The 72,089-nt window shown below is 40.6% G+C and overlaps 1 protein-coding gene across 1 annotated transcript; it reads left to right on the top strand.

The window, feature by feature from the left end:
• The first annotated feature begins 26,400 nt into the window (after window positions 1-26,400).
• LOC140916878 (arylacetamide deacetylase-like) lies at window positions 26,401-59,103 on the top strand. The gene is made up of 5 exons (XM_073358768.1): window positions 26,401-26,592; window positions 48,930-49,152; window positions 51,277-51,346; window positions 56,106-56,277; window positions 57,541-59,103. The coding sequence occupies exons 1-5, from the start codon at window positions 26,455-26,457 to the stop codon at window positions 58,147-58,149; spliced, it is 1,212 nt and encodes a 403-aa protein (XP_073214869.1). The 5' UTR covers window positions 26,401-26,454; the 3' UTR covers window positions 58,150-59,103.
• Window positions 59,104-72,089: the final 12,986 nt, after the last annotated feature.

Here is a 72,089-nt window from a genome sequence, read left to right as displayed (position 1 = left end):
GAATGTGAGAATAAATTTGAGATTGAATGGAATGTTATAACTATAACTAACTGCTTACTATGATTCTTTCTGTATTCACAATAAATGTGGTATTTTGCCTTTTTCCCTTTAATAAGATCCTGCTGGTTTTTATTTTATTGGTACAACAGCATTGCACAGCATGCATATCAGCATAGGCTTTAGTCCAGTATCTATTGCACCTATCTTAAATGGACATAATGCTTCAGAATTACTCCATAAATGCACCGGTGTCGTGAACTCTCTGAACTGGCTTCAGTCTGGCTAATTCTTTCTACTTTTAAAGATGTTACAATGGCCACAAGATCTACATTGATTTAAGCAAAATGTATTTCAAGTCTGATTTGGTGATTTTTACCTAGCAGAAATTGATTGGATGTGTTGTAGTCTTTGTGTGTTTTAAAAAAAAAAAAAAAAAAAAAAAGACAGCCACGTAAAACCTGGAGATGGAGAACTTGCAGAATGCCTGGTTTCCAAGGAATTCTTAAGAAGTCAGTGTATGTCTATAACTCCTCTTAATTTGTATTTCTATTTTTATGTTTATATACAATGCCTTTAATCACAAAGGGAGATAAAGAAATCACTTCATCTCTCACTGAAATGCAAACATCTCTGTGGTGAAAACACAACAGCTGTTTAATACTACACAGCAATATTACAGAACGGTATATTATAAATCGGGAAATAAAAAATGATACCCAGACTGAAATTTCAATGAGAATTTTAGCTCTATAGAATGTGATTACCTGAGCTGGAATGCCACAGTAAATGTTCCTATGCTTATATGTGCCCTGGGACCTTCATTGAACACAAGTATGCATCTTTGTTTCATATTTCATTCAAAAAACAGAGCACCTTCCTTCACACACTGACAGACATTCAACATAGATTTACAGGGAACAGCAAATGCTGGAGCACTTAATGTTCTTTAGAGGTATCCCATATTGACTTGGCCCAGCTCCACTTAAATTATGAAATGGAATCACAGCACCCAAACTTCATAGACTCCTTTGCTACTGTGTTTGAGACTCAAAGGGATGTTTGTTTTTAGCCCTTTAGTAAATATTGACAATTACAATTTAAAAAAAATGAATTTAGTCCTCTTGAAAGCTGCCAACTTTGAACACTGAAGTCCTCTATGTGTAGGAAATAATTATAAACATTTCCCTACATTAGCCAGCTAGTGTACCTTAAATCTGAAAGAATGAGAGCATAGTTCATGTTCTTCCTGTTCATTTAGTCATTTGTCTCTCTGCCGAGACTGGGAGGGTGCCAGTTGTGGTGGTGGTTTTTGAGAAGTAGACTTCTGAGTGTCTTCATTTCCCCTATAGCCATCCTTTTGCAGAATAATTTCCCTTTCTATTAGCCAGGAACCAACAACCAAAACTCCTTTTTTTTTCCTTTCCCAAAATCAGAACACGACAAATGACTGTATGTTCTTCTACAACAAAAACTAAACTAAAATCACTCTAAGTTTACCTATCTTAATACATTTAAGAGATGCCTAAACCGCACCCCAGTTCTGAATGCCTTCTGTACATTCTATCCTGGGCCCTTCTCTGATGTAAAAGGAAAAAATAGATATTAACTAATCTTCTGAAAAGGATGCCTCAAGATTGCAACGAGAAAACACAAAAGGTGCAGTTCTAACCGCTTTTACTCATGAAAGCATCACTTACTGTGGGACTGTTTGCCTTGATTCATGAATAAATACTACTCATTGTCAGTAGGGGATGTCAGAACTGGGCCCACCTGCAATGACACTTCCTTGTGGGATGATGCAGTTTACTACTTCCTTGTAGCTGGACAGCTCTACTGACCAGAGCAGTGAGGAGGGATGGAGTTATGGGCCTTCCTCCCTCCTTCCCTAGCTGAGATACATAGATTATATAAAGATAGAAGGGACCACTGCAATCATCTAGTCTGACCTCTTGTATGAGCCGGGGTGCCTGGGGTAGCCCTCACTAGAAATGCCAAGGTCAGGGCAGGCTGCAAACGAGAGAAGATATTCCCAAGACTGGTGTGCAACACTAAAGTTAAACTCCCCAACCAGTCACAAACTGTGCTTATGATACCCACATGGTTATCAAGAAGGGCGCAAAAAAAAAAAAAAGACAAAAAAAAAAAGAAGGAGGAATCACACAGCCCCCTTTATTGCATTCCAGTTCTCTGGCACCAATCAGCACCTAGGTCAATATTAGGTTGGATCTTACCCAAAATACCACACTGCCAGCCAATCCTTTAGTAACTAAAACTAAAGGTTTATTATAAAGAAAAAAGAGAGAACAAGAAGAGAGTTAAATGGTAAAGCAGGAAGGTACATACAAAGGCTTCAAAGTCCATGTATCAGGTTCTTAGCAGGATTGGTGAGTTTGCTGGCTTGACAGTCCCTCCTATACTTCCTCTGTCCCAAATACATGTGTCACAGCACATGGCATGGAAATCCTTAGAGTTCTGTCCATAAGCATACATAGCTTGCTACATAGCTACATAGCTTGGCTACATAGCTTGCTGAGGTGTAGTCCCTGGTCTTTCAGTGGTATTTATTGTACAGCTGATGGGCTAGCAAGCAGGCTAGGCAGTGCTGATGCCAATCTGTCTGGGGGTGTCACCCAAATGTAAAACACAAGTTTGAAATACAGATATACCATACATATCTATTAGTTATGATACAAATATGTAAACATTATTATCATACATGGAAAATTATAACATTTTTGCAGATACTTCCCATAGCATATCTGGTTGGATTCCTTGCAATTTTATAATATTGGCATTAATGATATCATAAAGTATCTCACCTATTCCATCCAGCGTCACATGTTGTATAACACAACCCATAGGACTTCTGTGATTTAATTCCTATGCTTTGCTCCTGATGGAAAAGGATGGAATCTCTTCCTGCCCTCCCAGTATATAGGGACTGAAACTCTGTGTGGGCCTTACACAGGCTATGCGAGTTGGCAAAGGGCTTGTTACATCCTCCCACACCTTCATTCCCACTGCATGCCCACATGAGATCAGGCAGAATCTGAGCATGAGCAGCTGTCACTGGCACAGTCAGAGATGCATGATCTCAGTGTCTTCTAGGATTTAGTCCAGTCTTGATATTTAGGTAGAACTGTTGACATCAGTGGGAGTTCTGTATGTGGGTCAAAGACAGGGCATGTCCTTCCTTGAAACCGCATACCAACTTCTTCAGCTTCTTGTGTGCTCCTTCAGCAGGAATGTATGCCATAAAACTACTGCACAGACCTGGCGCAGGGGCAGTTGGGGGTTTTGCTCCTTTCCCTCCTGCGCGGGGCAGCGGGGAAAGGAGCAGAACGCTGGCAGTGCCTTTGGTGGCTGTACCGCTCCCAGCCCCGCCCCGCACTCCCAGCTCTGTCCTCCAGTGGGGTTGCTGCTGTACAGATGGAGGAGACGCAGCTCCGTGGAAGGGCAGGGGGCAGGGCTGGGAGCGGTAACTTGGCTCCAGAGGAACTCGGCTCCTCCTGTGTCTTTCTGGTACACCGTACTGGCTATAAATATCTTGCTGGTACGGTGTACCAGACCAGTTTGCCCTACTTGCACTGCTGACTAGTGCAACAAACACTTTTCAGAATATTGGTTTCAAAAAATAAAGATAAAATGTCAAATTAAAACTTGTTATTCATCATGTGTCTTTCATCTGCTGTTGAAATTACAATAAAATACTGCTGGTATGATTCTGCACCCTCTCCCCATCCCTTAAATCCCCCTGCAAATCAATTGGAAAAATATACAGACTTTCTTTTTCACTATCATCCTCATCTCATCTTCTAATTCCACTGTCCCAACCAGTTCCTGGTTTCAGTATTCACTACTTTCAAAAAAGGAAATAAACACTTCCTTTGTTAAATTTCTTTAGCATCTGTGTTCTTCTTTCATTTGTCTCCTATCAGCCATTTAGTCCCATCTTCCAGATAAGCACTTTCGTCATGAACAAAGGAAGATAACTAAAGCAATCATGATAAAGTGAAAATAACAAGGAACTGTTCCAGTGACCTCTCTAATTCTCTTTTAGGTCCGCCATTGTTGTAATACGTTTCAGAGTAGCAGCCATGTTAGTCTGTATCCACAAAAAGAAAAGGACTTGTGGCACCTTAGAGACTAACAAATTTATTTGAGCATAAGCTTTCGTAAGCTACAGCTCACTTCCTTGGATGCATTCAGTGTAGCTTACGAAAGCTTATGCTCAAATAAATTTGTTAGTCTCTAAGGTGCCACAAGTACTCCTTTTCATTGTTGTAATGACAGTCTCAAACCTCTAACAACCCATTTCCTGTTCCTGGATTCAGGAATTACTTTTTTTAAAGTTGTAAGTAATTAGAGAGTAAATAAATAAATGAACTGTGTGAATGCTGTAGGGTGGGAGCCCTGAAATAGGTAGGAATGAAGAGGTGTGGGGGAAAGTGAATGTTGATGTTTGTTGGCTTTTAAAATGATTTATTTTCAACTTTGAATGTAACAACCAAGGCTGGGTGGAATTAAGCATGTTAGGGGAGAGAGTAAGACTTGGGAATAAGCCTGAACACAAAAGTGACCCAAAAATGTATGTATCATAGAATCATGTGTATTTACATTGCAAATTAAGGGCCTACAGAACATGTATGGTTAGAAAGTTTGCTCTCTTGACTTGTCTCCAAATCAAAGCAGTGACCATGTCCATTCTGCTTTCACCTAGCTAGATTGTCTCCATGCCAGCATGCTTCCTTTACAGGGAGCACTCTGTGAGTTCAAGGATTTGAACAGGTGTGGAGAAGATGGGCAGTGGCAGATAGCATCAAGTAGAAGTCGGTTAGTAAGGTAATACAGCCCATGGGGCTGTACTATTTTTCATGACTCTACAAACTCCTTGCAGGGGGTTACCTGAGAGAGCTAACAGAGAGCAGGAAAGAGGCAGGGGATACAACTGGCATGGAGGCAGAGATACTGTGTGTGGTCTGCATTTACTGTTTTTAGTGAAGTAGATATTTTATGAAGAGTATATTGTGCTATAATTCCTCCCCTACAGTGTCTTTACTTGAGTAATGACACAGCAAATTCATTCTTTACATTTCATGAGGCAGGCTAGTTTACGGCCACATACACAATCATATTTTTCATACATGAAAACATTCATGGAAAGGCAAGTTGTCATATGAATAGCTCAAAGAATCTTGACTGTAGCATTGGTTACTTGCTTGACTATCCCCATCCAGTCTTCATGGTGACAATGCATTCTTATATAATACATGAGCTCTTCTGGCATGTACTGTACTTAATTACATAACTTGATCCAGTTTATGTTCAGAAATTAACAGTGCTAAATTTCACCTTCTTTTTCACTTTAGTGAATTGCTGCTTGTTCAGATGATCAAGTATGAAAGTATTGTTGAGTAAGACATTTGTAAGACATTTACATAACTTATAATTCACTGATAAACAGATGGAAGAATGAAATCCAGATCTCCTTTGTTATAGACAAAATCTTATGATCTGTCTGTCATAAAAATATGCCAAAAGAAGCAGTAGTAGTCAGAAGTAGTAGCAGCATCCATTCAAAAGTAATGATGATACAGTTATAAGAAAGGCCAATGAAGGAAAAAAGCAAAAACTCTTCAAATAACTGTTATAGTCATTTATATGATTCAGTGAAATAAATACAGTAAAGTTTGTGAAAACACTGACAACTCAAACTGTTCAATTCCAATTGAATCAAACCACACAGAGAACATAGTCAACATTTAGCTGGAATTTTCAAATAGAATTTTTAGGAGGAACTCCACTAGTGAGTGTTTGAACAAAAATGAATATTTTTGCAAGTTGGGTCATTCCATTTCCCCCCAGTACATGCTTCTCTGTCCCGCAGCTATTGATTGTAAACATAGAATAAAAACATGCAAGAGGGCTCAATGCCATCAGTCAAATCTTGAGCTTCGAGCCAAAGGTGCTATATTACTAAAATTGGACACAGGGTTTTTTTGTTTTGTTTTTGTTTTTTTGAACGTGTAGAAAAATGGAAAAGCACATGCTGGCTACCTGCAGAGAGAGTGCCTTGAACGTGAACCCTATCTTTCTGTTTTGTATGGGGTACTTTGTGCTATAGTCATATGCAATCTATCACATGTGCAATATGTATGGATCTCTCTGTTAGTATGTATATGTATAAATAGCATGTGTGATGTGCCAGGGGGAAATCACACAAAGAAATGTAATAGACATTTTCCTGTGCCTTTTCCTGTATTGAATATGTCTCTCTCATTTATTTCACTCTATAAAGTTTAAAAATATAGTGAAAGAGTAAGATACAAGAACCATGCCTTACAGTGAGAAACTTAAAGAGATCCTTCTGTTTAATTTATTTAGAGAATATTCAGAGTTGACTTGGTCAGGGTCCATGGGGCTGTTTAATATATCAGACTGAGGCATAAATGTATCTAATGGCTGGAAGCTGAAGCTAGACAAATTAAAAATCAAGTGCACATTTTTAACAGTGAAGGTAATTAACCATTGGAACCTGTTTAGCAAAGGATGTGTTGAAATCTCCATCACTTGAAGTATTAATGTTAAACCCAATCTGTTGTCTTATTTTGCATTCAAAAGATGCCTCCTTGTCAACTAGTTAGAATAGCTACTGCACACTGTACATATTGTACCAAGAACTAGCTATGAAAGATAGATATTACCTTCTTTCAGGCTCCATAGTGTTCTATTTACACTTGTCCTGTGGCTGATCTATTTGCAGACTTCTTCTTGTCTTTTAAGAGCCTGATGTTGCATGTCTTACTCACGTAATCAGTCTGGCTAAGTCAAACTGTACAAGCTGCGTTAGTCCAGGCATTCCTTTTTCACTTCTGCCTGGCTCTTTAACGATTGAGTTTTAACTATATGTGTGGTCCTTGCTTTTCTTGAAACTTTTGAGACAACTGTATCCCTACAACAAACATTTCTTGGCAGCTTTTGAGAACCCTGAAACATGGATTTCAATGGAGAGGAGTGGTTTGGGCTTTTATGATACTGTACTGCCTCTTGGTGGCTTGTTAAGTTATTTCTTATAATATAATAACTTTAAATATGAATCAAACATGTTACATATCACATACTGATGTGAACATTCAATTCTGATATTTTAATGGTTTGTTGGCTAAATAAATCAGATGATGGGACTATCACACTGGTAGCTAAATATTCAATTTACTGAGATTTGACTCTGGTGATGTCAGGTTTTTTGTCATATCTTACGTAGACATTGTGCCTGTGAATTGCATTGAATCAAACAGTGGTTCCAATCTGGTAAGTGCTGTGTACCTGTAACAACTGTTGTTCCAGTTTCTAGTCTCTAGGAGTTCTGCATTTGGAGGGTCAGGCCAGCATAATTTGGAGGCTTGCTGGTTGGTGGATGGTTTATATTTAATCTAGAATATGACTGAATTCTGGTTTGAATTCACTTATAAAATATATACATGATTCCCTCCATGTTTTATTCTGATTGGTTATGAAGCCTCCTCATATTATTGGACTACAGTATCTTCTATATAAGGTAACATTTGTTTAAGTATTTCCTCCATTTGCCAAGTCTTTCATTAAAACTTTGATTCCAGCTATTAGCTTTAGGTGCATGTCAGTAGTAAAAGAGCTTAGTGCTCTTACCTAAATTGGTAGGATCTCAGATCCTGACTTTATCCCCTATAATTATGAAGGGTGGATGAGTGGGACAGACAACAAATTAAGAACAGCAACATTCTTAAAGCAATGCCATTATTATTATTTTACATTAACTTAATCTGGTGTATTATTTTGTAACATTAATTGAGGTACTAAGATGTTCCATATAAGATTATTATTCCAACATGAAAGCCTAAAAGACAGGCCTATTAAAATGTTTGCCATGAGTAGTTCACACACCCATGTTTTGCCTCTGTTCAATCAGTTATATTTTGCCTATTTCTTTACAGTTCAATTCCCTAGCCAGTCCATGACTCACGGAGAATAAGCACATTTTATTCCTTTATTCTCACCATACATTGGAATCCTGTTCCTTCCACCCAATCAACGTCCTCTCTGCTGCTTTCAGTTTATCCAGGACTGATGGAAACAATGTGCCCAATTCTGCTTCCACTGAAGGTAATGGTACTTTTGTTATTCGTGTGATTGGGAGTAAGATCAGGCCCAATGTTAGGAAACCAATCTCACACCCCAGAAATACTGCCAGGTCTTAACAGACGGGGACCTGGACACAGTCAAATCAGTTCCCTCTGAAATATAGGAATATAACAATAGCCATAGTGGATCAGACTAGTGGCCTGTCTTGGACAGTTGCCAATGCCAGATGCTTCAGAGTCGGGCAAGAGGCAGCTCTGGAACAATCCGCCCGGAAGGAAGATTTTCTTACTCCATTAGTTATTGGTGGGTTCATCTCTCTCTCTCTCTCTCTCTCTCACACACACACACACACAGAGAGAAAGAGTTTAGGAATGCTTTTTGCAGCCACTAGACTGCCAGGTACCTTTGCAGTTCTAAGCATGTTAATTACTAGCTTATTCCCTTTCTGTTCCTTGAATACTAATGAACATGTTGCTTTTACACTAGCTATGACACACTATGTTATCCTTTTGCTGTTTCACAACCTACGTCAAATGTGTTGGTTGCCAGTGCTGCTATCACAGAAAATCACCTTTTATACCTGATACTCTTCGGCTTGCCCCTGGTTTCACAGAAGTCAGTGGAAAAAAATCCTACTGAATTCAATGGGAGCAGAATCTGTCCTGGGGTCAGAGAGATTAATGGTCGAATCAGCATGGAGACTGAAATGCCTGTTGTATCTAAAGTTAGTCCACCCAAAACAGCACAAGTACATTGGCAGGGAAATGTGGAGAAGCTCACATGGTGACTACCTTGGCCCGTTCTGTAGACAGAGGATCTTGCTCTCCACAGCTGTCAATCTGGCACATCTTACAAGGACAATGATAAATTCACTTAATATAAGAAGACCGTAAAGAAATTGGCTCATACCAAAATCAAGTGTCCTTTTTAGTGCAAATTTAATTTTCTTTACAGCAGAGACGTTGCTACAAACCAGAACTTATTCACATTATGCACCACTCTAATGCCTCAAAATAGAGTAGTCAGTGGAGGGACCATGCTGCTCTCCTTCATGCAACCACTGGTCATTTGAGTTGATGGGACAAAGAGGGCCCAGGTATACTTCAAGAGGAATCATTGTACCTTTTTAAGGGACAAGACTTCCTGGAATTCCACAAAGATGGTGGTGGTGTAACAATTGAGCCTACAAATTTACCCTAATTATGAGTGCAAATGTAAAAAGTGACAGCTTAGGTCACAATTTATAAGAATACATCTTGATGGGAAAAGGTATGATCAACAAACTGAATTAGTCCACACAAAAAAAAAGGCCTATTGATATAACTCACACTGTGTGAAGATCATGCCTGGTAAGACAAGTGTGGGATCAGAAATCAATGAACCAAAATTAGTGGACAAAATAATGATGGAGTGGGCTATTCCACCCATTACTCCATTTTGGGGTCCTTTAAGACTTTAGGGAGAATAATTGACTACTGAAGTGAGCTTCACCACCACAGCTTCCACCCCCACCATCTCCTGGGCCTTTGTCATCCTATTCCTGAGAGATCCTCATCTTATTATGTTCTGGGGTCTCTCCATATGGTTTTCCTTTGACTTTTTTTCTGCTGAGTGAAAGGTCCCAGTAGGACAGTCTCAGATAAGAAGTTAGTGCAGGAGGCTGATGGCAACAATGTCATTTGAACTTTTAACATCTAATTCATACATTTCTTTGTCTTTCTGTCTCTTCTATAACAATTATCTGTCACTGAAATTAATGTTTTTCTCTTTCAACATGACTCCAAGGAACTGGGATATTATGACACTCAGGACCAGGAGAAATCCTATCATATTGGAAGCTTTTAAAAAACAGATTTTAGCTCTAAATCCTTCCTTTTGGGAACCCAAATTCTGCTTAGGGCACAAGAGAAGATGAGCTGGGTAGTTTTATTCTCGTCCATCTTTGCTAAAGCAATATCAGTTTGGTATATTTCAGCACAATTGACAATTTCTGATCAGGAGAGACTCTGAAATTAAATAGCAAGAATAGTTTTAAATTGGAATTGAGGTGCATTGGCAAAGCTGTGTGGGAAACAGAATACCTGATGATACCAGGAGGGCACAATATAAAGTTGGGGGTGGGGGATGTGTCCCATGTGTCGCCTCTGGGAGGAAGCTTCCAGCCCCATCTCCCTGGGCCAGGGCAGCCAATCCTGCTAGTTCCTGGGGGCAGGAGCAGCAGAAGCACCCTTTCTGGCTCACTGGGCTCCCTTCCCTGGCAGCTGGGCCTAGGCAGGGGTGGAGGGGTGGGCTGCCTCCACCTCCCCAGCCAGGCTTTCCCAGGCAGCCGCCTCGCTGCACAGAGGCAGTGACTCAGAATGGCCACCCTCACCTGGCAGGAGAAGTGGCTCTATCCCAAGCCCTCCACTCCCCGCCTGGCGCTCAGCTGCCAGGGAGAGGGGCTGAGCAAGCCTGAAATGTGCTGGGACGGGGAGGCGCAGCAGAAGGACAGAACCCCCACCCCTGGTGGCAGGCTGAGCAGAACAAACCCTGCAAGGGCAGCTCAGTGCTTGCAGAAATCAGGGTGGGGCGGGGGGATGTGATCCTACGTGCCCCCCCCCCCCGCATTGCCTCTGCCTATATAGCATCTTCCTATTCTATAGCTAGCTCTAGCCTGTGATATGATCAGAGGTTCAGCCACATACAAACAGAGGTGGTGAGAACAGCTGTGAAAATGCCTGAGCCCAGAAGCCATAATAAGGGAGAAATAAGCAGGCCGGTAAAAGCTAAGGTGAAGAGAATATGTCCTTTCTGTTCATCCCCACTGGAGGTGCAGATAGTATTGGTCTCACTTTAATGAGAACCAGGTTCCTATAAAATCCATTGAAGGGGGGAAATCTGATACTATTTTGAAAGTCATGTTAAACTAACCTAAATTTTGCTAATTAAAAATACCATACATCTTACTGGTAAGAAACGCACAGCTTTCCATGGCTACTTTTCCATTTTAATCTTTTTACAGGAAATAAGTCTGATGCAGCAAAACTAGCTATTTCCAGCAAATGTAAACTGAGTTGAGTCACCCAACAGTAGGTGGTGTACGTGAGCTTTTCACAGCTTGGTATAGTTCATGGAAAATCAGAAAGAATTAAGGAAATGTATGCTTTGATGCTTGTTTACATGTTCCTGTAAGTGGCTTGGTGATGTAACAGTAGGACTTTTGATTTGAAGGTACATTAGCAAACACTTTAAAGGTCGGCTGAGCGGAAGGTTGGAGCATTAAGTAGGTAGCTTGTTGTTCTAGCTCTTCCCTCTGCATCTGATTTATAATGTTGTATGCTGGCAATGAGGCTCTCAGATTTGTGCAGCCCCTGGGAACCCTGTTCCCACTGACTCAATGGCATGATATTTTCTATTTGCCTGTCTGCTACCAGCCTGCATCAGACAGTCAATATAATAAAGCTGTATGCTTGCTGCCTTCACTCACTAAAGATAAAGGGTCTTTTTATAAAGATGGAGCTTTGTGTATAAAGGATTTACATACTTAATACCTCTTCAAACTCATTGTACCCCTTTGCTCCCAAATATTAAACTGTGGTAACACAACATGGTTCCCTGATTTCATGGTTCCCTAACTATGCAAAAACTTAGGTTCATTTAGGCAGAATCTGTGATGAAATAACAAATAGAAGGGGCAGAGTACTTTAAAGATAGTAAGGGGGCAAATGAATTCACTCAGTGCAGTTTAGGGCTGGAGTAAAATAGCAATAGGAAAAAATAAAATAAAACTGTAGCTGCAATTAGTTAGGAGTAGTGGGCTTAAGTGTAAGATGACATAGATGTGCTCCATACTGCATGTGCCTAAGTATTCTAAAGGGAGGAGGGCAAGTGCTAGAAACAAACCTTTTTCCAGGAAGACTAACAGCTCACAGACCAGGTTCACCTCTGAATACTCTTCGAGGCAAATGAGGTGTGGGAATCGTAAACATGCATGTTGGAAACTCCATTGGAAACTGGAAAACTAGAGCAACTAATGTTGATACTTACAGGCTTCCAAATCAGACCATTGACTTGTTGCAGAAGATGCAACATTTGACATGCCTGCCTGCCTGCCATCTAGCTGGGATTTCCCTGTTGTGAATCTGCCCAGCCAGCAGGGATTGCATGACAAATGCATGGCAGTCAGCCAGATGGCACCCCTGCCGCCTCTTTTGTTGTTCTTCCTGCCAGATTTGGAGATAAGTCCTGTGACAAATAGGGCAACTGTGCGCAATATCTTTGTGACTGGAGACCATATTGTGCTAAGTGTATGAATGGTGTATGTACATTGTGGGCCAAGGACTCTGAACTACATGGAAGGATGGTTACGGCATCTTCTGTGGGAAGGAAAACAGGAGGGTGGATGATTAAGGCAGTATCACGCAAGTTGTAACACCTCAGAAGAGGTACTCCTTCCTGGAGAGCTTGCAGACTGTGGTTCAAACTGGGTTCTCCAGAGACCAACACATAAAGAAATGACTTTTGGATAAACAGTGCACGCGTAAACTGTTGCAGGGCCTTTGTTCTGGTTCCTGATCTAAAGAGTGATGTGCACTTGTAACTGCAGGGAAAACCCAGTTGTGGGGTTTGGAAGGACTGATGCCTATCAGAGACCTAGGCTGGAGTTGGGGGTGAACTCTGGTAAGCTTTCTAGCATGCATGGAGGCTTTTATTGTGTTTAATATGCGTTCTCTAAGTCTTCTACCTGAAGAATAACTGTGCTTGCTTAGAAGGAGCTGTGGGGTAACTTGTAACTGCTGGCGATACACTGGTCATAGCCCTCGGAGAGAAAGCAAAGCACCAGGGCTGGCCTTTTAGGCAGCCTGGCTTGCTGAGGATATCAGTGTAAGTCAGAGAGCTATGCTGCCTTAAAACCCCTGCTCAGAAGGGAATGAGCTGAAGGTCTCTTCCCAGGAGAGGTGATGAATGGGAGCCAGAAAACTTTAAGCTCTCAAGGGACCACGGAGTGAGAGACATAGGTGCAGTTATCTAGATGCTGACAGGTTCTGTGGCCCATTCTTTGAGGGAATAAATCCCCATCATGTGGGGAATCACTTTTCTCCCCAGGGTTTTACCAGCTGAGGGGATGATCCAGCCCTGTGTAAAAACAAGAACCCTGGCTTATGATCCCAGACACACTCTATGTCAAAATAGGGTGTAAGACTCAGAGCGCATATCTGTAATTTACGGTACAGTAAACTACAGGAATGTTCTAATTATCCCCAAACCAATCCCGATAAACCAAGGAAATCCTGAGTTATGGGCAAATTTAAAAAATCCAAATATGTTCAAGCATGGAAATATATGGTTTGGGCATGCAAACAATCTTAACTCTCCTGCAGTGGCATCATCCAATAACGATATGATTATGATAAAGCAGTTTAGTGTTAGTGGTTCCAGGTTAGATTAAAAGATATTTTTAAGGACACGTTTGGGTTTTTTTTCCCCACATGGTTTCACTACAGAGCAGAGCTAAGGTTTTTGGGGTCCCCTACTTGTATATTTCCATACTTGAACATGTTGGGATTTCACAGGCTGCCTTCAGTGAAGATGCCCTTATAAAAATCTTCCATGGAAGTAAAGCCAAGCTGCCCTCTGGGATTGACCCCTCACTGCCACAAGGAGAGAAACACTGACAAACAGGTTAATAGCAACTGACATCCTTACTAAGGGCAGCCTGTGACCTCAGACCCATTGAGAACATTAGGAGATGGCAGACATTTTGGAAGAAGGCAGTTCTTCATGGAATTCTTTGAAATAGAACATTCTTCAGCAGAAACCTTTAGTTAGGAAGAATAACTGGGGAAGGGACTTTTTTTTTTTAATGCCTACACAAGATTTCAATGGGTTTTAAGTAGATGGGAGTTTGAAGAGTCACCATTAGTAATGGACAAAAAAAGGTCTGGCTCAAGGTGCTAAATTTTTTAAAGGACTCACTTTAAAATTAATTTTAATGTTTACAAGTAAATCCACTAACTAGTTTTAATTCCCCGAAAGTGCATCCTATACTCAGAGTAAGTACTTTTATTTTGGGAGGACATACTACATTTTATTCATAACAAAGGAATTTTAATCCCTGCTATAGCTGAGCTGAGTTTTGTACTTAACTGGTGGCTCCCTAATTATATCTTGTCTAGTAACTCAAAGAATTTCACAAGGTGCTAGTGTGACATTCCTTAGGGTACAATCTGGACAGTGAACATCTGTGTCCTCTCAATCCACCAACCTGGGGTTCCTTTCACACTGCTTTGCTGTTAACACACCACCTCTAGCTTGTAAATTAACTCCCAGCTAAATGAGTGGTTCTAGCCAGCCACTCCTCAGTTACATTGCAGTGACACCAGCAGATTCCCAGTCTCAGACTTGTCCCCAGAAATGTGCATCTTTCTTTCTAGACAATACAAGCTATGCACAAGTCTTGTTTTCTCAAATGGAGCTTCCCAAACACTTCAATCCAAACACGTCTGGCTTAGATAATAATAAAACAAGTTTAGTAACTACATAACCATAGATTTTAAGTGATTACAAGAAATGAGGCATAAAAGTCAGAATTGGTTACAAAGAAATAAAAGGTAAAACACAAACTAATACCTAAGTGAATTCAAAGCAAAGGCTTTTCTCACCGCATGCTTGTACTGCTAAATTCCTTCAGTCAGGACCACTCGCCCAGTTCAGTGGTGCTTCCTTTGTCTTTCAAATGTTGCTGATGCTGTGAGCAGAGAAAAAGGGAAGAGAAAGGTGATTTGGGGCTTCTATTCCTTATTTTTTTTATATTTTCCTCCTCTTTCAGAATTATCTCCAGCTGCGGTGCAGATGACAGCAAGTCTGTTTGGGACAGGAACCCCCAGCTGTTTGTTTGCCAATATGTAATTTTCTCACTTACAGCCTTCTTCCTGACAAAGAGTGGCCACTTAACTCAGTAATAATCTACTTGATTATCTTGACACCACGCCAAGGTGCTAGCTAATCTTTTGTCTCTGAGGAACTGATTTGGGCTGATTTTCTAAATTTAAAGCACATCTCAGCAATGTCATACAATAAAATGTTATAAACAGTGCTTAATTTGTGCTCTGGCACCTCTAGGCTTGGCAGTTCATAGCCCAGCATCTCTGGGCTTGCTATGTCCGTTATGAAGCTAAAACAATTGCTTGAGTCCCAGCACCTTTTCATTACAAATTAAGCACTGGTCATAACTTTACATACAATGTTGCCATACATACTTTACCAGGACAATAATGATCAGTGAATTATGAGTTTTCAAATGATATCCCACAAGGCATACGTTTACAAAAGTGATAAATTTTGGAAAACTGATGAAAATAATGGTACAGTCTGTCACAGCTAGTTACCTTTCTCCTTATAAATCCATAGTCCTTTGTATCATTCTCAAGACAAATTGCTTGAGGACTTTTGCTGCTGCCAGAAAAACATCTGCAAATATTAAATCTGCTGCTGTAAAATAATTCCCATTCCACTTTGTAATCAATAATTAAATGCCATTTGAATGTAATCTATTATGTGTATTATCCTTATGCAGTAATGAAACACTCAACTTTTAACACACTTTACAGCTAATTTTCAACTAATTTAACATTACCCCTCTGGTGTAGGCAGATTCATAGATTTTTTTACACCCAGAAGGAACCATTACGTTCATCCAGTCTGACGACCTGCATAACACATGCCAAAGAACCTCATCCAGTTTTTGCAGCAAGCTCTGAATTTATGTTTAAACTATAGTGATATCTCTTTTAGAAAGATATTCAGTCTTGACTCAGTAAGTTATGGAGAATCCACTTCATTTCTAGGCAAGTTGGTCAAATGGTTAATTACAATTGGAACAATGCTGATTTAATTACTATTAATTAAAAATATCTTATTTCTAGTCTGAATTTTCTAGCTTCAACTTTCAACCATTGCACGTTGTTATGCCTTTTTCTGCTATACAGAACACCCTTGCGATTACAAACCCCCTCGGGATCCAAGCCAGGGGGTTGTTATAGAAAAAGAGACCTGCCATGGGGGTGGGGGGGGGGTTTGAGAGATGGGATCCAGGAATCAGGTTCATTATATCCGAAGGTTTGTTATTATGAAGGGCATTATAGTGAGGGTATACTGTATATGAAAGAGCTGTCTAATGTTAGTAACCTCACCCTTACATATGCAGACCATGATCATCTTTTAAATTTCTCTTGGATAAACTAATTAGACTGAGCTTCTTATGCATATTTGTCAGACCTCAAATCATTCTTGTAGCTCTTCTCTGAATCATTTCCAATTTTTCGACATCCTTTATAATAATAATATCTGGTTCTTCTATAGGACTTTCAGGTTTGGGCACCAGAACTGGACACAGTATTCCCATAATGGTCTCACTAATGCCATAAACAGAAGTGACACAACTTCCCTACATGATATTCCCCTGTTTATGTATCCAAGGATTTTGTTCACCCTCTTAGGTACAGCACCACACTAGGAGCTCATGATCAATTGCTGATCTACCATGATGCCTAACTTCTTTTCAATAGCTGCATTGCAGGATATTGTGTCTCACCTTGTTACTATTTACAATCATTCTTACATGTATTGTTGTTCAAACATGTATTTGTTCTTTCTTGCATTTGGCTGTATTAAAATTCATGATGCTCAAATGAGCCCATGTTATCAAGTGATCCATTTCACTCTGTATAACTGACCTGCCCTGACCTTCTTTTACTATTCCACTGATTTTTTTTTGTATCTTCAAATTTTACTAATAATTTTATATTTTCTTCAAGATCACTACTAAAGATATTGAATAACAGGTAAGTAAGCATTATAATCCTGGTAGTGGTGTAGGGGAGAGGAATCAGACACACAAAAAGCTCTAGTGATTTGCCCAAGACCATGCCACAATAGTCTCAGGCTCACAATTCTATTATCTAGTTTTAATGCTACCTTCCTGTTCTATTAAAACCATTTAAACAAGACCTAACTAAAATATTAATATGCTTGATTTATTTTGTGATGCAGTAAGGGGATCTTGTAAGATTGGTGTTGCATTAGTTAAGATTTTGTTCTTGTTTATCATAGGGAGGCAGGTTAAGTTTCAGTTAATATAAAATTCACAGTGCTTGAGGCTTTTCTATCTGCTTCCATTACTGTTATTTCCTAATTCCTTGACTCAAAGTATTTCTCCAATTCCTCCCTCCCTCTCTTTACTAAACACCCTGATTCCCAGTGTATTTGATCTCCCAGAAGACCCACAACAGTGTGGAACTGGCAGGTTAAATTAATCTTCTGTTTATAACACTTAATAATAATATGTAACTAGCTGAGGGACTTCTCTCAGGAAAGAGCAAAATCAACAAATCTTTGGATATGCTTCATGTCAAGTTATATTTTTGCATTTCAGTGGCCAGCTTGGTGGTATACGTTTTTTTTACGCTCAATATCCTCATCACCACTATTATTCTGGGCTCACAATAATTCAGAAAAAATCCAGTGCAATCTGTGCCTAAAAGAATTTAATAGGATGAGGGCAGCCTTTTGATAAATGTACCATTTACTGGCTATCTATGGCTTTGCTAAGGAAACTCAATTTAGATGGATTGTATGAAGTGCGCAAGCTTCTTTCCCAGCAACAAATCTACGTGATCTGTCACTTGTGTGAAATGGTCACCAGATGATTGATGTAATAAAACAAAGACTGCTTTTAAATTAAGTTGTCTCTAGATGTGTAGCATAGCAGATAGGTAAATCTGAGTACTGTTGTGCTCTGTTGTCAAATTGAAATTTCATTTGAACTCATTTGTTAGTACTTTATTGACAATTCTGGACGTTCTGTGTATTCAACACCAAATACAGTTTGTAAACTGTAATACTACTTCAAGACAGAAAATTTTAAGGCCCCTTTAAAAGCTAGATTCCAAAGCAGGCCTGCAGTAAGCAGGTTCCACTCATTAACTTAATTGGACCTGGTTACATCCAGCTTAGATTTGGCCTTAACTCAAATATATGGTATAACTCTGGTTTCAGAGGAAAAAAACCTGACTACAGTATAATTTTGAGATGCTAAGGAAATTAGATATTTTCATGCTAGTTTTGATTTTATTAGGAATGGTACATATGGACACACAAGGACTAGTGTGTTTAGTCATTGAAGACTGTTCAGAGGAAATTAAAGGGGTTCATGAGAGAAGATGGGAATATAGTATGCTTGGGCTGATAGTTCACTCATAGTGATACCTGAGATACCACAATTTTTATCCATGGTATATTGGGAAGGTCTACAGTATTTCAGATAGTACTGTATAGATTAACAACATTTCAATAGGTCTTATGTATACATGACCGGTGTACGCCACTATATGTATAAAAGACCAAGCTGCAAGATCTCTACTTATGTAATGAGGAACTAGCTGAGCAGAAACAATATATTAAGGAGCGAAAGGTATTTTTTAATGAAAGCAATTTGGCATGGAGTAAGCACGATGACTAATGGAGTGCTGCTGGGGTCAATGTGACAAACAATTTTGTTAAGTTCATGCATTAGTGACCTGTAAGAGTGACTGTGCTGTAAGATGAAGAAAGCAGTCAATGTCATAACACTGCAGGAGAGCTGTTAATACAAAGGAAGCGGAGAATGAAATTCAGAATAACTTGAAGAAATAGGATGATGGATACACATGAGCATAGTAAAATTGGTGGGGCAGGTTCCCACCTTGGTCTGGAATGGGTTAAGGAACTCATCTGGGCACAATCAGCCCCACCTGTCAGATTCACCTGTAAGGCCTGTTGCACCTAAGAGGGCATCTCCTTAAAGGGAGGATCCAGCCCCTGTGGAGGGTGGCACACGGAAGGGAGTGGAGGTAGAGAACAGAGCTCCTTAGCCCCACAGAGATGGGGTTGCTTCTTTGGAAAGCACCTGAAGAGCCTTGACCTTCTGCAGAGGTGAAGGGACTATCTTTTCTGAAGTAGATCTCAGAAGGCTCAGCCCTGGCCTCTCACACTCAGGGGATTAGGAACCTAGCCCCCTTCACAGACACTGTTTACCTGTTGCCTCAGAGAACAGTTAGCCCAGACTGTTGTCGGCTGCAGAATTCTTTTGTATGCCTCTTTTCCATGTTAACTTGTGGTCATGCCTTGAAGGAGGAGAGCTGCCTCCCTGAGACTTACAGCTCGGAGGCTATATTCTGCACTCCAAACACTCATTACAGCGTCACTTACAGCCTACGAGGGATGTTGGTGATGAGAGAGGCACCCCCCCTCACTTTCAGGGGGGTGCCCTAGTGGTACAATCTGTGACACAAAATAATAGCCCCAATCCTCCTCTACTCTAGTGGCACAAAGTAGCAGGTGTAACTGTCCACAGAGCTGGCGTACCATCTTTGTACCCCACTTCTAGAGCTGCGCCAAGCACAGTGCTGGCATGTCTCAGGAAAGAGCCTTATATTCTTCTTAGTGTCTATACAACGTGCCTCTAGTGATACGTGACCAGGATTCCATCACTGTATTTGGTCCATGCAGTGGACCTTCGCTCTCCCACTCGGAAGGAGGCCACTCATTCAGGTTGTCTTTGGGCTTGTCTGGCCAGTCTGAACAGTCTAGGGCCCTTGTCTCCACCCAAGGTGGAGCAAGGCCCCCTAGGCCCTCTAGTTCCCAGCCCCACAATAGAGCTGGGCGCCAGACCTTCATGGCCAGACTTTAGCCTGGGCTTGGGGAGGCTCAAGCTGCCAGCAATTAAACACTGGTTACAGGGGGCTGGCTTCAGCTGGGGCGGGGCTCTGGCCGCCAGCAAGGCAATCACAGTCTATGGAGCTGGTGTGGGCCTGGGCTTGAGGAGGCTCAGGCTGCCAGCAATTAAACACTGGCTACGGGGGCTGGCTTCAGCCTGGGGGGGGCTCAGGCAGCCAGCAAAGCAACAGTTTATAAGGAGCTGGTAAGGGAGGCTCCTTCAGAGCAGGAGCTTCCCTGCACAGTGTAGGGGGTTGGCCACCCCGACGTGGGGTGGCAGGGGGACACAGGCCCACCCTACTCCACCACGTCCCAGCTCAGGGGCCTGGCAGAGGCAGGATTGGCTGCCCCTGTGTAGGCGGGGATCCAGCCGCAACACGCTGACTGGGCCATACCTGGCTCCTCAGCCGGTTGCTCCGTGGCTGCCCCTGGGCCACTTTCTGCCTCCCCAGGGTTTGGTACCTCTTGCTTCCAGGGCTCCTTGGGGTACGCTGCGGCCAGTAGTCCAGGCCACTCCTCGTCGGGGTCTCCCACTTCTGCAGCTACGAGACAGCCGGGTGTAGGTTCCCCTCCTGAGTATGTCAGGAGCGTCTCTCTCCTCTGGTGATTCCACCCCAACTGGGCTGCAGGGCCTTCCTCTTATAGTTCTGGCCCTGCCCCAGCACTTCCGGTGAGAGGGGTGGGGAAGAATAGGCTCTACCCACCAAGGGGAGTGTAGTGGACCCTCGCTCTCCCGCTTGGAGGGAGGCCACTCGGCCTCACTATAGTCCGATGGTTGGATCATTAGCTTCCCCGGCTTGGGTCAGGTACTGACTGGGAGTGCAACATGAGCACTGAGATATGCCCCCCATAGCCTAATGAATTCCAGGGTAAAATATGAGGTAGGACAATACTCACTGGGGGTCAGATTCTAATAATGAGGGTATCGTTACTGGGCCCTCAATTTGAAAACTCTGCTTGAAAACTCTGATTAGGAGAGAGATATCAGAGGTAGGAGTAGATAAAATCCTAAAACTTACAGGATAGCACTGAAAAAACTCTGAATAAGTAGGGCCAAATTAAGAACATTTATATAGCTCTGGAGAAGACAACCACGTGCTCTTAGCATCCCCTTGTTAATAAGAATCTCTCCCCTCCCCAGGGACCAACTTTGTTGCAACTCATGGATTGGTGCCGGTGACTTGTACCTGGCTGCCATCTTGTCTCCCACCATAAACTTTTTTTCTTTCTTCAAAAGGAGGAGGTTGCTTTTCCAGGGCCCCCTGAGAGGAGGGTTGGTATCCAGGGGACAGAGGCAGATCCCGATACTGGCTCATATGGACCCTTCCCATGCTACTAGGTTGGTTTGGATATTCCCATTTCCTCTTCCAGAGTTTGGGTCTGTAACCAAAGGATCAGCTTTACTTGAGACCCAACTGGGAAAATGAAGGCCAAAGATCCCAGTAAGCACTGGATGCTACATAGATTTGGTTAAGCTGTTGTGGGGTATACTGTAGGACTAGCTCACAACATTGTTTCCCCTTGAAAGTTTGGGTCTGCCATCTGTTTAATTATTCATCAGAGCGGGATAAGTTAGTGGGGAGCACAAGTTAATATGATGATTCAACATAAGAGAAACCTCTAACTGTTGAAAGCACCAGGTATCGGGTGCAATCCTGCTGCTGCCCAACTTATTCTTGCAATGATGATAGAGAAGTGAAGATAAATCTAAGTGAGATGACAGTCGTAGCTCCTTAGATCTATGTTGTGAGTTACATGTTGTACAATCACCTACAATTTAGGATGGATGATGGTCATTCATTGGACAGCCCCGCCAATATATTTTCTTCCAGAAGTTTGTTTCCCATTTGGGTTACCTGGCAGGATTTGGAAAGTACGGATCCAGCAGTTTGCTGATGTTCCTGTGGCAGGAAGCCCTTACAGCAGAGGATGACAAGGCATGGATTCCTTTTCCACAATTCTTAACATATTTGGGAACAGAAGTCCCAAGGTCAATGGATAAAAGGCATGGAGGAATGGTGGAGTATGTCACCATCAGGCACAACTCTATTCCTTGAGAAAACCTGTTCCTCACCACTGATTTGGTTTGGGAGTTGTAGCTTGGATGTTTTCTGCCTTTAGAATCAAGGGTACGTGGTGGAGTAAATAGTTTCTACAGAAGAGAATTCTGGATGCTGGGCAACAGTGCAGCTTGAGTAATTTTATCTCAATAAAAGTTGCAACCTTGACTTTTAATCCAAATACCAGTGTGCAGCATTTTCTTTCCTCCTCTTCCAGAGTGGCATCAGTGAAAGCATGTTGTAAAAATGCAGAAGGTACAACAGAGGTCACACTGAATGACTCACAAACTTTTATTATTTTCTAATGCAAACAAACTTAAATTCTCTACTCTTCTTGAACGAATAGAAAGAATAAAACAATGAGAAACTGTACAACGTGAAGGCGGGAATGATGAGGGCAGATGTTAGAAGGATATAAGCAAGTGAAATGCAGGTACAAAAGACATTCAAGAATAACACAGTGAATGATGAGTATATGGGATAAGTCTACGTGTTAAGATATGTTTATTTTGGCATTGCTTCACCTCTTTCTCGTGATAGATACCTTGTATGTATCATGATTTCACAACTCTAATGTATGTGCCAAATGGTGTCCAGAAGTTTCAACACTGTTTTAAAAAAAATACAATAATATATTTGTGAGTATGCAAATATCTCATTAAATAATTTGCATTAAACTTCACGCATGCAGCCATACAAAGCCATGCATAAACATCCATATGCCTCAAATAAGAGGATTCCTTTACTAGGACTGCCTGAAGTAAAATCTACAAATGCCCTAAGTGCAGTGATTTTGTTACAATACAATGAAGACCAAAATAACAGCTCCTAACCAGCCTCTAGGGGCATTCCAGTAGAGGGGTATAAAGATAATTGTGTCGTCTGGTAATCTCTATATACTGTCCTGCCTGCCTGCAGTCTGATGCCCCCTGATAGCAACAAGGTGTGTCTCTGCCCAGCTCTTGGCCTTCCTAGCTGCCTACAACCAGCCTTTCTGTCCACAGTCAGCTACCAGGCTCCTGCCTCTAGCCTGCCTCCTCTGCCCTTACACAGCCTCAGTATTTTTCCTTTGCCTGAGCTAGGCTATACTTCACTTTCTTGTACTCTGGGTTTATGGAGGTGGATGAGGAGGGAATTAAACAATGCCGGGTAATGAGTCAGCTGGCTTCTTGCAATATGTTTCTTTCTTATGTTTATGTAGTTGTGAAGATATCCAGAAATTTGGGGAGAGATGCTTTAATTCCGAGGCCCACATGGGAGTCACAAAACTGCATCCCCCTTAGTTGATCATTCCATCTTAACAGAAATATGGTAGATACGTAGGATGTGGTTAACTCGGGAACTGACCATGGCAAAATAGTTCTGTGAAGAAATGGAAAAATAAATATCCATCTACTGAAGCAAAGTAATCTGTACTCAATATAATTAGCTGCAGATAAGGAGGTGGTATCTATCAACAGATTCAAACACAACCCTTGGACCATACAGATATAGATATCCAGGATACTACAAATTAATAGTTACAGAATGTACAAGGTCTCATGCAACTGGCTCAGATAAAAAAAAAAATCTAACTATATGACCTGAACACACACTGCTTTGAGATTTAAGAGTTAATTTAACTTAAAACGAATGTGTGACATTCTGTACTTTATTTTGCCCAGGACTGGAACAGAAGTAAAAGTTGTTTAGAGCTATTTTAAGAGCGACATCCCATTTGTGTAAAGAACAACTTCTGCTCTTCTTCCACCCCTACACATTTTCCCCTACACAACAACTGGCTAAGCAGCAGTTCTGCAGAGAAGGACCTGGGGATGAGTCAGCAGTGTGCCCTTTTTGCCAAGAAGGCTAATGGCATATTGGGCTGCATTAGTAGGAACGTTGCCAGCAGATCGAGGGAAGTGATTATTCTCTTCTATTTGGCACTGGTGAGGCCACATCTGGAGTATTGCATCCAGTTTTGGCCCCCCCACCACAGAAAGGATGTGGGCAAAGTGGGGAGAGTCCAGCAGAGGGCAACAAAAATGATCAGGGGGCTGGGGCACATGACTTACGAGGCGAGGCAAGGGACCTGGGCTTGTTTAGTCTGCAGAAGAGAAGAGTGAGGGGGGATTTGATAGCAGCCTTCAACTACCAGAAGTGGTGTTTCAAAAAGGATGGAGCTTGGCTGTTCTCAGTGGTGGCAGATGACAGAACAAGGACCAGTGGTTTCAAGTTGCATTGGGGGAGGTCTAGGTTGGATATTAGGAAAGGGTTGGACGAGATGACTTCCTGAGGTCTCTTCTAACCCTAATCTTCTATGATTCCATGGCAGGATGCTGAGTGGTGAATCCAGTTGTGGATCTATCACTGTAGCTCTACAGATTGTCTTCCCCTGTGGAGAGATGATGCAGCTGGCCTGCAAGCTTCTTTAGCTTCCTGCTAGTAAACCTGGTTGTCAATCCTATACTCACTCCTGACTTAGATCTGAGCTCTGATTTCAAAAGTGCTAAGTGGTATGTAGAATCCCATGCTGTTCCTCTGCACAGAGGTGATTTTCATGGAAGGGGTTTCATTTGGAACACACATTTTCATTTCAGAGCTGTTTTGATCTTGAGCAGACAAAAGTTTATATTTCCCAATAGTGTCCACATGTGTTCATTGCAACAAGAATCTACTAAATTGAATATCATGGATATTTAAAGTAGCTGACTATTTTTATAAGTAATATCTGTAGCCATGCAACTTTCAAACTAAAATAATCGAGGCAATTAAATCTAATCATGTCAAGGACTAAATTGATTGTCTGCATGAGCCAGGAAGGATTTTATTTCTGCCAAGTAAATTACTGCACAGTTGGCTTGCTGCTTTGTTGTTGTTGTTGTTGTTGTTGGGGGAGGGGTGAGAGAGATGAGGGCATCACCTTCCTTGAAGTCTAAGGTATTGACCACTGTCAGAAAGGGATACTAGACTAGAAGGATGCATGGTTTGATCTGTTACGGTAAATTCTATTTGAGCATAAGCTTTTGTGGGCTAAAGCCCACTTCATCAGATGCATGCAGTATTCCAAAATACAGTTGGAAGATACGTATATATATAGACACACACAGAGAGAACATGAAAAAAATGGGGTTGCCATACCAACTCTTCATGAGACCAATCGATTAAGGTGGGCTATTATCAGCAGGAGAAAAAAAACTTTTGTAGTGATAATCAGGATGGCCCATTTCAAACAGTTAACAAGAAGGTGTGAGTAACAGTAGGGGGGAAATAGTTTTTAGTTTGTGGAAGGACTCATCCACTCCCAGTCTTTATTCAAGCCTAATTTAATGGTGTCCCGTTTACAGATTAATTCCAGTTCTGCTGTTTCTTATTGGAGTCTGTTTTTGAAGTTTTTTTGTTGAATAATTGTGACTTTTAGGTCTGTAGTTGAGTGTCCAGGGAGGCATGCCCCTCTGCCATGTACATTGGTCAAACCAGACAGTCTCTACAAAAAGAATAAATGGACACAAATCAGATGTCAAGAATTATAACATTCAAAAACCAGTTGGAGAACACATCAACCTCCCTGGACACTTAATTACAGACTTAAAAGTTGCAATTATTCAACAAAAAAACTTCAAAAACAGATTCAAACAAGAAATAGCAGAACTGGAATTAATCTGCAAACTGGACACCATTAAATTAGGCTTGAATAAAGACTGGGAGTGGATGAGTCCTTACACTAACTAAATACTATTTCCCCATGCTAATTTTTCCCCTACTGTTACTCACACATTCTTGTCAACTGTTGGAAATGGGCCATCCTGATCATCACTACAAAAGTTTTTTCCGCCCCCCCTCCTGCTGATAATAGCCCACCTTAATGGATTGGTCTTGTTGAGAGTTGCTATGGCAACCCCCATTTTTTCATTTTCTCTGTGTACATATATCTTCCTACTGTATTTTCCACTGCATGCATCTGATGAAGTGGGTTTTAGCCCACGAAAGCTTATGCCCAAATAAATTTGTTCGTCTCTAAGGTGCCACAAGTACTCCTTGTTCTTTCTGCTGATACAGACTAACACGCTACCACTCTGAAACCAGTAAATTCTATATCTCTACAAGTGGGACAAGCGTTTGCATTTATTTCAAGTTCCCTGCATAGTGATGAAGAACAAACTTATCAGACAGGTGGACCTTCCAGGGGCTTTTTTGCTGCAGCTCTTAATTCATATGCTGCACTCCGTATTTATTTTTGTAACTGCATTTTCCTCTCCATTCTTTCAGAGCTGTGGTTCTTGTTAGAAAAGCCCCTGCGTGATATCCATGTATTTACTTTGATGTTTAATCCTTACATTTAAATATTGGAGCTGAATGCTTTCCGCTTAAACACACGTTTCCCCTCTGTGTAGCAGAACGACCTCTGTTCAGGGTGATCGGATGAGAATTCACCTACTGGGCGTGATCCAAAAATAACGACAGATTAACTTTGCCCTATCAGCGTGTGCTGATTTGCAACTGTTAAGAGTCAGAGAGAACGTGTACTCTGATCAGTCTTGAAAGAAGTGGATAGTAAAACATGGGAACTAAATCCCTGTGCCTTCTTTTGGCGTCTGTTCTGGTAGCATATTATGTTTACACACCAGTTCCAGAGACTATTGAGGAACGCTGGAAACTGATGCTCATAAATGCTGGCTTTAGAAGTGTAGCACATGTGGTAAGTTTAGAATTTTATTTACTCCAGGTGCTTATGTATGAAATTGAGTTCAAGTAATGTATTAATGTGGAGAAAAGAAAAATACAGATCAAAGAATAATATCAGTGTCTGGTTAAGTAATATCCAAAATTATATCTAAGAATACCTGAAACCAAGCAAGGAACTTTAACCCTGACACTAAATAAACTATTACAGAAAAATCAAATCTACGATCATAAGTATATACAATAACAGAAATATATTAATTTGAATGCAGATGAGGCAGTTCAAACTTGTAGTTGATTTGCAATTTACTCTACAATCCTGTATAGCTAAATTATTGCTGTTTGTTTTTTCTTCTCTCTTGAGCCTAACTAGAAATATTGTGTCACACTTCGGAGGAAGGAAAGCGAGAGGTGCATTTAAATATGGTACATCATTGGGGATTTAGATAGTCCACGCGCGCAGGGGTGAGGTGATGAATAAACACCAGCTAATTATAGAAGTGCTAATGTAATCAATCACATATAAAGCTCTGAGACTTTCTAATCACTTTCCCTGGGTACTGATGCAAGGTCTAATTGTAATCTTGTGCGATAACGGGAGAGGTGGCTGACTCAGCAGCACAGAACTGTGTACAGCCTTCTAGAAAGGATCGGTAGAGCAGTGTGGCTCTAATGGCTACACAGGGCGCATTTAAATATGTGCCCCTATGCGTTTGTCTCTGTTTATTACATTTGGGGCTTCATTTTAGTCATATGCTATGCAGTCATCACTAACTCTTGCCATGTACACCACGTATACTTAACAGGGCTTTTTCTTCCTGTGTGAATAAACAAGGCTGCAGTTTCCAGCTCTGGCTAGTCAACCCTGGAGAAGTATTGTGCGTGGAGCGGTTTAAGAAACATACATCTTAAACTTCTGATATACTCAAGCTCCCCCTTGCCTAAAACGCAGCCTGCATTTGCTAATCAGCAGAGGCTGCAGCAAAGTTGATCTTTTGTTATGCACTTTTGTCGGAGCTAGCTATGAAGGTGGTGGTTGTTGAGGGGGGAGGTATTGCTCTGTCTATGGTAAACATGGAGCGGGGGAGGTTACGAACTTAGCTTGAAAGGTGAAACTGAAAGGTTGCTCGGCTGAGGCTGTAAACGCCAGGGCTCAAGTTTCAGGAGTGCTCTTATTTCGGGGGGGGGGGGGGGGCTCGTTGTCTCAGCTCTTTGGTGCCCAGCTTGAGATGCTTGGGTATGATTTGCAGAAGTGCCGCGCATCCACCTCTTTCACTGACTTCCCTTGGAGTTGAGGGTGCTTCTCTCTGAAAACTAAGCCCTGCGTGTCTGGATTTGTTCACCCCAAATTATTGTCCAATTTTGAGCACTTTGGCATGGGAGAATAGGTTTTTGGGGTGGTGGGCGGTCTCCTATTGGTGTTAGTTGGGAAGTGAGTTGTGGGATCTAGGAGGGGGAAAACAATCATTTAGTTAATTTATAAATAAACTGGGCTCTGCTCTTTGATGGGCTTTTGTTTTGGTCTCTGTATCTCATGCATCCTGCACTAGATTGTTGGATCGGTTCCAAATCTCGTCTGTGTGCAGGATAACTCTTGTTTGCCTTATGGACTTTGCAAGCCTGAAAACCTCCATTAGAGAGAGACCCCTCACCCCCTGCAGTAAAAAATCCAGTGTGAGCAGATTTCAAGTTATCCCCCATGCTGGAGGGACTGACTAGGATGGCTGCAAAACTGCAAATTTTAAAGTAGTTGCTATAGTATAATTTCATTATGGGTTTTGTTTGGGGTGACCAGATAGCAAGTGTGAAAAATTGGGACACTTTCCCCCCCAGGGGATGGGCTGGGCTATAGTTGCCTATATAAGGCAAAGCCCCAAATATTGGGACGTCTGATCACCCTACATTTGTTTGTCATGTGCCAGGTGAGTTTGAGGTCTGATTGGTGAGGGCTAAGAAAGAGCGGGGAAAACTAACATCCAGTCCCCAGACATACTATTGAAAGTATTCTTTGTGTCCAAGTAAATAAAGAAGTGAGAGGCTACTTAACAGGGCCCATTGTGAAAAGCTAAGACTAAGAGTCTAATTATCTCCTTTAAAACACAGACTGGACATACTGTATTGTCTATTAAGTGAAGTAAGATGCATAGGATGTGATTCTGTGTCTGAGGGAGTTGGTCCTTACCCATTTGGGTAAGATTACTAATATCACAGGGAAACAGTTGTGTCCAGGGTGTGAGTGTGTGAAACAAAGTTTGTGGGCAGAAACACATTATGGTATGAGTTTGTTTCCAGGGCGAGATACTGACATGCTTGATTGTCTCAGTTCAAGATGCTCAAGAGTGGAATGTCAGATAATGAAAGTCAGGGCAGATGGGCATTAACTGAGCTTTATGGTGAAGTTCGAATAGTGTTTGCAAGTATGTTTGGCTCTTTGCTTTTATAAGTAATGTATTCACTCAATATTTAAAAAGAAATTCTTTCCAGTAGAATATTCTATGGGTGTGCCCTAAAACTCTGCACAGAGCTCTTTGTAAAGTTGATGATTACACAATGTGACATGGATGATTTCAACAACTCTGCATGGACCCTGAGTGTGAATGAATACTGTGTAATAAAATGAAAAAAGCAGCATGGTCTAGAGTTCTGAGAGTCTGGAGAGCCTGAGTTTTAATCCTGGTTCTGCTGCTGACTCACTAGGTAGCCTTGGGCAAATCATGGGTTAATCTCTCTATGCTTCAGTTCCCCATCTGTACAATAGGCATCCTATCAGCCTCTCAGGAGCACTGTGGATTAAACAGTTAGTTTGAACAGTACTTAAAATGTAGAGATGTTTATAATGTTGTAACAGAAAAACATACCATGGCTTTTTCAAGTGGAAACAATTTCTCACACACACTAATTGATTTCTATACCATTTCTGACATACAATACATAGCCTAATTATTACTTGTCTAGTCACTTTTGTCAGATGTGCTAGGAAAAATAGAGTGAGAAACAGGATTGTTTTAAAAGTTTATAACTCATGAGACCTCAGCAGGGACAAAGGAAATATATATAATTCTAGATGTTAGTGCATAGTTACACATATGTTGCAATATGCAGGCCCAGCTGAAGCAAATCATGATCTGCTTGCAAATTCGTTGGATTGGATGGGCAAAACTTCTTGAGTAACATCATTCACCTCTAACCTATCCCAAACTTGTAGAATATGTGATGATAGGCCATAAGTAATGTGTCTAATACAGATGTGTATGTGGTTTTGAGGGGAATTGAGGGAGTTGTTGGTAAAGGTTTAATGTTAAACCAGAAGAGGAGAAGCCTGCAATATACTCCAGCCCAGGAAATGATAAAAGGGAGAGCTCTTTAAAATGGACTCAAGTTATTATTATGACAGAGTTTTGTCACAGTGAAATGGCGCATACAACACAGTGTGCATTGCTATAACACAGCTATCAAACATCACACTAGTACTTGAATCTGTCTGAGCAGGACACCAAGAACACCCTGCAGCTGTAGAGTTGGCAGCATTGTCTGAACAAGTTCTGGTAATACGTTCTCATTTTTTTGACAAGTACAGTGTTTGACAGCATTACTGGGTCTAGTCTGCAAGAAATTCATGCACATGCGTAACTCCTATTAATCTCCGTGGGAGCTGTGTGCATCCAGTGCATGATCCTACTTGCATTGAACTCTCCTGGACTTTAACAGGGTCGAGCCCCTATAAATCGGAGAGAAGATGCATTGTTACAACTACAGCAGTGTCTTCTTTTCATTTTTAAAGTGGAATTGGTACTTCTGAAGGATGTTGCATTAACTGCACTTGGGACTGAAGTCTTTTCTCCATAGAATTGGTTCAGTGCTGGCACCAATAGTGCAAATTTCCTCACATCAGTTGGCCAGATTATGATCTCACAAACAGCAGTGCAAAGCTGGAGGAACTCCTTTGACTCTGATAGTTTCTCTGGATTTATACCAGTATAAATTAGATCTGAAACTGGCCCAAAGTGTCTTAAACCTGTTCTGGATGGGAAACACTAGAAGCCAGATGGTAAGTTATTGTACTCAATCCTTGGCTTTATTGATCAGACTCTCAGCAAGGGTTCCACTTGTGATGGTGGTTTTTGAGATTAGGTCTCCTATCTACTATGAACTCAAAAATAATCACTTGCTCTGATGAATAATACTCTGTGCTTGGTGTCAAAAGCAGCCTTTAGCACTGTTGTGTTTTGGTTCTCTAGAGATGACCAACAGCAGGATTGGATGCTTTGTACTGGAAGGAATGTCGTATTCCAGTCATTCTGAATAAAGAGGCAATCCATAGAAAAGTCTTTTTTATGTATTCCTGTTTTTCCTTTAGGGTTAATACCAAAAATCCCCACCAAGATCACTTAGCATGTGCTGCTGAACTGCCATATGACCAGATGGGAATGCTTTGTGGTCACTTAATTATGGGTCTGAATGTGAAGAGGTGATCTAATTTGAAAGGCTGCATGTCTTTTGAGTCTTCCAATTTCTTGTTTTGATTTAAAAAAAACAAACACAAATTGCATCAAATACCAAGATAAAAGGGCAAATGAAGCTGTGAAACTGCAAACTGAAGTGTTTTCTCTCTTCCTTACAAATATCATGAGGAATGTTGCCTGTGCTTTCCAAGCCCACCCGCAAAGATTTCCCTGGTTTCAGATTTCAAGGGCCAGATCCTCAGACGATGTAAATTAGCATTGATACACTGAAGTCTATTCCTGAGTGTGGATGCAATATATAGTCAGCTTCACTTTTACCTGGACACGTTGATATGGCATGCTGTTGAGTTTTAAAACCAATACCATTGAGTTCCACTCTCCACTACTTTTGAGTCTGGAAAGGATGCTGCAATGGATACAAGAATTCTGAAGTAAAGGGGGAGGTTTACACTTCCATCTTGTGAGTGGATCCAAACTAGCAGGCACATGTGTGTCCAGAGTCCCACTGATTTCAGTGGGGCTCTCTTTGGTCACAGGATTCCAACTGTGTGGTGCTGATTACAAGATGATGGACCTTAGTTTGCTCATTTATATGTTAATACCAAGAATAGTCTTCCAGTTCTAAGCTATTTCATAGCAGAGCTGGGGTCTGATCTCTAGGAACACACTGGAAAGATGAGTGATGTATGGCTACACAGGGCTCTGCGAGTGTTTTCTCTCTGTGTAATAAAGTAATTGTATACAAGGGTTAAGTCAATGTGTGTAAGCAGCATAAAGTGTTGTAAAATGTTTCGATAAAGAGGAGTTTCTTTGTTGCCTGAGTCTACACTTTGTCAAACATTTTTCTTGCCTTCAGGACTCTGGATTCCCCCCCCTCTTCCCCCCACGCTGGACTTTAGAATGTCCTTTATGCTGAGTTCTCATCAGTCTTTTTGGTAAATTGACTGCTTATTCAGCTACGCGGATTTCATCTTAAAGGGACACCTTGAACTTGAAGTCTTTTCAATGAGAAAGAACCAGAACAATTAAAAGCTCTTTTGGGCAGTGCACATGGCAATTTTAGGTGTTTTATAATCAGAGTTCCCTGTTTTTAAAAATATTTTTCTCTTGCTGTTTGGAAAAACCCACACCAAAAGAGGAAAATCAATTTACTATTCATGGCAAATTGCGAAAGTAACTATACAGAAAGTGCTGTCAAATGGACAAAGTAAACAAACTGCAAAAATGGAGGAAATTTTTTCTTATCTGCCAGTTATAGAAATCTCTGGTGTTATAATAGTAGTAGGGATAGAAGTGACATTTTAAACTGATATCTCTTGACACCTGAGGAAGTGGATTGACAATTAAAATTCAGTAAAAAGGTTGAACACTTCTTGGGATTTAAAAAAACATCAACAAGGAACAGAAAGTTCACAGCCCTGAACCTAAGAAAAATTCTCAAGAACATATGATAGGCCAGATTTTTAGTACATTAATAGAGTTACACCAGTGATCAATTTGGCCAACTGTATTTAGTTTTAGGGAGAGTAATAAAAGGGTGGAGTATTCATATAAACTGTGTAATGTGTATGACTATACAATGTAGGGGTGGGTGGGTAAGATTCTGTGTATATATACATCAGGGTTGTCAATTAATCAGAGTTAACTCACACAATTAACTCAATATATTAACTGCAATTAAAAAAAATAATCACGATTAATTACACCGTTAAACAATAGAACACCAGTTGACATTTATTCAATATTTTTGGATTTTTTTCTACATTTTCAAATATATTGATTTCTATTACAACACAGAATACAAAGTGTACAGTGCTCACTTTATATTATTATTTTTTTACACATATATTTGCACTGTAAAAATGATAAGCAAAAGAAATAGTATTTTTCAGTTCACCTCATAAAAGTACTGTAGTGCAACCTCTTTATTGTGAAAGTGTAACTTACAAATGTAGATTTTTTTTTGTTACATAACTGCACTCAAAAACAAAACAATGTAAAACTTTAACGCCTCCAAGTCCACTCAGTTCTACTTCTTGTTCAGCCAATTGCTAAGACAAACAAGTTTGTTTATATTTAAGAGAGATACTGCTGCCTGCTTCTTATATACAGTATCCCCAGAAAGTGAGACAGGCATTCACATGGCACTTTTATAGCCAGCATTGCAAGGTATTTATGTGCCAGATATGTTAAACATTCGTATGCCTCTTCATGCTTTGGCCACCATTCCAGAGGACATGCTTCCATGCTGATGACGCTCATTAAAAAAATAATGTGTTAATTAAATTTGTGACTGAACTCCTTGGGGGAGAATTGTATGTCTTCTGCTCAGTGTTTTACCCGCATTCTGCCATATATTTCATGTTATAGCAGTCTCGGATGATAACCCAGCATATTGTTGGTTTTAAGAACACTTTCACTGCAGATTTGACAAAACACAGAGGAGGTACCAATGTGAGATTTCTACGGATAAATACAGCACTCGACCCAAGGTTTAAGAATCTGAAGTGCCTTCCAAAATTTGAGAGGGATGAGGTGTGGAGAATGCTTTCAGGTTTCTTAAAAGAGCAACACTTTGATGCAGAAACTACAGAACCCGAACCACAAAAAAAGAAAATCAACCTTTTGCTGGTGGCATCTGACTCAGATGATAATGAACATGTATCGGTCCGCTCTGCTTTGGATCATTATCTAGCAGAACCCATCATCAGCCTGGACGCATGTCCTCTGGAATGGTGGTTGAAACATGAAGGGACATATGAATCTTTAGCGCATCTGGCATGTAAATATCTTGCAATGCCGACTACAACAGTTCCATGTGAATGCCTGTTCTCACTTTCAGGTGACACTGTAAGCAAGAAGTGGGCAGCATTATCTCCTGCAAATTGTAACCAAACTTGTTTGTCTGAGTGATTGGCTGAAATAGGACTGAGTTGTAGGTTCTGAAGTTTTACATTCTATTTTTGAATGCAGTTATTTTTTGTACATAATTCTACATTTGTAAATTCAACTTTCATGATACAGAGATTGCACTACAGTACTTGTATTAGGTGAATTGAAATATACTATTTCTTTTGTTGTTTACAGGGCAAACACTTGTAATCAAAAATAAATATAAAGTGAGGACTGCACACTTTGTATTCTGTGTAGTAATTGAAATCAATATATTTGAAAATGTAGAAAACTGCCAAAAATATTTAAATAAATGGTATTCTATTATTAACAGTGCTGCAATTAGTTTTTTTAATCACTTGACAGCCCTAATATACATTCAACTTACGTAGAAATACACAAGATAGAAAATGTAAATTATTCTGCATATACCCACAACCACTTGCAACAGCAGTCACAGATACATTCTCTTATTCTCAGTTACCTCTTATTGTTTGGGTAGTTTGGATATGAAGTATTTAGATCTTTATTTCTGAAACAGATTTTCAGATCTTGAGTTGTTTTGGGGAGCTTGGATATTACTACATTCCAGATTGACTTTCATGCTTACTCCTTCCTCAGTTTAGTATGGTACTTGCCTATCCTGAGCTGGTGCTGCGGTGATTCATCTGCTAAGTTCTTTGATGGAAAATGCTATAGAAGTGCTCAACATTATTGTTACTGTAATAAAGTATTTGACAAGCTGAAAAAAATAACAGAAGTCGGCACCTCGAGGTCTCTGGTTGGAAGCTGAAGCTAGAGAAATTCAAACTAATGATACGGCAGTATTTTGAAAAATTCTTAACCATTGGAACAACTTACCTAGGGACTGTCACAAAGTCTTTAAATCACTATTGGCTATCTGACTAAAATGATATGCTATAGCTCAGAAGTTATGGGCCTGATGCAGAACTTACTGGGTAAGGTTCTCTGGCCTGCGTTGTGCAGGAGATCAGACTAGATGATGATAATGGTCCCTTCTGGCATTCCAAATCTATTGGTCTGTGAATGCTTATCTCCACTTCCCTCTCACCACCTCCACTAAATGGACAAGTGTCAGAGGTGAGAACGGAAGCAGGTACATTTTAAGCTAAAAGTGCTGCTTGATGTTTAGAGCTGGGGGAGATATTTTTCCATTGTGACATACAAGTTCTTCCCATTAACATGACATGCCTGCCAGGAGAATGTTTCTTTCACATTTGGAGCAGCAGAGAGAAGTCAGCTTTAAATTTTCAGACTGAACATTTCTCCCATGAAGTTAGCGATGGATTGATAATGCTTCCGAAAATTCTGCTATGGTGTCACCATTATTCAAACACTAATAAATGAACTTTGTGTACATAGTTCTACCATTCTGCTTACTCAAATATATCTTTATGTTCCCATTCACATGCCTTTGGCTTTGTAAGGCATATCTTCAAATCACTGTGCAGGGTTTTGTTGTAGGTTTCCCACTGTCAACCGTTTTGATGCTTTCCACAGAATGTGTTTTAGCATTCCTTGGACAGTTTCACTATATGTGTATTTAGATGCAGGGCCTGATTTGTGAAGGACACCTTTAGACACCGAAAGATGCATATATGCACCTAGGGGGATTTTCAAAAGCATCTAACTCCTAGAGTTAGGTGTTCACCCACCTCGTTAAATTTTCAAAAGCACCTAATCACCTTGAGTAAAACTGGCTTGTAGTAATTTAACACCTCTTTCAGGGCTTATGTTGAGTTACACGATTATTTCTAGAAATTAAATGGAAGTTAGTAATTATGTTTGGTTGTAAATTCATTAAAGTATTAAACAAATTTTCAGAAACAGGAGATTGCTTAGGCATCTAATGCAGAACCAATTTAAATAAACCTACCAGGTTTAAAGGTAAATGCAGTGTAAAGGATTTAGCAGATAATGCTTGATGCTTTTTTTAAAAGAAAAAATCCTACAGATGCTAAAGCTCAATGTGCCTTCTTGAATTTATGGCAGATTTTCAAACTTGGGTGCATGAACTTAAGCACCTAGCTTTAGTTGTGGCAGAGCAGGTTGTCTGGTGGACCAGGAGTTTGTCCATTACTGTTTACATTCCAAGTTTTTTGGGACAGGGACCATTTTCTACTATATGTTTGTACAGCACCTAGCTCTATATGGCCCTAGTGCTGATGGGACGTTGGGATATGACTGGAATATAAATGTTAAATAATATGGTGTTAAATGGATAGTCTGGGGAACAGAAATAGGAAGTACAGGGAGTGTGAGAGAAAACACACAGTGGTTAAATAATTTTAATTAACCAGTTACCTCTACTAGATTCCTCATTGTTCTTTGGATCTTTAGCTTAAGTAATGATCCAGGCAGGATCATTATTATTTTTATTTGATTAGACAAAATAGCTTTTAAAGCAAACAAGAAATTACCTACAGCCAAATAAGAATGGTTAGATAACAGTTTAGTGTCAAAACTTGAACTCAACATGGGATGTTACATCTTTTAGTGATAATAAATCAGTTTAATTCATTCAGCACCTTATCACAATCTTCTTACAAAGGCAAGCTTCCATGTGACTTCAGTACCAGTCTGAGCAGGTGATTTGTTGGTACTAACATGGAACTGTGGATTCTTTCTTAATTCCTATCAGGTTTATCTACCAATGGAATGATGGCATGGCTCATGTCAGTTCAACCAAACAGTTCTACAGTCGAATCTAGAACTTTAAACAAGCTACTTAATTATCAAAGAATGTTAATTCAGTTCAAAATTACCTTGCGAAGGAGATACTCGCAGCCAAGCATTGTCTTGTGCATGTGCACGACTATCACACATTAAACAAAAACAAAATATGCAGGTAATAAAGTAGAAAAGCATCAAAATTCTCTAGAATGTGTCCCATACTGCCAGCTCTTATACCACTTTACCCCAAAGATTCAAATTGTGATAAATATCTAGCTTGCAAGCCAATTGAAAGCTCCTTCCCTCTTTGAAGCTGTTAGTTCTTTTGACCAAAATCAGCCTCAAAAATCCCACAGAAAGACTCAAGGTTTCTTGCAGTAACTCTTGCTGCAGGGAAGCACAACTTTCTCTGCTAAATAGTACTAGATTTAATTAGTGTAATGAGTTTCTCCAGCTTCAGTGCTCCGTTACTTTTGATATAGCATAATTTCTAGACAATAACAAGACTAGTTGTTAACAGAAGGGTCAGTCTCACTGGCCAGGCAATAACAGATCTATTCAGTCTCTCTCATCCAGATGTTTGGGCTTCAGGGCACGATGTATTGAACAACACAGAATTTTGTACGTTTTTCTGCTGGGTCCTCTTTTTGGCAAAGCTGATGTGGACTAATCAGAAACTGACCCATGGTTCTGATAAAGATTTGAAATGTCCAGCCAGAATCTGATGTGTCCTTTCTCAACATCCAGTGAGAAAACAGGGTGTCTCCTTTATGGCTTCTTGCAACTTGCAAATTCCAGTGTCTTTGTGCAAAAATCTCATGTCGTAGCAGTTTTTGTAAGATATGTTGAACCATATGCTGAAAACCTGCTCGTTTAGCTGCAGTCAGTAAATCTCTCATACAAGTTACTTTCTGTGAGCCCATTTGCAGTGTGATCTTTTGGCCAAATTTGCATGACTCCATCCTCTTTCCCTCACCCACTTTTGAACTTTGAACAGAATCTTTATGTAAAGTCTCATCACACTCCTTGATGGTTTTGTCCATGTTTAGTAGCTCACCCTGCACCAATATAAAGTCATTTGACCCATTTGTTGTTGTTTGTATTACTGTAGCGCTAGGACCCCTAATTATGGACCAGGACACGTTATGCTAGGTGTTGTGCTTGGTCAAACCCTAAAAGGAAATAACAATGAAAGAAGTCAAAACAGCTGTACACACTTCTGCAACACTACAGTCCCTGAACTTCAGTGGCAAGGTGAGGGAGTCCTGCCTATGAAATGATTCTAGTCTGCATGACATACCAAACATATGGTTGATCAGGGCTTATAAAACTTTCAGTGATTCAGCTCAAAGATTTACACCTCACATTGTCTTCTCTAACATGCCATTTGAATGTCTGTTTGTTTCATGCAAAATAAATACCCCATTAGATATTATCATTACATATTTTTTATATAGTGTGACAAAGTTCCTCCTCTGCCTTGGTGGGTCCTGCGCTTATTGGCGGATTTGCTCGCCTCAGAGGTTCACGGCAGCCCTCAGTTTGCATTTATACACAAAAGCAAGAAGCCTGGGAAACAAGCAGGGAGAACTGGAAGTCCTGGCACAGTCAAGGAATTATGATGTGATTGGAATAACAGAGACTTGGTGGGATAACTCACATGACTGGAGTACTGTCATGGATGGATATAAACTGTTCAGGAAGGACAGGCAGGGCAGAAAAGGTGGGGGAGTTGCACTGTATGTAAGAGAGCAGTATGACTGCTCGAAGCTCCGGTATGAAACTGCAGAAAAACCTGAGAGTCTCTGGATTAAGTTTAGAAGTGTGAGCAACAAGGGTGATGTTGTGGTGGGAGTCTGCTATAGACCACCGGACCAGGGGGATGAGGTGGACGGGCTTTCTTCCGGCAACTCACGGAAGTTACTAGGTCTCAGGCCCTGGTTCTCATGAGAAACTTCAATCACCCTGATATCTGCTGGGAGAGCAATACAGCTGTGTACAGACAATCCAGGAAGTTTTTGGAAAGTGTAGGGGACAATTTCCTGGTGCAAGTGCTGGAGGAACCAACTAGGGGCAGAGCTCTTCTTGACCTGCTGCTCACAAACTGGGAAGAATTAGCTGGGGAAGCAAAAGTGGATGGGAACCTGGGAGGCAGTGACCATGAGATGGTCGAGTTCAGGATCCTGACACAAGGAAGAAATGAGAGCAGCAGAATATGGACCCTGGACTTCAGAAAAGCAGACTTTGGCTCCATCAGGGAACTGATGGGCAGGATCCCCTGGGAGAATAACATGAGGGGGAAAGGAGTCCAGGAGAGCTGGCTGTATTTTAAAGAATCCTTATTGAGGTTACAGGGACAAACCATCCCAATGTGTAGAAAGAATAGTAAATATGGCAGGCGACCAGCTTGGCTTAACAGTGAAATCCTTGCTGATCTTAAACACAAAAAAGAAGCTTACAAGAAGTGGAAGATTGGACAAATGACCAGGAAGAGTATAAAAATATTGCTCGGGCATGCAGGAGTGAAATCAGGAAGGCCAAATCACACTTGGAGTTGCAGCTAGCAAGAGATGTTAAGAGTAACAAGAAGGGTTTCTTCAGGTATGTTAGCAACAAGAAGAAAGTCAAGGAAAGTGTGGGCCCCTTACTGAATGAGGGAGGCAGCCTAGTGACAGAGGATGTGGAAAAAGCTAATGTACTGAATGCTTTTTTTGCCTCTGTCTTCACGAACAAGGTCAGCTCCCAGACTACTGCACTGGGCAGCACAGCATGGGGAGGAGGTGACCAGCCCTCTGTGGACAAAGAAGTGGTTCGGGACTATTTAGAAAAGCTGGAGAAGCACAAGTCCATGGGGCCAGATGCTCTGCATCCGAGAGTGCTAAAGGAGTTGGCAAATGTGATTCCAGAGCCATTGGCCATTATCTTTGAAAACTCACGGCAATCGGGGGAGGTCCCGGACGACTGGAAAAAGGCTAATGTAGTGCCCATCTTTAAAAAAGGGAAGAAGGAGGATCTGGGGAACTACGGGTCAGTCAGCCTCACCTCATTCCCTGGAAAAATCTTGGAGCAGGTCCTCAAGGAATCAATTCTGAAGCACTTAGAGGAGAGGAAAGTGATCAGGAACAGTCAGCATGGATTCACCAAGGGCAAATCATGCCTGACTAATCTAATTGCCTTCTATGATGAGATAACTGACTCTGTGGATGAGGGGAAAGCAGTGGATGTGTTATTCCTTGACTTTAGCAAAACTTTTGACACAGTCTCCCACAGCATTCTTGCCAGCAAGTTAAAGAAGTATGGGCTGGATGAATGGACTATAAGGTGGATAGAACGCTGGCTAGATTGTCGGGCTCAACGGGTAGTGATCAATGGCTCCATGTCTAGTTGGCAGCTGGTATCAAGTGGAGTGCCCCAAGGGTCGGTCCTGGAGCCGGTTTTGTTCAATATCTTCATTAATGATCTGGAGGATGGCGTGGATTGCACTCTCAGCAAGTTTGCAGATGACACTAAACTGGGAGGAGTGGTAGATACGCTGGAGGGTAGGGATAGGATACAGAGGGCCCTAGACAAATTAGAGGATTGGGCCAAAAGAAATCTGATGAGGTTCAACAAGAACAAGGGCAGAGTCCTGCACTTAGGACAGAAGAATCCCATGCACCGCTACAGACTAGGGAGTGAATGGCTAGGCAGCAGTTCTGCAGAAAAGGACCTAAGGGTTACAGTGGACAAGAAGCTGGATATGAGTCAACAGTGTGCCCTTGTTGCCAAGAAGGCCAATGGCATTTTGGGATGTATAAGTAGGGGCATTGCCAGCAGATCGAGGGACGTGATCGTCACAATAGGTATAGATCACATTTCTATTTAAAATTGACAGCATGGTCCAGACTGCTTGCGTACTTCTATGGTTGCCTAGGCCACAAACTGAAATGAAGCGTCCTCAAATTGAAGAGCTCTATTAAGAATACTTTGATAGCTTTAATCTTTTGATACAGTTTTTTAAATCTTAATTGTCATCTTTCAGGATTATATCTTGTGAAACTGTAACAAATATAATAATGTGATCTACTCTGTTACTAATTTAGTCTGTTACTAATGTAAAGTATACAAAATAGGAAAAAGGGTAACAGAAGAAGTTACATCATAATTTTGCAAAAGTTTGTGGTTGACTAGCTAATTAGCTGCTGGCATTACTCAATCTCCTGGGTGTGAAAAATAGAAGCAGAATGTGCTGTTTGATTATCTTTTTTAAAAAACTCTGACACCTGTTTTATGCCAAAAATTCTGGGCTATGCATGAATTTATATAACATCTTTGTTATTAATAAGTTCCATATTTTCTGTGTTGCAACTGCAAAAGTATATCCACAGTTTGGTTTTTAATTGCATTAGTGGAATCTGGGCCTACTTGTTGACGACGGCCCTTGGCAAATGTTGTGCTATCTTTATCACTCATTCTGTGTTCCTTTCTGATATAGCTTTTACTGCAACATATTTATTCCAATTTGCAATTGCATTTAAGAAATTACACTTCAGACCTATACCTTGCCAATGAGAAATTTAGCTGAAACACATTTTTGAAGTTTGCTCAAGAAATTAAGGTATTAATTTCAATTAAATGGAGTTAATACATTTAACTGGTTACACCCATTAGAGAATTCTCAAAGCTGATACTTGAGTCGTGGAGACTTTTGTTTGAAACTTCAGTTAGGTTTAAACATCCTCAGATAGTGATAAGAATAAAGCAATCAAGTTTTGGTGAGCCACATTTGAGGGTTTGTTTTGGATCCATCACTCTTAATTACACCTTTAGCTTTTAGTACAGGGAGGAAAAATGTAAAGGCACACACTACCCTCTCCCTGGTGATAGAACCCATGGGAGAAGAGAGAGCTCCAGAAACTCCATTTGGCTCACCTTGCGGAGATCTTGATGCATGCTCTCAACAATGGGAGAGATTTGAGAATGGGAGAGAGAGAAGGTTTAGCCTCTTAATCCTGCAGATCCTCTGGACCAAATGGAAAAGGAAGCTGGAAACCTGCAGAGTACCAGCTGTTCTGTTGTGTTGCTCAACCTCCTCAGAATTTCTGGCAGCGTAGCTCCCTCAGAGGAAATGCACTCATTGCCTCTACTTGATTGGCATGTTCAACTGCCCATCTTGAGAGAATAGCAGATGCTTAGGGGACAGCATAAGCTTCAGAGAGGAGGAAAATGCCACAAAGAGACCATTGCCCAGTTTCTGCTCAGACCTCTCTCTGAAACCCTCCAGAGGCCCTGCAGTACGGAGCTGGTTGGCATAGGTGTACTTCTGTGGGTCACAGTGAGTGAAGCAGTATGAAGTTAAGGAACCACTATTTCTCCTCTGCTACTGTTCTGGTGTTTTTTATCCATTTTAATGTTATTTGCTCCAGTGGAATGAAGCAAAGAGCTCTTAAATATGAAGTCTGTGGGCAGATTTAAAAAATAAACTGACTATAACCTGAGACGCATATGATCTTTCTGAATTCTACTCTAAATACAATTCACAACAAGGCCTTGCATTTCTATACAGCTTTCTCCATCAGCTTTAATTCTGCATTTTAACTATTTCTTTATAATTCTGGGGTTTAACATAGCATCAAATAAACGTCTACCTTTTTAAAAAGGTGTCACTGGAGAACACTCTTTTGAAAATTAAAGTTTATTAAAAATCCAACAAAGGTACCTCTTCATGTGTATTTTACCACTGGCAGAATCCTAGAAATTAAAGACAGAAAAGTCCTGTTATGTGATCTTATTCAATCCATCTGCCAACACGGTATTGCTTTCTTCAATACTCCTGAGCTTTGTTAAATGATTTGGATTAAACCCATCCAATTATTGAAAACCATATCTTACTATTAAATCAGAATATGTGATGGTGGATCCTTGGGTCTATTTAGTAACATTAAAATGTGAATCTAAAATAGCTCCACAAACATCAGTGAAGCTGCATGGATTTATGTTTGTAGTAATTGAGATCAAACTCTGGCTTGCTGGGCTAAATTCAGCAGTGACTTAAATAGTGATGCAAAAGTTGCATGTGTGGTGTAAATTGATTGTAAATGTGTAAGTGGCAAAAGTGTCACTTGCACAAAATGCCAGATCTGTGTACGTGTAAAATGAGTAACTTACATTTGAGGATGTGGAAGTTGCTGTGTAGCAGGAAAAGTAACAACCTGAGGGTATAACAACATTGGAGAGGCCTTCATTCTGCCAGAGGGATGCTTTTTCTGTGACACTTCTCTTCAGTCCCCTTTGCACGTAAGTTACTCATTTTGCACATCCAAGTTAGTATAAATGACACTATTTTATTGCTTACACCCAAATTCTGTATGTCACTGCCAAATGTGGCCTGTTACCTACTTGCAGGTTACTTGGGTATCATCAGTAATTGGTGTCTAGTTTTACTAATACTAGAACTATGGTGATGTGGTTGATACCAAACTTCCCTTGGGGCCAAGGTCAATGAAGCACTTGTCATTCCTGTGAAACAGGTCATGGAAGGCAGTTCCATTTTCAGGAGATGCAGAGAGCCAGGAGGGTTCTTGGTCTCCAAAACTGTAGCCCACCTACTCCCCCTAAAATGATGATGTTGCAAGTAACATTTGCAGTAGGAAACTCTTGGAGTTTCTTCTCTTCTCCAGCCCCTTCTTGTGGGCGTTTCTCATAATATGGAAAATCTGATCCAGATTACATAGACTAAATTATATAAAGTAGTGCTACCTACCAAAAGGATAGTCAGTTATTAAAATATAAATCCAATAAGTGAGAGGAGAGAACAAAGTGAAAGAGAATAAGGAAAAATACTGACAAACTGCACTTCTGGTCACACAACTGCATAACCACCACCCCTGGGTCAATGAAAACAAGATGGAGGAAGGGAACCTCTATATAATTCTTAGCATGAGTTCTGCTTTCCAGATCATATATTAAACTTTCACAATAAACTGCAAATTCTGCTACTTGCATGTAGCATGATTATGGGGGACACCATTTTCCAAAGTTTAGTAATGAAGGAGACAGTTAACTCACAACTAAGTTATTGCTAGCTGTCTCAGTGGCAATTAGAACTACACTGTAATGGCCACAAATCATTAATAATACTCACTTTACGGTCCAGACTATATTCGGGTCCTTCAGCTGAGAGAAAATACCAATAACTCATTGCCAAAATGTGCTACAATTTCAGGGAGCTGGCACATGATATGGAGACAGCATAATAATCACTCCACATAATTGAGATCAGAATCTGGCCCAATGTCTCTCCCTCAGCCGCCCCCTCAGAATCACTTGTGATAAGCCTTGTATGATAACGCTTAGATAGTGTCTAATTCTAAAAGAGGCTGACTTTAATTTCAGAAGCTGAATCCCTGATTTGCTTGCCAACCACTGTGGCATTGCTCTGTTATTCCATTGCTCATGTTTCATAATCTCATCATGTTCTTGCTAAACATTTTAAAGCAACATAAGAACTAGGTTTCAATATTTTTAAAACCCAGAGTTCCACTGGAAGGGGGGGTAGGGAGGAAAAGCAAGTGGAAGAAGAAACAAGCCAGAGAAAACACAAGACAGATTTTTTAAATAAACTTATATCCTCTCTGTTTACACTGTGCATTCAGAAACAGCACAGAGGAAACTTTACATCTGCTGTACCTGAATGTTTGATTTTGGAGAGATTAGTTGTAGGATGTGTGTGTCAAACACAATGAAGAGTAAATAGGAATGCTATAGCTGTGACTGACATAAATACTTTGACAATTTATTATTTGTGAAATCCCTGGCTTCTGAACTGAGATGTTAGACTGGTAGTGAGCAAAGAATGTGAAATATCCTGTGCTTACCACTGACCACTTCAGCTGGAGAAACCTGTTTGTTTTTTCAAAAGACGTGTGACATAACTGAGCTACTGCAGAAAATTCAGAATGTTTACATTTATATTCATGTGGTATGGCAGAGAAAGGGAAACATCATGACTGTGGCCTTTCCCCAACTGTTACACCAGTGCTGTTACACGCTTATCAGTCCCAAGCCTTAGATGAGCTGGATAAATTTCATTCCCTCTGTCCATCTGGGATGGCAGTTCTGCTGGCACTTTTCAGCAGGATAAGGAATAACTCTGGTGTCTAGATATTTCTATCAAAATCTACTGAACTGGCTTATAAAAATGGAAAGTAAATTATCTTACCCTTCTGAGGAATGGAATAGAATACTAAGTAGCTGATGCATTCATTATCCCAGACAGAATTGGAAAAGTGACAGAATAATGGGGAAAGGGCACACAGGTCTACTGTGATGTATATTAGAGATGTTTCGGATCTTATTATTCATGCCCTGTGGTTGGCAGACTACTTAAATCAGGCAAAGAGAGCATTACACTAAAGGCAACATTGAATCAGCACCACAGGTAGCGTTCAGTCAGTGGTTCTCTGCAGGACTGGGGAGAAAAAATCCTGTGTATAACACATGATTGGCAAGGCAGAAATAGAATGCTGAAACAGAGTCAGCCTGGCTGTCATGAGCTTTGTCCCAGCATATAACCTTACAGGAGTTACACATGGAAACATAGTGAAGAATCACATAATTCTTTGCAGTACTAACGATATATATATTTCTAAAATCAACTTCTAAAGGCTTTTCAAATGTTCTAGAAACATTACCATACACGTACTTTAACTCTCTGAACTAGCAGCAAGAATGCTGTGACCTAAACTTGCATTTCATCACTAGATTCAACCACCTCTTTCAGAAGATTAGATATAACATCTAAAGAACAGCAAGGGCATACATAATACTGTGTACACTTTTCTAAAAGTGTACACAGGGAGAATTTTAGGGTTGTTCTCCCTCAAAGGTTGGGTCTCCAAAATCCTCCCGGCTTTTGAAGCCATTTAACTGAATGTGACAGAAATAATGTATTGTCTAAGATTGAGAGAGGACATACACCAATCCCATAACTAGATACCCACAGACCTTCAAAGCAATGATAAAGGTGATGTGTGCTGAAAAGTATGTAGTTCACCTGCTGGGTTTAAATATCCTTGCACCAAAATGAAGAGAGTGTTTTCAGATAAAACATTTTATCAACAAATGCCAATTTGTGAAACCCAAAACTTTTTGTGGAAATGGAAAGGTTTTGGAAAAAAAAAAAAAAAAAGTTGGGAAGGTTTCTCAGATCCAGGATGTAATTCCTGGTCAAAACAGGAAGGAGAGAGAGTGACCCCTAGGTACCCAATAACCCAGTGGTAAGGTTGTTCCCATGAGATATGGAAGAGACAGGGTCAAGTCCCTATTCTGCCTCATTTGGAGCAGGGACTTGAATGTATGTGTCTCACACAGAGAGTTTTGTTCTGCACCAAAACAAAAACAAAAGAAACCTCCCAATTTTTCATGCAATGAAATCCTTGTTTTCCTAGTTAGGAGTAAACTTTAGTCCTTCATATCTGCTTTCCAAGACCATGCGGAATAGCTCTGTATATTCACAGAAGATGTGTTCCAACTGGAAAGCCACCCAAACTCACAGGAAGTACACTGTGAAGGCAGACTGCTCCTCAGCACCTCTCTATGCCACAGTGATTGTGCTACGGACGTTCTGTGGGAACCCCCAGAGAGGGGGTGAACTACAGAAGAAGCAGTGAAATTAGCCCAACTTTCCCTTGAACTGGTGGCAGAATTTTAACAAGACATTCCTATAAGACCCCAAGTGTCTCTTCTAGCATGTTGCCGCTCTCCCTACCTCCACCTGTGTAGGAAAACATCTATACAGAGAAGCTTCAGTGGTGTCTGGTAACAAGGGGAGCATAATTATATGGCTCCCAATACCGTAATATCTGAACTCCCCACAGTCTAATCTATTTATCCTCACAACACCCTGGGGAGTTAGGGAACTTCTTTATTCCCCTTTTCACAGACTGGGAACTGAGGCACAGAGACGCTAAGCATCACAAGAAGACTGGTGGAGCAAGAAGTTAAACTTGGTACTCCTGAGTCGTAGGGTAGCGCCCTAAGCACTGGAGCATCCTGCCTCCCTGCTGTTCCCAGCTAAGAACAACATGCCCTCCCTTTTGGCAAACGTTGGTATCCACCAAACCAGAGGCATATCCACCATCATGAAGTCCTTCATTCTTAATTTCCTCCTGTTGTGGGGAACAGAGACTATTTCAAACATTTGGCAGTTACTGATTTATTGTTAACCAATTAACCAAAAAGCGTCATAGATTTTAAGATGATTGTGATCAACTAGTTAGTACTGCACTATATCCTGGTCTTTTACTTGCTCCTGCAATGGAACCTCAGGGGCAGCCCCCGCAGCAACAGCAGCTAGTATTCCTATTACTCCTGAGGCCCCCAGTGGCACAGATCCATTAATTAGCAGTTTGACTTTAAGCAAGGTTGATATAGTTTCTAATTATTAGATCCATATAATCAGCGGAGGATGAAGGCCATTGCTGACCACTGTCAGCTGTACCATTAAAACAAACAAACAAAAAAAAAACAAAAAAAACCCCAAACCAAGACCATAATAGCATGTTGCCTGCTTTCAGATATCTGGAAGCTATGGATATTTTTAGATCCAATGCCAGTTCTGTTTGGTTTGTATTGTTAAGTTACTCTTTTGCTGTGTCATTGTCCATAAAGTTTTTGTGTTTGCATGTAATAAAAAAGACAGTGCTGGTTCTGGGCAGTTAAGTAAGTCAGAGAGATTTATGGTTCGGAATTTCATTTTAAACACTCCTGGGGGTTGAAACTGTCCTAACAGATAAGCTTCCAAGAGCTATTTAAAATCTATTTACAGAATGTTTGGAGGGAGAAAGAATGTGGGCTGATATGTTTCAGGCACTGTGAGATGCTGGTAGTGAAAGGTTATCTACTGGATCTTCTGTTTCTGTTCATCTGCATTCCTAATAACCGCAGTAGTGTTCCCTCTCCCCTAATATGAATCTACAAAGCATGGAATGTTCCCACACGGGTAAGATCCAAAGGCAGCAGCTCCTTTATGACGATTGCTGCAGAATACTGTATGTATTAATAAGGAAGGGCTACTTTTGATGGAGCGATTGAGTGAACTAGCCTCTTTGTCTCTCCACCCAGAGGGAATTTCTTCTCCTGTCAGAGAAGGTATGGCTTCATTTAAAATTCCTATGCCTTTTGGGTATGGAGGAGAGAGCCACCAAAAGTCTCCCTATAAATTTCCTGCTGCTACCTCAGGAAGGAGAAAAGGCTTCCACTGGCCACATCTTCCCTCTTATCCTGTTGGCATAGAAGGCCCATCTCACTTGTAATTTGTTTGTTTTTGTATTGATTCATGTGGTATTTTTGTGCATTGCTACAGAAATGAAGGTATAAAACATGTAATACATGTAGACAAAATAAAATAAATATTCAGGACCATATTGTACCATCATTTTTTAAGCAGAACTACAATGAAATCAGTAAAGAGTTTCCCTTCATAACTGATGGTATAAAATGTCCCATGCTAATTAATATTCAAATGAAAGATTTGAGTTCAGTTTATTGTACATCCATTTTTGCCATTACAAGACACCATGAAAAGACAAACCATTTAAAATCAATATTTAAAAACAGAAAGGCTGCTTTGGTAGGGGTGTGTGTGTGGTGGTTGTTTTTGTTTGTTTTTTTTTAATTATCTAATTCTTAGGACAGTGATTTCCAGCCAGTGCCTAACAGTACATGTCCTTCCATGTTTTGGGAGTAGGTCTCTGATCCTGGGGTCTCAAAAGGGCACAAATGAATACCAGACATCAGTCCAGTTCCAAGATCAACTCAAATCGTTGCTTTGTTTCGGGGCTGCAACAGCGCCAAACAGGCTGTTCCAGCAGACCAGGCTGCCGGGAGCACATCAGCATTCTAGCCACACCACCTTCACCCTAAAAGTCCAGCTCCTGCTCTCTGTCTTAATGGTAATATGCTTGTGCGCTGAGTGCTGGGTGCTGGTGCTCTGCCCACCTTCCATTCAGTTATGAGTTTTGGAAGAGCCTAAGTTCCAATACAGATGACAGCTCAAAAAAGAGATGGGGGAAATAGTGGGCAGTGGGTGGTGCACCTGGGGACCTAGTATGGCAAACTGATACAGTGGCTCAAAAAAGTTGGCAACCACTAGTTTAGAGAATGAATTCAGTGGGAGAAGGATTAATGGCAAAACTCCTATTGACTTAAATAAAGCAAAGGATGGCCCTTATTGTACATAGCCTGTACTGTACAGGTAGGATTCAGTCTATACTTGATGTACTGATGTTAAAACTTACTTTGTTTTCATTTCCTTTGACTTTAGGCTGAGTTTGCTGAGTGGCTGGGTCTGGTGCACTACATGGAAGTTCTGATGATGATCACAAGTATAGAGTATACTGCACCAATATCAGATGAAAATGTGACTGTCACTGACACAAAATTTAACAATGTTCCAGTCCGTTTGTATGTACCCAGGAAGCAATCCAGTGGGTTGAAAAGGGCAGTGATTTACATTCATGGTGGAGGCTGGTGTGTAGGAGGCTCAGGTAAGTCCAAGGACCTCTTCTTTTCACTAACAAGAGTCTTGTACAAAAGGTCTCACCTACTGTTGTAAGGTGTTAGTTTTTTGTATACGATATTGCCTTCTAGTCACTGGCCCACAAAAATGATAAGGGACCTGCTACTAATCACAGTTGTAATAGCTCGCTTGTAGCTCAGGTGACACAGGTCAATGTCTTTTGAGGAGAAGAATAAAGGTTCTAGTTCCACATTCCTGTGTATATGATCACATAAATCTTATCTGCAGCACATGGATTTGTTACACTAAAAAACAGGAGAAAGGAGCAAGAATGGGAATAGCCAGGCCCCTCATAAGGGAGAAGAGCATCTAAATGGGGAAGTCAGGTGCCTCCCAAAGAAGGAAATCCTTATGAAAGGCTGACCCACAGATGGGACAGTGCTCATGGTGGAGCCTCATGGGGAGGGAGAAGTGTCCATCACAAGGGAGGGACTGAGTTTCTCTCGGGTTAACTGTGAGTGATGGGTCAGTGTTCATGGGAATGGGCTGAGTGCAGAGGAGAGAAGTGTCCTGGAGTCATCGGGATCTCACAGGGGAAAGCGCAGAGACAACGCAAGGGAAAGGAATGGGAGGTAGAGAGGAGCTCTGGCTACCAGATGCTTCTCCACATGATTCTGCTGTCTCCAGAGGAGGAGAGGGAAAGCAACCACCATCCTCTCTGACAACCTAGAGGGCAATCTGGTATCTTTTGCCACCTAAATTGTATTTTGATTGGCCCAGATCCTAAGATTCCCCATGCCTTTTAAGAATGACCATAGAGAGAAAATGGGAAGAAATCAAATGGTGCAATGCAGAGGTTGTTAGGCCCTTATGATTACTTTACATCTTCTGATAGAAGGTACATATTCAGAATGCCAGAATTAGGAAGCATACCTAACAAGTGAATGTGTAGTATATATTGGAGGGTCCCCTTTTCCTCACGAGAAGACAGAGTTATGCATTAACTTATATGTTACGTTTCTTTCACCACTGAGGGTGATTTTAGTACTCTGCGTGTAGGAAAGGCCTGAATTAAGAGATCATTTTCAGAAATTAGAGCAAGAGCCCTGTCTGTCTTGTGTTTTCACTGGCAGGGAAAATGTGTTACAAAAAAAAGAGAAAATAAGTTGTTACTGCACTCGCTTCTTCAGGTACCACTGCATTAATTGTATTTCTCCATGTCCGTCATGGTTCCCCTGGGGTGCTATGTTATATAAATAAGTCCAAACCACATGTGTAATTTAAAAGGGTCTCTTCCATTTAGGGAAATCTTTTCCTATCAGTTCGGCATTTCTGATGCTGTGCATTCTCCTGGAAGAAGGAAAAGTAGATCTCTTTTGTTTCAGTTTGCTATTGGAGACTATCTCTCTGCTTGTTTTTGCTTAGTCTTCTTCCACATTACTTCCAACAAGGCATTTTAAAATGTTTTAATTTTTTGTGCTGTGCGTTTGCTAGTATTATTTAATTGGAATGATTTCTCTTGTCTCTCACACTCACACCCAGTCATGTTTTCCCTCATCGCAAACATTGTCTGCTTCTTCTTAATGTACTTTATAATCATTTATTACAGTCATTAAATTACCATTTTAGGATGAGCAGCCAAACTGGCATCACAAACAAAAGCATCTATGGCTTAAATTCCTAATGATCACTAAATAGCTTACCTTGCATTGCTCCCTATGTACTAGGGAGGGTGGTTGCTAGTCTGCCAGAGACTTAGACAAATTTCTCATCTCTAACACACATGCAACCCCTTTAATTTCAGCATGGTTGCACACATGTGACTGAGAGATAAATCTGCTCCTCCTTGGTGTAATTTTCATTCCTTTTTTGTCTGTCATAAAATCCAAGCTTTCATGAGTTTAAATAATACATTGCTCTTTCATGGATGTCTTCTTGGATAGTGTTCAAGCAACAGTTGAATCATTTGTTTACTTTGTGCTTCTCGATAAAGTTGATTGTACAACAGTTGAATTGCATTGCTGTGAAGGCACTGAACTGTGGAGATTTTGGAAAGAGACCAGAGGACTTCTGCCAAGAGAAATGTGGAGCTGTTTACTTATTTGTGTATAAGTGCAATCAAATATACTTTAAGTGACTTATTTCATTTCAGCCATGGAGCCCTATGACCTCCTGTCAAGATGGACGGCAAACGAGCTAAATGCTGTTGTCATATCAGTCGAGTAAGAGCGATTCTGTTTCTAGACTGAATTAGGGGTTGGGATAAATGATCCTTTGTTTACTATATATTTGTGTTTTGGGGGTGTGTTTTATGTGGTTAACGATAATTACTTGCAAACAAAAACTGCAAAGATTTTAAGAGTGAACACTCTCCTGGTGGTGGTGCATCGGTATTCTTTTGTGAGGGGGGTGGGTAGCTAAACTTCTGCTCTGTACCCTGTGCAAGGATAATCCCTACTTCTCCAGATGTGCCCAGCCCATAGTTATAGGCACTTTCTATTTAGGACAAATCTTCCCTGCAAAAAAGTGAACAGACAAGAGCCAAGTCCTGCAGATCCCTTTCCAAGGAATAGGTGAGGAAGGAAAAGAGCAGCACCTTTCCTGAATGCTTTCCCTTCTCCTTCCAGAGGGCCTGATCCAAAGCAGCTCATTCAAATAGCTGGAAAGACTTGCATGGAATCCACACCTTTATAATGCCATTACAAAGTGAAATTAAATTATGTTGGCTTGTGCAGGGGGGAGGTAGGGTTGCCAATTTGGTAATATTTAAAAACTGGACACTCTCCGACCCCACCTCTTCCACCCCAGGCCCTGCCCCAGTCCACTCCTCTTTTCCCTTCCCCTCATCGCTTGCTGCTTTTCCCCCTCCTACCTGCATGCCCCACTCTCCTCCTGGGTCAGGAGAGACACCCCTGCAGAGCCAGGGCTCGGAGCTGCAGCTGCCCAATCCACATAGGAGGCAGCCCCGGCTGAGCAGGGGCAGGTGCGGGTGATGACCCAGTGCCTCCCCACCTCCCTCTCCCACAGTAACCAGACTTTGGGTGTCTGGTCAGTGGAGCTGACTAGACGCTGTCAGGTTCCCTTTTCGACCAGACATTCTGGTTGAAAAGTGGGCACCTGGCCACCCTAGGGTGATGATGGGATAAGCTGATTTTCAATTAGCTCAGTATTTTATTTAGTTGTGTCTTTGTCTATTAAAAAGAATGGGTCCATGTTCAACAGGCATATACAATATGGGGGAAAATCAGCTAAAGTTTGGAAGCCATTTTTTGCACCTTTTAAAAGGCATTTGAAGCTGTTCTGTTTCTCCTTTTTCATTTTTATAACTTTGAAATATACAGTTTGATTTTATTTAGAAAATTGCGACTCCCCATTTTAACCAAGTTCACACCAGGAATAGATTTTTTTATAGCTGAATTCTATATCCTTGAAGCAAGAGATTTATCACAGGAACTCCATTACTAGGGTGTTAGGCATAGTAGAAAAGCCTACACCCAGATCACTCATTTCTGCAGAAAAGTTCATGGGAAGTATTGCAGAGGAAGGAAGTTTCCATGATCTGCTTACTGAATCTCTCCCCACTACACTTGCCAGGCTGGTGCAGGGGAGTGCAACATGGCATTTCCCTCCCCCAAAAAAGACTGCAATGGCAACCCCAAACTTGATTAAACCCCCATGTATTCATGTGAATCTCTAGAAATCTGCAAGCGGCCAGTGCTATCTGTGTGGAGGCCCTGTGCTCTGTAATAGGTCTGACCCAGGCAGTACCCCACCCCTGTTCTTGGCAGTGCACATCCATTATATTTAATGGTATAAGTAAAGCATAAGAATGGACATACCAGATCAGATCAATAACCCATCTAGCTCATTATCCTATCTTCAGACACTGGTCAGTACCAGAGACTTCAGAGGGAATGAACAGAACCGGGCAATTATCACATGATCCATCCTCTGTTGTCCAGTCCCAGCATCTGACAGTCAGAAGCTTAGGGACACCCAGAGCTTGGGTTTCCATCCCTGACTATTTTGGCCAATAGCCATTGATAGATCTATCCTCCATTAACTCATCTAATTCTTTATTGATCCCAGTTGTACTTTTGGCCTTCACAACATTCCCAGCAATGAGTTCCACAGGTTGACTGTCGGTTGTGAAGCAGTACTTCCTTTTGTTTTAAACCTGCTGCCTGTTAATTTCATTGAGTGACTTCTGGTTCTTGTGTGCTGTGAAGGGGTAAATAACACTTTCACTTTCTCCACACCATTCATGACTTTATAAATCTCTTTCATTTCCCTCCTTAGTCCTCTTTTCCAAGCTGAAAAGTCCCAGTCTTTTTAAACTCTCCTCATATGGAAACTGATCCATACCCCTACTAGTTTTTGTTGTCGTTCTCTGTACTCTTTCCAATTCTAATATATCTTTGTTGAGCTGGAGTTACCAGAACTGCATGCAGTATTCAGTGTGTGGGTGTATCATGGCTTTGTATAATGGCCTTATGATATTTTCTGTCCTATTGTCGATCCCGGTCCTAATGGTTCCAAACATTCTGTTTGCTTTTTTGACTGCCTCTGCACATTGAGCAGATGTTTGCAGAGAATTTTCCACAATGACTCCAAGATCTTTCTTGACTGGTAATAGCTAATTCAGACTCCATCATTTTGTATGTATAGTGGGGATTATATTTTCCAATGTGCCTTACTTTGCATTTATCAACATTGAATTTCATCTGTCATTTTGTTTCCCAGTCACCCAGTTTTGTGGGATCCTTTTGTAACTCTTCACCATCTGTTTTGGACATAGGCTGTCATATGTAATTACTTGAGATAGTTATGTAACTATACAATACCAATGCACCCACAGAACCCAAGGCCTGTGCATCTTTTTGAAAAAGATTGCCCATAGGAAATTCATTATTAATTGTCAAACATGGATTTTATTTTCAGATCACCATCCAAATGTTACTATCAGAGAGCCATTTGTAATGCTGAGCAAACCACTGATGACCATGGATGGCCTAATTACAGAAAACCTGCAGTACTGTGTATTAAGCACACAATAATGCAAACAATTGAAGACTACTTCTAGGATTGCCATTGTTTCCATACCCACCTCTTTGCAACAGGAAATTGGCTTGGCACACCAGACTCCACTGTAGTAATTACATTGTCTTGTAAAACTAACATTAAATTAACAGGCACTCCATTAGATTGTTAAAACTCATGTTAATCGCCTTATACTGTGAATCAAGATTTCCCAGGCACCAACCCCAACTGTCAGCCATGGTGATGTGGCTGTTCATCAACCAAGGGATTAAGTTTTCATCCACAAATACCCTATTTTTCTTTTAAAATCCTCTGGATAAGAAATGAAGGGCTGGGACATTAAATTTGAAAGAGAGCAGGAGTAGGGAGAACAACAGCACTGCTCTGATAGGACAGCATTTTACCCTGTGTTCCTGGATGCACTCCAGGGAAAGGATGCAAAGAGGCTTTTTGCTTTTTGCACACCTCTGCATGCAGGTGAGCAGGATTAGAGGAAGCAATAGGAAGGAATGTATCCACCAATGATCTGTCACCCCAAGAGCCACAGCCAGGCAGCTTGAAGGTTTCCACTGTACATATGCTGCAGGCACTCACAAAATTATTTGTGCTGACTGTCTCTTTTAAGATCTGGACTAAGACTCAGTACACAGCCCATTCGACCAGGGCTCTTCTGAGCCATACTATCAATAGGCTGTCTCAGGGACTCACCATGGCACCAGCACCATTCATTCCCCGCCCCCCACCTAATTTCTAAAACGTCTTTAAAAATGTAAAATACTTTGAATAGTGACAATGGAAAATGGTGCCTTCTTACACAACAAATCTGTTCCCTGTGTGTATGTTCAGAGCCCCATCTGCTAACTTTAGTGACTGAAATAAATTTTTTGCTGATTTTTTTTTTTTTTTGCCTTCTGGGCCACAGTCTGGCAATAAATACAGTCTCCTCACCCAACTACTTGAACATAATGCATCCCTGCCCAGGACCTAGCCTGTCCTTCTGGTGTCTTCAGTGATGGACAAGTAGAGTGTTTCACAGTATTTTATGCATTTGGCTAGTTGTCTACTTGGGACAGAGTTGTGCTTTAACTCCCAATAGTGGCTTCATCATTCATGAACTTTGTTTAAATCAGTAATCACCCAGAGGTGATGGGATTTTTCTCCATGTTTTCTGTAGCAGCACAATGATTGTAATGAGTGATATATGCTGATATGCAATTATTTTCATTACACAGATCTGTAGAACAGTAACAATGCAATGAATACATTTACATAGCATTAGAATGGTCTCAAAATATGCGGGGGGGGGGAATTTCTTTAATCACAATAACACCAAACCAATCATATTTAGTAGTACTTCTTACCACAACCCCTGGAACAGAGAGAACATGATCGAAGTGAAACAAATCATTGTATATATTGTAGTCAGCTGGTAATTGCATAACAATGGAAGTTCATGGCTAATTTTGAATACATTAGGGCAATAACTACCAGGACCAGGATTTGTTTATATCTTCAGTGGAATGGAAGGAGAGAAAAGCCCCACTGGCAAAATATTGCCATTTCAACTAACTCTGATGAAAACTTCATAGATTCATAGAATCTCAGGATTGGAAGGGACCTCAGGAGGTCATCTAGTCCAACCCCCTGCTCAAAGCAGGACCAATCCCCAATTTTTGCCCCAGATCCCTCAATGGCCCCCTCAAGGACTGAACTCACAACTCTGGGTTTAGCAGGCCAATGCTCAAACCACTGAGCTCTACACGTGACCCCCAACGAACAAATTTCAACCTTTTAGTGTCAGGTTGAAAAAAAAAATAGGTGGAAATGGTAAAATTTTGCTACTGGAATAATTGTGTGAATTTTTATGAAGATTAGCATCTTTAAAACGTGTTTGTTTTGCCAAGCAGCTCCAGCTAGCCCATTTGTTTTTCTTCCCCAAAGGTACAGATTAGCACCTCTGCATCATTTTCCGGTTCAGTTCGAAGACGTGTACGCTGTCGTGAAGTTCTTCCTCCAAACCAGCATTCTCGCACGCTATGGGGTGGACCCAAATCGGGTCTGTGTTTCAGGAGACAGTGCAGGAGGCAACTTAGCTGCAGCAGTGGCACAGCAGGTAGGTTGTTCATATTTTACAGATCTAGAGAGTCGTTCCGCTCATTTTCCTTACCGGGGTAATTGAGCAAAATAGCTCCTAAATTTAAACATCTTAAGTATCTCTGTTCATTAAAGAAAAATATGCCTCCCCATTAGTTTTCATCTCTATTTACGCTGGTGTCGGTGAGAGCTGAATCAGACATAAGTGGGTAGATAGAAAACATCAGTTCTCAGGTTGGTGACTGTGGTTTTTGTATCTCAGATTGAACAACCTGCCTCAGCGCAATTTACTTGAGTTGCTCTTATTAGTGCTGCCACTTGATAACACTATAGCAGTTACAGATAAACCCTGTAGCTGATGTCACAACGTGCTTGGGGGGCGCCTTCCAAAGCTGCATACCCCCGGAGAAAAAAGCTCTACTTAATAATATAATAATTAGTCTCATCTCAAATCGTGCAGCCCTTATTCAGGTGAAACCCCATGTAATGGGGACTTTTTAAAAAAAATTGCAGAATTTGGTCCATTTTGATTAAAGTGCTGCTGCAAAAGGTGATTAAATGTTAGTAACTGGTCAGTATAGTACAGGCTTGTAAGCAGGTTGTTCTGTTTAGTTAAGATATTCTGTACTGAAGTGAAGATGTTACTGCCCTGAGAAGAAATTATTTATATTTTGTAATGTTGCTGCTTTGCTAATCTTCCAAGTTCCTGGTGGTCAGTACAGCCGGGAGAAGGCTAGGATGACATTTAAACAACCATGATGTTGAATTCATTTCATATACTTTCATTTTGTTCTCCATGTGTTAAGGATGCATGAAAGCTCAATTATTAGAGCCCTAAATCTCTCCTCAGATTTAATAAGACAGAGTGGCTAAAGCTTATGTGGTGCAAAATAATTAATGAAGTCTCAAAAGTCTGTGCTTCATAAATCATGGATAGCATTTTTTTACTAGTTAGAAATGCACCAGTGACTTCTAATTAATGCCCTTTAAAGAAGAACATTTTCAGATGTATTATTTTCATTCAGCGCAAGAAAGAATATGGAACTATTTCTTTAATTAGCACTTTACATAGGAAAACCATTAATGTCATTCAAGATATTCTCAGAGCTTTTATACAACAATGTAGTCTTGGGTGACCTTCCTATGAACTTATGCTTTTTATTAATCTGTTTTATTTTGCTTATACTGTAAAATAAACATATTCCGTTTCTTATAGGATCTTCAGTCACTGTCAGGGAACTGAAACTTTTAATTGATTGTGTAAACATTTTAATTTTTACAGCTGCTAGATGACCTGGAAGTTAAAGCTAAACTTAAGATCCAAGCTTTACTTTACCCTGCTCTTCAGACCCTTGATCTGGATTTGCCCTCCTATAAAGAAAATGAGAACAAGCCGATTCTGCCCAAGTCATTGATGGTCAGATTCTGGAGTGAATACTTTACTACTGATGTCTCTCTTAAAGAAGCTATGGCTTCCAATAGACATGTTCCTGCAGAATCAAGCCATTTGTTTAGGTTTGTAAACTGGAGCAATTTGCTGCCTGAAAAGTTTAAAAAGGATCATGTTTATGCCAGCCCCATTTATGGAAGTTCCAGGCTTGGAAAAAAATATCCAGGATTTCTGGATCCAAGGGCAGCACCACTCTTGGCTGATGATACCAAGTTATTTGGCTTACCTGTGACATATATCCTCACGTGTCAACATGATGTCTTGAGGGATGATGGAATCATGTATGTCTCACGACTTAGGAAAGTAGGCATTGAAGTAATACATGACCACATTGAGGATGCAATTCATGGGGCTCTAATGTTTATTACAAGTCCAACTGATTTAGCTCTAGGACATAGAGTAGCAAATAAATATATTGAGTGGTTAAATATGAACTTATAAAGTAAAAGAGGGTATTTAATGCATTTGGCTCTTATTCACTGGGTCTGTATTTGGGAAGAAAAGGGTCCCTGTTGAACATTGTGGATGTGAAAATGCCATACTGAAACTATACATTTCTCTACAATGTTTGGGTTCAGGTTGGCTTCTTGCCTACTCTGGCAGGTGACTTAGGCTGTCTCTAATCTAAGTGCTCTTTCATCACTGGGATAAAAAATCCAAGTACACTCGCCCTTACTGCCATCAGTTACTAGCCTTGAATTTCTCTACACAAGAATACAAGTTCCCCTGCCCCATATCTTTTTTACATCTAACTACCACTCCCCACTCTGCCCCCTTCCTTCCTCTTTCCATTCTATAGGTTCTGCTGCTGACTTATCACAGCAAATCATACTCCCCAAAGTGTCTTTATCTTTCAATACTTCTCTATTACAATCCATGCCTCATAAGCCTGCATGTGTGCTGGCCCATCTTAGTGTCCTTCCCCCGGCCCTTGAATGGATATCAGTGGGATCACTTAACAATAGAATGTTTGTTGTAGCCTATTTAATCTCATCAGTGGTGGTCAGTTCCCATAGTCATCAGTGAGAAACGAGTCTGAGGTACAAGGGAAGGGTGGAGACAAATGGCAGTTCAGGGACCAAATTCCATGGCTGAGGTAAGGAAACAATTTTGTCTAAGCCTGAGAAGCCTTTGTGGCTGGCACTTGTGTGGGTATGTTTCTCCTCTAGGCAGCATTCAAGGAAGCAGTTGAAAACATAACTGAATTTGAATGGCTGTGAATATGACAGCTGTTATAAATATGTAATTAGGTTTTGGTGCCGTTATTAGACTTTGTCTAATCACATTCATTAACTTTTTTGTTTACTGCAAAAATAAAGTGTAATTTAACCGCATTGGATACTGTATCATCAAAACAAATAAAACGCTGAAGATTACAACCTTGCAATAACACCATTTTATGGCTTGTGTTTCTCTTATTACTCATTATATGGTAAGCCTTATGATTTTAAGTTAGCTGAACTTATTCCATTTGTATAGCACATTTTAAAATTTAGGCTTAGACATGATATGGACTCAAACAAGACACAAATCTCAGTCAGTCTATATTGCATGAATAGGCTTTAACACAAACATAAATATTTTGTACATTAAAAATAGTGTCCTAAAGGTTTTGGAATCATGAAAAGTCACAACCCTGAGTTTTTGTTTGTTTGTACATGTGGCATCCATTTGAATATTTATTGATTTTGATGTGCTGGTAACATGCTGTATTTTCTCCCTAAGAAAAACACACGATCTTCAAGAAGTCAACATTTTTACAGCTATGTATAAAAACAGAATGTGTGTGCAATGATTATCATATTTTTCCTTAATTTTTCATTATTGTTATCAAAATTAAACTTGCCTTTGAATCCACCACGATGTACTGTACGTCTTTCAAACTTTGCATTTACAGAAGATTATAAAGAAGCTCACTTTGCATAGATAAAAATAATCAATATAACCAGTTTGGGACAAATCCTATTAGATGATGGACCTCCAGTACTGATTTCAATAGAGTTGTGGTGCTCAGCACCAGGGCTTTGGAGCTGTGCTCCGGCTCCGCTCCCACTCCAGGCAAAAACCTGCAGCTCCACTGCTCTGGAGCTGCTCTATGCTCCAAAGCCCTGCTCAGCACCTCTTAACCATCATGACTCTTGAGGACGCTTATCTCTTCTGAAAGAAAAGTGGTTAAGAAGATTTCCTTTTATCAACAACAAAAAGAAAGTGCTGGGAGCCTGGGATTAAATATGAATTATACTAGGTCCAGAGCTGGAACCCTGTCTGTATTTGGAGAAATGTTCCTGACAAAGCTTTGTACAATGTTGACAACCAGGCATAGCCTCAAGCAAAGGAAGTGGGGTTCCTCTTCTCCAACAGCAAGAGGATGGATGGAACTGAAGAATTCTCTCTTGCTCTCTGTCACTGGAAATTAGTCTATTAAGTTTCGATGTTTTTCCAAAGAATTATCTTGCTAACGCTCACCTACATCTTCAGGCTGACCTTTTTTATTGTGATATAATCATTTGTAGTGGAATTGCCTATACTTTGGTTTTGGAGTAGAATATTGTCATAGACACATCTAAAAATACTAAGGCGTGCTCTGAATAGGCCATATTTTATCCCCATTCGATTATCCTTGCTCAAAATCATATACAACAGAAATTGGCCTTTTCTCTAGTTTCAGCAATAGAAAAAGCTGGTTTCAAAGTGAGACTATAGATATCATTTTTATGGATATTAGCTCAGGGAAGAAGGAAGAGGTGCACAACTAACCACAAACATGGAGAACAGGGAGACACTGAATTTTATGGCCATTGTTACTTATTATTTTTAATTGTTTTCATCCACACAAGCCCCAAGGCACTGCTGATAAAAATGACATTATTCTGACTGAAACTGTTTAGAAAAGGTCACTCCTCATTCAGTCTGTTAGAAGAAATCAAATAACAAACAGAAGAGTGGTTGTTCCCCCGCAGGGACTGAGACTAGGGTACATACTGATTTACAAGGTGCTAATGTCTTAAAGCACTGCTGGTTTTGCACATGTGATCCGCTCTGACCTAGATAAAAAAAGACTGCATTGTCCCTGCTTTTTGGTTCTTGAGAGTCTGGAAAATATAGAATTTGGCTTTAGCTGGAAAACAACCATTAGTTAATTTTAAGCCTTAAATATTTTGTTGGATTTGGAGAGAAAAAACAAACTTCCCAACACAACACATATTAGAACTCATTTGTCCCTTCATTGTGTAAAGGTGTCTAGAGTTAGGCCTTCGGTGTGAAAGGAACAAAGAATGAAAAATTGGAGTTAGGCAGAAGGTTGGCCTTACCTACATTTCTAATCTATGTGTCACTGAATACTGGAGTTAAATTGGTTAGGATTGTATAGTTAACCTTAGAAGGTGACTTCCATAGTTTTTAATGTTTTTTTTTAATTGACATACTAGTAGTAGTTAGAGTTGCATACCGTAACTACAGCATAGCTGGGTTTCTGTAGCTTTTCTTAGCTACTAAAAGTGCATAGAAGGTAGCAAGAAGCGTTATATAGGTGGGCAATGGGTTGGTGACATGAGGTATGATATTTCAGGGTGGGAAATAGAGGAGTGAGGGAGGAGCATAGGGAAGCAGTAAGGGCAGAGTGATTGAAGGATGGCTTCAGTGGGTGGTTAGATCAGAATTGAGGCCAGAGAGAGGTGGTAGGGCAGTGAGGATGTTGCCTGGGGGAAAGGGAAGTGGGTAAGAGGGCATGAAAGGAGATCCTGTTCTGCTCCTTCCTGGGAAAAAGGACCTTGGTGTAGCTTTGTGCTGAGTCATCTGTAAAGAGGGACAAGGCTGTGGGTAAGTGGGCTTGTTTGCTCTGGTGCTGAAGTTCATTCAGCCCTGAGGAGAGAGGATGTAGGACTCTGGAGCCAAAAGTATAAGACTCTTGGGTTATCACTCTTCTCCCCTTTCCCCCTCCCGCATCCTTTCTGTAAAGGAAGATCTGGATTTTTTTATTCCACCCTGCTCAGAAGGGTGCTTTTTATGCTTATTTTTCCTACCAAAAAGGAGGCTCAGAATTACACTGTTTTTAGACCCTGCTAAAAGAAAACCCATTACAAGGGAAAACTAGCTCTGTTTATTTGGCTCATGCTGAAGAGAGAATTGTGAACCTGCCAGTTTCCCTGCTAAGCAAGGCAGCTATTATGAACTGTTCCCTGCCTTATAAAAAGAAAAGATTTTGCATATTAAGACATTTTATTTGTCCCCTTTCATTGTAATTGACCCCTTGCTGTAGGCAGCAGCCTATTAACGCCTAGGCCTAGGGCAGCAAATTTGCAGGGGCAGCAAATTTATAATAGCAGCCCTGGCACCGGTTCGCGCCCCCGGCCCTGCCCCAACTCCACCCTTTCCCTTACCCCATTCCCCGCCCCCTCCCTGCCCCTATTGTTCCCCTTCCCCAAATCCCTGTCCTGGCCCCACCTCCTCTCCTGAGCGCGCTGCGTTCCCCCCTCTTTCCCCCTCCTTTGCAAAGCTGTTTCACGCGCAAGCACTGGCAGGGAGAAGCAGAACCTGGCGGTGTGCTCAGGGGAGGAGGCAGAGGCAGAGGCGGAGTGGAGGTGAGCTGCGGCGGGGGGACTGGGAGCTGCTGTGGGGTGACAATTATTTCAGGGTCTAGGGGCAGCAAAATCGTTAATCCACCACTGGCTGTAGGAGGTGTGGTGATCGCCTTTATGAACAATAGTGTGACTTGAAGATGGCCAGATTTGACTCTTCTTCCATTAGTATGTTTGCTTATTTGTTTGTTTTGTTTAGCTACAAGGTAAGGGAAGGACTATAACTATGTGTGTATATATTAGGGCTGCCAATTAATCGCAGTTGACTCAAGTGATTAACTAAAAAAAAAATTCATTTTTTTAATCTCAATTCATCATGATTAATTGCAGTTTTAATCAAACTGTTAAACAATAGAATACCAATAGAAATTTATTAAATATTTTGGATGTTTTTCTACATTTTCATATATATTGACTTCAATTACAACACAGAATACAAAATGTACAGTGCTCACTTTATATTATTTTTATTATAAATATTTGCCCTGTAAAAATGACAAAAGAAATAGTATTTTTCAATTTACCTCATACAAGTGCAATTTCTTTATCATGAAAGCACAACTTACAAATGTAGATTTTTTTTTACATAAGTGCACTCAAAACCAAAACAATTTAAAACTGTAGAGCCTACAAGTCCACTCAGTCCTACTTCTTGTTCAGCCAATCACTAAGAGAAACAAGTTTGTTTACCTTTACGGGAGATAATGCTGCCCACTTCTTATTTACAATGTCACCTGAAAGTGAAAACAGACACTCACATGGCACTTTTGTAGCCAGCATTGCATGGTATTTACGTGCCAAATATATTAAACATTTGTATGCCCCTTCATGCTTTGGCCACCGTTCCAGAGGACATGCTTCCATGCTGATGACACTTGTTAAAAAAATAATGTGTTAATTAAATTTCTGACTGAACTCCTTGGGGGAGAACTGTATGTCTCCTGCTCTGTGATTTACCCGCATTCTGCCATATTTTTCATGTTATAGCAGTCTCGGATGATAACCCAGCATATTGTTGGTTTTAAGAACACTTTCACTGCAGATTTGACAAAACGCAAAGAATGTACCAGTGTGAGATCTCTAAAGATAGCTACAGCACTTGACCTCGATATGAATCTTTAGACCATCTGGCATTTAAATATCTTGCAACGCCGGCTACAACAGTGCCATGCAAATGCCTGTTCTCACTTTCAGGTGACATTATAAGCAAGAAGCGGGCAGCATTATCTCCTGCAAATGTAAACAAACGTGCTTGTCTGAGCAAATGGCTGAACAAGAAGTAAGTCTGAGTGGACTTGTAGATTCTAAAGTTTTACATTGTTTTATTTTTGAATGCAGTTATTTTTTGTACATAATTCTACATTTGTGAGTTCAACTTTCATCATAAAGAGATTGATCTACAACACTTGTATTGTGAATTGAAAAATACTAATTTTTATTTTTACAGTGCAAATATTCGTAATAAAAATAAATATAAAGTGAGCACTGTACACTTTGTATTCTGTGTTGTAATTGAAATCAATATATTTGAAAATGTGCTAAACATCCAAAAATATTTATATAAATATTATTTATATAATATTTATATAAATGTTTAACAGTGCAACTAATCGCAATTCATTTTTTTAATCACTTGACAGCCTGTGGGGGGTGTGTGTGTGTGTATGTACAGTCATAATGAGCTCTGTACAAGTGTATAGAAAAGAAAAACTGAATGAGGCTTAAAAGAACCTAAGTAAAATTAGTATAACCAACAGCAGTAAGTTATATATGTATTAAAAGTTTAGTCACATTGTAAGTTTATAAAAATTTTCTTGACTAGAATGTTTCCAGATTGGAAATACTTAGTAAGCTGAGCAGTGAAACAGTCACATCTCTAGCCTGACATGTTTGTGGAAACTCTTCTAGCAATCATTGCCGCTAGTCATGTTCCAGAAGAGTCTCAACGCACCGTAGCTACTGCAATGAGGAGGGCACAAGCACTGTAATTAACACCCCAGTTAGGGGGTTAAAAAGAGATTTGCCTGCTGTACTGTCCCAGGGTGCATGAACACTGACAGCCAGTCCCATCCACGTAGGGTGGAAACCAGCCCTCAGGGGAACGCTTGCATCCTGTGTGTAGGCAGGAGGGGAAAAAAGCCGGAGGCTGTTTCTGCTGACAGCCCTCAGGCGCTCCCTGTGAGTCAGCTGGTGAGCTGATGGCCAGAGCAGGAAGCAGATGCTGCAAGTGTGCCCATCTGCCGCTAGGGACTGTTCTATTGCCCTGCTGTGCAGACTGCTTGCTGGGGCCACAGCTGACTCACCCCCACCAGGAACCCTGAGTGCAGGGCAGACAGCGTGATTGGGTGGCTGCAAGGGGTTTAGGAACAAGGCAGGGCAGAGTGAGAAGGAGGCTTGGAGGGAGTAGGCAGAGCTGACAAGGTTGGGGCAGCTCCAAGTGTGGCGTTATGTAAATTACAGCATGAGCTGATTTGCATAGTCACAGCTAATTTGCATATCACCATAAACTTCATCTTATGGAAAACTGTGCAGTATCAGGGCTGGTGCCTGAATCCTGCTGTGTATCTGCAGGGCAAGCTTCCCACCCACACGCTACCCTGGAGCGTGAGTTCAGGCTGCATAACCCAGGCAGTTCTTGGCCTCTCTAAGCAATTGTCAGACAACTGCGGCCAATCGTGGGGATAAATTATGACATACAGGTAAAAGGGTTTGTAGCTCACTAGCAAATGCATTGGTGCATCCCAGTCCCTAGTAGATGCTAAGTCAGAAGCTCACACCCTGAGAATTCTTATATCACACTTAAAAATCCCCCATAGAAGAACTTTGAGGTTGCAAAGTCAATCACCCAAAAATTAGAAAATGCTAGTACTAATGTGGACCATGCAAACCTAATTCTACGTGCTTGTATACGTTAGGACACAAGCCTAAATTACATCACATAACAGGATTTGAACCTGGGACCTTCCCATCTTCTAAAAGTCACGGAGACTTGCACTGCTAAGGCATTTGGGTGCTTTTGAAAACCCTATACAAAAAGGGAAGCCTCTACTGTGGCCTAGTAGGTTAGCTGGCTAAGGGAATTGTTCCAGTATGTATCATAAATGAACACATCTGACATTCAAGCTGGCAGAGACAATGCTACCTTCTGACTCAACTGATACTGCACAACCATCAGCTCAGAACTGACCTTGCTTCAAGTGGAAGTTACTGAGCGCAGCGCTATATTTAATGTCCAATCCTTTCATCAAAGCATTATTTATACAATGGTGGTTGTATGTGGAGGAAAGCAAACTAGTCTGTACTTGCAAAGGGGAGGGGGGAATAAAATATCCCCTCAAATTCTTTTTCTTTAACGATAAAACTGCTGTTACACTACTTAATGTACGGCCTAAGCACCGCACATACTGTAAATATAGCTCTAAAACCCAGTGACAGAGTATTCATCTGTGAAACAATTTTTTGCATGTACAAAAAGAAGTCCAGTCAAATGAGCTATGCGTACCATAAAGGCTTCAGAAAAATGTTCATTAGTGTACATCAAATTTAAGCATAAGCACTGGAGCTTGACTGGCTCAGGAAATGAGAACTTTTAACTCAAAAGCCACACAGTTACTGCATTTAATTATGGAGAAAGGCATGAGGCCTCATTGACATGAAAAATAGAGTGGCCATAGTCCATATAGGTTTGAAAATGGATTAAAAAATGTCCATGGGAAATTTCTGTTTGTGTTTATTCTTGGAACTGTTAATGCAGCTGTTAATATCCAGTTAGAAGTTACATGTTATTGCCTAATCTTTTGGGTACAAGTATAGTAACCAATTATCTCTCCAGTTTGCTTTGGTATGATTTCTGTGTTCCCTGTCACATGTTATTTGCATGGCTGTGCTTAGCTCATTCTTTCTTACTCAACTTTAGGTAGGATTCTCAGGTGGTGTAAATCAGCAAATCTCTGATTTACTGATATTTATTATTTCTATTCTTGTAGTAACTAAAGGTCCTGATCAGGACCATTATTCTAGGCACTGAATAGACATAGAGTGGAAAGATGGTCCCAGCACAGTTTACCTAAGTATATGTAAATTTCAACATGCGTGCTTTCATCAAGTGTTCTGAAAGCCGGGTATATACAGTGTTTGGAAAATGAGAACCTTACAGCTTTGAGACTTTCTGCATGCTGACACTTACTACCAGATGGCATGTTTACTGCACGTTGAGTTCTGTGGGACTACTTGCAGCTGTAAATATTATGCTAGTACGAAGAGTTTGCAGGATTGGGGTTTTCTATAAAGACAACCAAGATGTCATTCAAAGTGAGAAATAACCATTCAAGTTGTATTTTCAATAACTTTAGACATAAACCTAGTGCTGAAAAAACAGCCAATAGAGGACAGTATACCACAAAAGTATATGACAAATGAGTATTGCTGTGATACATTAAATTTGTTTATCTGCTATAATACATGAGTATTGTAATATGAAATGTTTTCCTGAAAAGGAGAGTAAATTAATACATTGGCAGCCTGGAGAAAATTGAAGATTATATCTGAGCCTAAAACCAGGCCTAGGACTTGCACCAGTCTTAACAACAACAACAACAACAAAGCGATATAAATTTATGGGAAAATAGGCCACTGTAGCCATAAACAGTTTTGGGAAATTTTCATGTGTATAACATCAAAACTAAAAATCACGAAGAAGCTGTGAGTAAACATGCATAGTGTACTAATAATGAGAGCAAAATGTCTTGGAATGCTTTACACATTACACATAGGCTGAACGCTAAAGTGTGTGACCAAGTATTTTAGGAATAGTCATATAAGAACAGACTGTTGGCCCATCAGGTTTAGTATATCTGCTTGTAGCAGTGGCTTTCATGTGACATTTCAGAGGAAGGCTGTGTGCATCTGGCAGGACATCGTTTTAGATCCCTGCTGGCAATTGGGTCATACCTTGAAATATAAGGACCGGTATCCTTTGTGACTCTCAAATCTACAGAAGCTTGTGTAATTACACATATTATTTCTTTTGATATAACTATGTCTAAACTTTTTTTTTTATACACAGATTGGCTAAAGAATTTGCCTCACAGTAATTAGGGCTGGGGAAACATCTGTTCAGCTGTTGTTATACATTATTTGTATTACTGTAGGGCCTAGAAGCCTTAGCCATAGACAAGCATCCCACTGTGCTAGCTGCTGTAGAACGCACATCTTCGCACAGAATTTGAATTCAGCCTAGTCGTTTTTAGATGTTTGGTTAACTTGTTTTTTTCTTTAATTTCTTTAAAATGTTTGTGCGTCTGTGCACACATGTTGGTATGTGCTGAAATGAGAAATGAAGTACTGCAAGACTAGCAGCTATTCCTTTCTCGTGGCATTTCTTATCAAACGGAAATGATGAATGCTTAGAAATCTTCCAAGGCAGCCCTGTTTTCACAAGAACTCCAGATCAGTTTTCAAACCAATTCTAGAGACTTTTGAAAACGTGCAGATAAGCTTTGGAGGTTATTATCCTCCGCATTATTCATATTATGGTAGCACCTGCAGGCCCCAATTGCTGCTGTGCTGTACAAACACTAACTCTTACAAACTTGTAAGAAGCAGTAACTGTCCCAGGGAACTTACAGTCCAAAGGCTCGATCCTGTAAGCTGCTAGGTTCCTAGTTGAGAGTTTCTTACATGATTGAACCCTAACTGCACAAAACCGACAAAAGGGTGTGAAAGGAAACGAGGTGAACTGACTTGTCCCACATCACACACAGCAAATCAGTTGCAGCGTGGAACTAGATTAATCTCTCCTGAGTTTAAACTACTGCCCTATCAACTAGACCAGTAGTTCTCAACCAGGGGTACTCATACACTGGGAGTATGCAGAGGTCTTCCAGGGGGTACATCAATTCATCTAGATATTTGCCTAGTTTTACAACAGGCAACATAAAAAGCACTAGCAAAGTCAATACAAACTAAAATTTCATACCAACAATGACTTGTTGATACTGCTCTATACACTATATACTGAGGTGTAAGTACAATATTTGTATTCCAATTGATTTATAATTCTATGGTAAAAATGAGAAAGTAAGCAATTGTGCGGTAATAGTGTGCTGTGTCACTTTTGTATTTTTATGACTGATTTTGTAAGCACGTAATTTTTAAGTGAGTTGTAACTTGGGGGTATGCAAGACAAATTAGACTTCTGAAAGGAGTACAGTAGTCTGGAAAGGTTGAGAACCATTGAACTAGACGATGCTGTTCTTCCATTTCTCTCAGCAGTACCCTGCAACTCTGAAGTCCACAGGATAAGTACACCGTGGGAGATGGGGAATATTTTTTTTCATTTAATAGTGTGTATGGACCACATTGTATTGGTATTTTCTGCCAATAAAGATCACAAAAGAAGGCAACGAAAGAATTACAGGTACTGTTACTAAATTTGCTAACATTGGACAGTAGCAGCTATTGTTTTATTTGTATAATTGGATGGCCTAGAAGCTCCTACCGAGATTAGGGCCTTATTGTGCTAGATGCTGTACAAACATATAGTAACAGACAGTCGCTATCTCAAAGAGCTTACTAATTAAATAGACAAGACAGATAAATGCTGGGAGGCAAAAAAAGCATAGAGAAGGGAAGTGACTTGCTTAAGGATTTTAGAAAGATATTTACATTTTGATATAAACTAAAAGTAACCCGTGATGTTCTAGAGTATCATGGAATTGTGCAAACAATTCTTGGTTTGGAAAAGCTTTATTATAACTGAAATTTAGCTAAGGTTATTTTTAATTGGGCAATATGGTATATTACTATTCCCTGACTGGATTAGAACAACTGCTTAGATTTAGATAAAACTGGACCAGCTTCTGTGGGTTGAACCAGCTGGTACCTTTCTTTAGTGGCTGAATTTTGTGCTCCGGAGTCTGAGATTTCCCTTTTAACAAAAAAATGTTTTTAGTTATTTTGGATACAAAAATCAAAAAGCAAGCAGTATATGAATCAACATGGTAATGTTGGCCCACAGTTGAAAACAATAGATCTAGGGCATATTTACATTGGAATACTCAGAAATACTCAGAAAAGTTAAGACCAATGAAAGAAAAGTGTGAAGTTAAAGCTCATTAAACCCCAGTTCTTATTCACAAGCAAAGTGGCTTTAGTTTGCTTTACTTTAATTTTAACGGATTAAGGAGATTAAGCCCCTAAAGTAGTGTAAGCTCTGCCCCTTTTTCTGTTAGATGAGTGATTATGCTAAGCCTATGGAAATGTCCACATTAACTATTTCGTTGCGGATCACAGCACACAAAGTAAAGGTAGTCAGGTGTTATGAAGTTCTTCTCAATTAAGTAAAAGAAAAGGAGGACTTGTGGCACCTTAGAGACTAGCAAATGTATTTGAGCATAAGCTTCCGTGAGCTACAGCTCACTTCATTGGATGCATTTGATGAAGTGAGCTGTAGCTCACAAAAGCTTATGCTCAAATAAATTTGTTAGTCTCTAAGGTGCCACAAGTCCTCCTTTTCTTTTTGCGGATACAGACTAACACGGCTGCTACTCTGAAACCTCTCAATTAAGTGTTATTTTGGTCTTGTGAGTCTGAGTTGTGGCTGGAGTTTGGGAGAATGTCAGAATATTATTTTGTCCAATCTGACCTTTTTATAATCTGTTTTCTGGTGCCAATACCAGCATTTATTGCTTCAATATTTGTTTTCCACAGATATTCTCCAATATTTGCTGAAAACACACTGAGTTGGGGAACATTTTTCAACTAATTTGTCTGCTAGAATATCTGTAGAAAGTGAATGCAAAGGGAAACAAACATGAAGGGAATTCATTTAAAAACTCAAATATTTGCAGGGTTGGGGAGGGGGGGAGAGTTTGGTGCTGTTTTGTTTTGCAGTATTTTCCTATCTCCAGTCAGAAATTATTTTACAGCCACCAGAATCACTGACTTAGAAGTACTTCTGGTAATCAAAAATCCATAAACCTCAAGCCCCCATCAATCTATTGCCTTTGTAAACAGGGCTCAGTCTTTCAAAGAAGGAAATAAGATATCCTTGCAGGTTTCTGAAACAAGTACTTTGAAAACTGGTTGGTGATTTATGAATGCTGAAATACAAATGTGTCCCGGAAGAAGAAAGTTTCAGACTAGATAAACATTTTTTTCTGACTGTCATGGGGATAATATAATTTTGGATCACAGAGTCACTCTGAACAGATTGGTCTGCATCCTCCTCCTGACATTGCTACCGATCTTGTACCACTAAGGCTGCTCAAATGAATGTGTCTTGCAATAATACAGTGCCTGGGGCTGAGCCAGCACATTGTAATAGAGGCATTGTTCCCCACTGGCTTGGGCATCACATCAAAGCAACTCTTTTGAAACTGTCTGAAGGCATTTGGTTACCATAACGATGGGTGTGCTATAAAACCCCAGGTGGCTTAAAAACTGTCCCCCCACAAATTTAAACTTAAACTCAGTCAGACAAGATCTGCTGAGTGGTTTCAGCCTGTCAGGAAACACCATAAGTGTCAAATGAGTCTCTCTTACTGATCTGGAGGTCATGATTCCATTGAAAATCACATCACGGTTCTTGGAAAGGGCCATTACTTACGCCCATGAAAGAGCTGACATTTAGGACTCAGTGTGGTTGGGGAGCTGTTTTGATGGCTGACTGACTCCCTTGGGTTGCGAACCAGCCAAATGGAATGTTTCTGGGATGGGACAGTGGGCTATTTTTGCTGCAGGAGGAGAGTGAGAGTCAGGGATTTGTCATAAGGCGCGTGAAGGAGACTCTCGGAATCCAGCCTGAGGGAAAGGAATCCTGGGTGAGCTTTGCAGAAGGGGCACCTTTCATTTTTTTATGAAGGGAGAATACAAAATCAGCTTCTGAGAAGTGACCAATAGAAATGTCTCTGTTTGATTCAGTTAAGAACAAATGGTTTAAGGAGCCATTTTGGCTAAGTGAGCCCAAGGAGGGAAGCTTCACTCAATAAACCTTTGTCATCATATTATACTTTTGGTGATAGGTGCCACTTCTAGCCAGTTTGACACGAGTAAGGGGAGCTTGGTCAGCCTGTGGCCTCTTTGCTTCACAGCACCAGCACCCTGTTGCATGTTCTCATGTGTAGTGGGCTCTATGCAGTTCATAGGAGGAAAGTCTGGACTGCAGGCTCAAAATTTGATGATGATGATAACGGAAGGAGACACTCCTCTGAATTATAAATATTTAAAGTAAAACAATAATAATAAAAAGGCCCCTTACCTTAGCTGTGAATAAAAACAAAACAAAAAAATAAAACCAAAAAATGAAATAGACAAATATGTCGCTGGTGTGGACCTCATACCGGGAATAATACATCTAGCCCAGTGTTTTGTCCCACCCTGCTGTTTCTGTGTGTCCAGTTAATTGACAAACTCTATTAGCTATTCTGACATCAGCCAAAGATGCTGGTGAACAAACAAAGACATTTTGGTATAGAAAAGCTGCAAATAACTAAAGTTCCTCTTTTCTTTTTTTTAGAAATCTGCTTCATTTTAGTTCCATTCAAAGCATAAAAGAGAACTGATGTTTGCAAAAGGAAATGGACAAAATGATTTTACATACCAACAGCCAGTATGAAGATACAAAATCAAAATAGAACAATTACTTTCAACTTTCTGAGAGAGTGATGACTAAGCAATACTTAGCCCTGACCTGCCTAGTGGCTCTACTAATTTACCACAGTGGTAACCAATACCTTCACTCAGCCAACGTTCCTAGCCTGTATCATCTACCAGTAAGCTTCTGCCTCAAATGGCTCTTGCTCT

This window comes from Lepidochelys kempii, chromosome 9, assembly GCF_965140265.1.
Source record: "Lepidochelys kempii isolate rLepKem1 chromosome 9, rLepKem1.hap2, whole genome shotgun sequence".
NCBI lineage: Eukaryota > Metazoa > Chordata > Testudines > Cheloniidae > Lepidochelys > Lepidochelys kempii.
This window is presented reverse-complemented; position numbering and strand designations above follow the sequence as displayed.

What these genes read in the sequence shown, in the direction of transcription:
- LOC140916878 (XM_073358768.1), top strand. Translation starts at nt 26,455, where the DNA reads ATGGGAACTAAATCCCTGTGCCTTCTTTTGGCGTCTGTTCTGGTAGCA. An exon ending in TTAGAAGTGTAGCACATGTG is followed by an intron (nt 26,593 to 48,929) that starts GTAAGTTTAGAA and finishes CTTTGACTTTAG; the next exon opens with GCTGAGTTTGCTGAGTGGCT. An exon ending in GCTGTTGTCATATCAGTCGA is followed by an intron (nt 51,347 to 56,105) that starts GTAAGAGCGATT and finishes TCTTCCCCAAAG; the next exon opens with GTACAGATTAGCACCTCTGC.